Here is a 66,142-nt window from a genome sequence, read left to right as displayed (position 1 = left end):
TATGGGGTAGGGGGAACTAGGGGCAGGATACAGGGGAAGGGGCAGGTTATGGGGGAGCGGCTTTGGGGTGCCCGGGTGCAGATGGAGCGTGGGGGGCTAGGTTGGAGGGGCAGGTTATGGGGTAGAGAGGGGCAGTTTCGGGAGGGGTCCAGTCTAGCAGTGCAATGGGAGAGAAAGGTGGGACCCCTCCTTTTACCCCCTTCCCCTTGTCCCCCTGCCCGTGCAGGGTCATGACCTCCCCAGAGTGGGGCTCTGTCCCCCGCCCGGCCCAGCCCCTCACGGACCTGGATTTCCACTCGGGGGCCCGGATCGCTGAACTCAACCAGCTGGTCCAGGAGCTCAGCAAGCGGACGGCACGGGACCCAGGCGTCCGGGCCACCCAGGAGCTGGTGGTGCTCAAGGACTTTGTGTTCTCCTTGCTGGGTGAGTGCTGGGAGCCCGGACGCCTGGGTTCTCTCCCCGGCTCTGGGTGGGGAGTGGGGGCTGGTGGGTTAGAGTGGAAGTGGGGCTGGGAGCCAGGACTCCTGGGTTCTCTCCTAAACTCTGAGGCTATGGTGGTTGGAAGCAGATGAGTCAACCCGGACTCCTGGGTTCCTTTTTTTCCTAGCCCCTTGTCCTTTCTCCCGCCAGGTCTGGTGCAGCAGCTGGACGGGAGGCTCCCATTGGCCAACGAGTACCTCCTCCTTTCTGGCAGGGCCCACCAGGGCACGGTGGACATGGACCCAGGCGTCCTGGGCTGCTCGGCCCCGGGGGCCGACTACGACGCTGACTACACCCTGCTGGTGCCCGTCCTCCAGGCCCGCGGCTGCCCCGTCACTCTGGACATGTGCCGGTGCCCGCCGGGCCATGCCTGGCTGGCGCTAGCCCCCTTCGGGCCCGAGGCTTGCCACCGCTGGGCCGACTGCTGCCGTGACCATGGCGGCGAGGCCTACCTGGCCCCAGGCCTGGTCTCGGCCTGGTTCTCCCAGGCCTTGGGCGCCGTGGCCGACAGGGCCCGGGCCGCCCCGCGCCGAGGGGGGCCGGCGGTGGAGCGGGTGGCCGGCCACGGGGGCCTCGTCACCCTGCTCCTGAGCCACGGCACGGTGCGGGCGCTGTACGACGTGGTGCCCGTGGTGGCCTTCCAGGGGTGGCCGGCGGTGGCCCAGGACTGGCTGGGCCGCAGCCATTTCTGGGACGGCAAACTGAGGGAGGAGGACGTGGCCGGGGGCTTCTACCTCCTGCCTGGCTCCGGCCCGGCTGGGCGCGAGGCCTCGGGCCCGGTGGAGGCCTCTGGCCCGGCTGGGCGCGAGGCCTCGGGCCCGGTGGAGGCCTCGGGCCCGGCTGGGCGCGAGGCCTCGGGCCCGGCTGGACGCGAGGCCTCGGGCCCAGCGGAGGCCTCGGGCCCGGCTGGACGCGAGGCCTCGGGCCCGGTGGAGGCCTCGGGCCCGGCTGGGCGCGAGGCCTCGGGCCTCGCTTGGCGTCTGTCCTTCTCCCGGAGCGAGCTCCATCTCAAGAGGGCCGTGCCGCCCCCGCTGCTCCAGGCCTACCGGGCCACCCTGGCCGCCCTCGGCGGGGCCTGGGGCAGGCGGGTGGGGCCCTACCACCTCTGGACCCTGGTGCTCTGGGCCTGCGAGCGCTTGCCCGCCCGCTACCTGGGTCGGGAGGAGAACGCCGCCCATTGCCTGCTGGGCCTGCTGGACGACATGGCCGCTGGCCTCGGGGCCGGGGCCGGTCCCCACTACTTCCTGCCCAGCTGCGACAGGCTGGCGGGGGTCCCGGAGCCAGGCCTGGCCCGCGCGGTGGCTGCCGTCAGGGGGGACCCGGCGGGGCACCTGCGGGAAGCGGTGGAGAGGGTCAAGATGGCCACCAAGTTGGGCAGGGGGCTGGACGCGGGGGCCACGGCTGAGGAGTAGGGGTGGGGTGTCAAATCGTCTCCCTCTGCTCTGGGAGGGGAGTGGGGTCTAGGGGTTAGAGCAGGTGGGCTGGGCGCCAGGACTCCTGGGTTCTCTCCCCAGCGCTGGGAGGGGAGTGGGGTCTGGTGGGTTAGAGCAGGAGGGCACTGGGCGCCAGGACTCCTGCGTCCTCTCCCTGGCGCTGGGAGGGGACTGAGGTCTAGTGGTTAGAGCAGTGGGGGACTGGGAGCCAGGACTCCTGGGTTCTCTGTACTCCCACTCTCTTTGGAGTTTGGAGGTTGCCTGGCTCCTCCTGTCATGAAAATCCACGTTTCCCAGACAGCTCAGGGCTACGAAGACTTTATCGTGGGCTACTCATACATATATATATATATATACGTATTCTGGTGCCATTTAAATGTGCCAAAACCAGTCCGGAATTGGGGGGAGCGGGGAACTGATCCAAGAGAACTCCAAAATGAAGGTATTGTCAGGGGCCTTTGGATCTATTTGATTGCAGGGGTGACAGCATTTTTGGGGTGAGTATCAGACCCGGGGGGGGGTCTTGTAACATGTGGGAGCTGTCCGATGGGGGAACCTCGATATTTTGCGGGAGCTGGCATGGGAAATTGGACAGGGGGCCCCAGAATTATAGGGGGTCGGATGCATTCAGTTCTTTTCAGTGGCCTGTGAGCCCCAAAATATCAGCTGGGGTGTTTCTGCTGAGAGTTTGATCCCCTGTTTTGTGGGGGAGCGTTGGCGGCTGGAAAATTGGGGCATTGGGTACTGATGGGCAGTGAACCCCAAATGAGGGGCTATTGAATCTTTCCACTGGGCCCCCAAAATCAGTACTGTGGGGGTGAACAGCTGGGCTGTGCCCCTGAAAAGTTTGGGGTTCTCTGGAGTTTAGCGGCGTAGGCTAGGCTGCGGCCCCGGTCAAGTGCCGCCCCCCCCCGTTAAATGTGGGGGCCCAGAGCGATTTCGTAGAAGGGGGCTTGCGGGAAGGCCAGTGATCTTCCGGGTAGTTCTTCGTCTCTCTGTCCTTTTGGGGGACAATGGGGTGTGTGTTGTCCCTGATGGAAGGGATGGGCCGATGGGTGGGGGGCATGAGGGGGTATCTCTGGGAATTGGGGTGCCAGCTGCGTCTCCCCATCTGGGCCCCCCAGGCCTGCGCGGGAACGAGATGTTTCCTTTTTTTGTAGATAATAAAAAGTAAATTGGAAGGCACTGGGTGGGCCGGTGTATTACGCTGCCCCCCTGTCGGGTGTGGGGGTCGGGAGGGGGGCAGGGCTGGGCTAGCAGGGGCTGTGGGTCGGGAGTGAGGGGCACCGGCAGAGCCCTGAGTCTCCCACTATCCCATGAGCCCCAGCGCCCATGGCCTGGCAATCAGGGTGAAGCCAGGGGGGGGATGGGGGGGGGTGGATTAAGACCCTGATCCGCTTATAGCTTCCGGCCTTGCCTCTCTCCGGCTTGGGCAATCAAGCGGCCGAATTTGCATATGCAGATCAGGATACCAATTAGCTCCGGTTTCAAGACGGAGCCAGAAAGGTCGGTTTCAAGGCTCCCCCTCCTCCCCCAACGGACGGGCCTGGCAGGGGGCGCTCTCCGCCTTTCCACACACACACACACACCCCCCGGGCCGGAGCGGTGAGGCTCACTGAGTCGTCATCCTCAATCGCGCTTTTCACCCATAGTCGCTAAAGCCCACCTGGATTTTCTCCGGAAAGTCGGGCCCTGAACCCCGGCGTCCGGGCAGAATCCCCGGGGGGCGGCGCCACCCTTTGTCCTGAAATCCCCGGCCCGGCCCAGGCCCGGTTCTGCTTCAGTTCCTGTACTTGGCAAATATCGCTGTTAAACAGCGCCCCAGAGGTGGGCGCATCTCGGCGCCGGGTGAGGGGTCCCTGGGTCACCAGCCACCCCACCCCAGAGGTGGCCGCTTCTCGGCACTGGGCAAGGGATCCCTGGGTCACCAGCCGCCCAGCCCCAGAGGTGGGCGCATCTCGGCACTGGGCAAGGGATCCTTGGGTCACCAGCCACCCAGCTCCAGAGGTGGGCGCATCTCGGCGCCGGGCAAGGGATCCCTGGGTCACCAGCCGCCCAGCCCCAGAGGTGGGCACATCTCGGCACCGGGCAAGGGGTCCTTGGGTCGCCAGCTGCCCCGCCCCAGAGGTGGCCGCATCTCGGCACCGGGCAAGGGGTCCTTGGGTCGCCAGCTGCCCCGCCCCAGAGGTGGGTGCATCTCAGCGTGTGTGTGTTGTCTGGGGTGACAAGGCAGGGTTGTGTGTGTCATTTCCCAGCACCAATCCAGCCCCAGACGCCCCTAGTGGGACAGTTAACCCCGATCTACCCCCAACACCGCCAGTTGGTCCAAGGGGAGGGACCACCTCTGGGGCAGGGCGGCCGGCGACCCGGGGACCCCTCGCCCGGTGCTGAGATGCGCCCACCTCTGGGGCGGGGCGGCGGGTGACCCGGGGACCCCTCGCCCGGCGCCGAGATGCGGCCACCTCTGGGGCGGGGGCCTGGCCAACTGGCAATGGCATGGAGCCCTGTGGGTGCAGAGTGGGGCTGATGAAAATTTGATGCAAGGGGTGCGCCCAGCGATTGCCTCTGCCCCGGACGCCTGGGTTCTCTCCCCAGCTCTGGGAGGGGAGCGGGGACTGGTGGGTTAGAGCAGGTGGGGCTGGGAGCCAGGACTCCTGGGTTCTTTGGCTGCTCTGTGACTCGGTTTCCCCCAGGGGCCAAGCCGCCCAGCTGCCACGTCTCGTTCCCCCTTTTCTCGGGATGTGACACCCCGACTGACGCCCCCCTCCCGCACCGAGCTGGCGCTGCCCGCCCCCCCGCAACCGCTCCCCCCCCCGCGCTGCTCTCCCCGTGCCGGCAGGTGGCTAAAAATATCGCTGCAAAATACAACCTTGAGCGCCCGTCCTCGCCAACCAGCGGAGCGATGCGCCCCCCCCTTCTGCGCCTCCCCCCCCCCCCGCTGCCTCCCCTATCTCCCCCCTCCCCTCAGTTTCCCACCTCCCTCTATTCCTCTTCCCCTCCCCCCCATGTGCGCCCCCCCCACACAGCTCCTTCCTCCTCCCCCGTCTTTCCGTGATGCCCCCCCCCCGGCCCCTGGAGCCCTGCTCAACAAGATGCTAGATCCTGCCTCAGTGGAGGGGGCGGGGAGCCAGGACTCCTGGGTTCTCTCCCTCTGGCTCTAGGAGGGGCGCGGGGGTTGGTGGGTCAGAGCAGGAGGGGCCGGGAGCGGCTCTGGGAGGGGAGTGGGGGCTGGTGGTTAGAGCAGGGGGGGGCTGGGTGCCAGGACGCCTGGGTTCTCTCTCTGTCTCTGGGAGGGGAGTGGGGGCTGGTGGTTAGAGCAGGGGGGGCCTGGGTGCCAGGACGCCTGGGTTCTCTCCCTGCCTCTGGGGCCAACTCCTGCCACTAGCGCGCGAGCCGGCCCCCCCTCACGCCCCCCCTTCCCGCCGCCCGGGGGGGGTTTTCCAGCCAGGCAGCAGCCGAGCGAACCCGGCAAATGTCACCCTTCGCCGCCGGGGCTCAGGCGGCGGGCGGCGGGGGGAGACCGGCCTGTGTCACCAGCCATGTCCCCCCCCGGCCGCTGGAGCGAGGAGATTTAATGAGCGGGGGAGGGAGGAGTGGGAGAGGCGAGCGGGGTGGTTTGGGGAGGTGCCGGGGGGGGCTGAATAATTCCCCCCCCCATCTCGCTGCACCACCCAGTGATAGGAGTAAAACTTTCCCGGGGGGGGTGCTGTCAGAGGCTCCCTGCTTCAGCCCCCCACCTCCTCCGGTCACCTTTGGGGTACTTTCTGAGATGGGCCCCCTGGCCCTGCTCTAAGCCCCAGGGTCCCCTTGGAGCGAGCGACCCCCCCCCCATCACAGCCCCCAGCCGCAAAGAGCCATCTGGGCTGGGGGGGGCTGCGGGTTGGGAGTGAGGGGCACCGGCAGGGCTGGGGGGGGCAGGGCTGGGCTAGCAGGGGGCTGAGGGTCAGGAGTGAGGGGCACTGGCAGAGCTGGGGGGAGCCCAGGGCTGGGTTAGCACCTCAGCCCCCCTCAATCCTGCCTTCTTCAGGGCAGGACAAACACCCCCAAATATGAGCAGGTGGGAAAGGTTGGGGGGTAACTGGCTTCCGATCCTACAGTTGTGGGGGGAGCTCAGGGATTCCCCCAGCCCCGAAATTCCTCTGCTAGATGTTTGGGTGCATTGGCTATTTTTTGTGGGGTGAACGCAGACTCCCCAAAACCTGGAGCTCCCCCTTCCTGCTTCCTAGAGCAGGGGGAACCCCAATCATTCTACTGCCATTTCCTGCTGAACTGGGGGGGCAGGGAGCCATGGCTGTTTGGGGGGGTCCAGCATCACCCCGCTTCAGACACCCCTTTCCCTTCTCATCTCTGTGGGGAGGCCACAGGGGGTCCCCTGGCCTCAGCCAGTCTGGGGGGTCGAGCGGCCCCCCTCTTCTAGACTGGAAATGAGCTAGCTTTGAGGGGGAGAAACGGGGGGTGCCCCAATCCTGAGCTAGACTAGGGGAGGGGATCCCCCAATACTAGGGTGGTGGGAAGGGGGTCCCCCAATACTGAGCTAGACTAGGGGAGGGATCCCCCAATACTAGGGTGGTGGGAAGCGGGTCCCCCAATACTGAGCTAGACTAGGGGAGGGATCCCCCAATACTAGGGTGGTGGGAAGGGGGTCCCCCAATACTGAGCTAGACTAGGGGAGGGATCCCCAAATACTAGGGTGGTGGGAAGCGGGTCCCCCAATACTGAGCTAGCTTTGAGGGGGAAGCTCAGGGGGTCCCCAGGACTCAGCTAGACTAGGGGATGGGGCCCCCCCAGTGCTAAACTGGTCTGGGGGGGCCCTGGAATTGAGCCATTCTTTGGGGCAGGCAAGGCATGGGGAATTCCCCTCCCGCCCCCACCAGCTGTAGGTTCCCCAAGTGTGGGCAGGGGGGGACCCACAGGTTCCTGTGTGACATTGTGTGTGTGTGTGTGTGTGTGTGTTTTCTTTCTCCATCCCTTTCTCTCTCTCTCCATCCCCGCCCTTCTCCCATCCCTCCATCCCTCCCCTCCGCTTCGCCGCTTCTCCACACACAGAGCCATCCACGAATTAACCTCGCCGGCTGAAGGACAACCAGGATTGTGTAGCGTGCTGTGTGTGTGTGTGTGTCTGTGTGTGTCTGTGTGTGTGTCTGGGGGGGCCACCCACCAGCCCCCTTTCTCCGCAGCCCGGCGGAGGGAGGAATAAAAGAAGTTCAATCTCCAGGAATCTCGCCCCGTCTTTCTCTCCACCAGCTCGTTAATTTCTGGTGCCGACCCAGCTCCGGGGCGGTGCGTGATTTTCGGAGCCCGCGTCCGCGCTGATTTCTCCGGGCGGCCTCGCGCCGCGCTCCTGGAAATATCTGTGCGGGGGGCAGCAGGTTTGGACGGCGGGAGACGGGGTGGGGGCCCAAATCCGGACCGCTGGTTGCTTTGGAAGGGAATCGATTTTGCCGAGGCCGAGTGGGGTTCTGTTCTCTCGTCCCCGGACCTTGACTGTACCTTGAGCAAGAAATTTGCAAAGGGACCAGAAAAGAAGTGACTAGCCCTGGTTGGGGCAGGGAGGCGGGGAGACGCTTGGATTTATTACCCGCTCCGTGTCCCCCGTCCCCCCATCTTCCCGCACGCCCTCGGCCGATCTTCTGGAAAGGGGAGAAAGAAACCAGCGACCCCCGGGGCTAAATTCGCCCCTAGCCGGATTAACCTCTGTGGGGAGGGGGGGGTGGGTATAATCCCCCCTCCCATGGCTTGGCTCTTCCGGGGGATGAGCACGGCGTGAAACCCGCGAGTGGGACACCGGCCGGCGGGGGACCATGGCGGCCCTGGCCAGCTCCTTGATCCGGCAGAAACGGGAGATCCGGGAACCCGTCGCCAGCCGGCCCGTGGCCGCCCAGAGGAAGGTCTGTCCCCGCGGCACCAAGTCCCTCTGCCAGAAGCAGCTGCTCATTTTAATCTCCAAAGTCCGGCTCTGCGGCGGGCGGAAAAGCCGGCTGGAAAAAACACCCGGTGAGTGATATCCGGGGTGGGGGGGCAGGTGCGCGGGGAGCTGGGGAGGGGAGCGTGGGCCCTATAGCGCTGTAACGGCCTGGTTACAGGTGCGGTACAATGCTTGGGCTATTTCCTGCTCGTGCCCAGGCTGCAATGCCTGGTGCTAACAGCAGAGGGCGCTGTGAGAGGTCGATTGTGCAATATATGGCATATATTGTCCAGCTTTCCTTGCAATTCCGGGTGCCAACAGCAGGGGGCGGAGTAACAGGTCCGATCATGCAATATAATGCATATATTGCCCATCTTTCCTTGCAATGCCTGGTGCTAACAGCAGGGGGCCCTCTGACAGGTCCGTCATGCAATATATGGTATATATTGACCGTCTTTGCTTGCAATGCCAGGTTCTAACAGCAGGGGGCACTGTGACCGGTCCGTCATGCAATATGCTTCATATATTGACAGTCTTTCCTTGCAGTGGCACCATAAACCAATATTATTTATGAACCACCACTCAGGGGAGGTGATAAGGGGGGTGTTTTGCCCAGGTTAGGTGTTTATATGGACTGGTCAATATTGGGTAATAATGCCCACCCCCCACCCCACCCCCCAATGAGCACGAAGAGTGTTCTCTTCCTCAGATAAATAAACCCCACTGATTCTTGGGTTTAAAACCACAGTAGGGTCAATATGGACTGGTCCATATAGGACTTTATTGCACCCCATTGGATGAAACATGTATTGATGTCACGCCATTCCCTCAGAGATGTACATGCTGTGTGGTGTCGTTGGTTTTCAGTCACACTGATGTTTTATATGGACTGGTCTATATGGGGCTAGAGGGGGCCCCGTTCCTCTCTCTGCTACTGCAAGATCAGGTCAATGGAGCTCAGGACTCCCCAGCTCTGGGAAGGGATTGGGGTCTGATGGGAGCAGGGGCTGGGAGCCAGGACGCCTGGGTTCTCTCCCTGGCTCTGGGAGGGGAGTGGAGACTAATGGTTAGAGCAGGGGGGGGCTGGGAGGCAGAACTCCTGGGTTCTCTCCCTAATCCCCTGTTGGTCGAAACCGCCACTGATGAAATCAATGAAATCAATCAATTTCGGCCGTAATTTGGGTTTCAAACCTGGCAGTGTTTATATGGACCGGTCTGTATCGGGCTTTAGCTCCCCCCCCCCCCCCGCTGCCCACAACGCACCGTTTCCCCTTGGCGAGACCAGTCCCGGGGATTCTCCGGGCAGGGGGGTCCATGAGGGGCAGGAGCTGCCGTGATATCAGGGAACCAGCCCAAGCCCCATCGTGGCTGACCAGGATGGGGAGGGGAGAGGGGTCCCGAACCCAAGGGATTGGACCCAGGAGTCCGGGTGGCGGGGACCCAGGGGGCAGAAGTGTAATAAAACCCTCCCGCTCGCTCCCTCTTCTCCTGCCCTTCGGCCTTTCCCTCCATTGCCTCGTTCTTCCTTTCTTTCCCTTTCTTCCCATCTTCTTCCGTTCCCTCTTTCCCCAGCCCCTTTCCGGCCATCCCCGCCCTCCACCTGGGTCAAAGTCGACCTCATTTCGCTTTCAGGGCCCGAGGGGAGACTCCCCCCCCCGAATATTTTGGGAGGTTCGCGCTTTCCTGTCGGGGGGGGACACCATCTCCCCCTGAACCCTGAGTCCCCATTCCCCGGCCCCCCGAGCCAGCCAGTCGCTGCCCTGGGGCCAGATGGGAGCTGGCGCCCCCTAGAGGGCAAAGGGCGCAGGGAAGGGTCCACATTGGGACCGTGAGGCCCGGCTTCAATTCCAGAGCCGCCTCCTCCCTGCCCGCCCCCACCCCATCCTCCTGCTGGATCCGCAGCATTTCTCACCCCCCCCACCCCTCTGCTTTCCCCCCCCTCCCCCCCCCACTCCCCGCGGTTACTATGAGGCCCCGCTGGGCCCGGTGCCACCTTGGCCCTGGGCCAGCACCTCGTTCTCCTCCCGCGTCCTTGCTGCTGGCAACGGAGGCGTTCGTGGCCACCGGCCAAGCCCCACGTGCTCCGCAGTGACCCAGGAGTCCGGGAGCTGCCCCACCCCCCGCCCCAGCCCTGCTGGTGCCCCCCACTCCCGACCCGCAGCCCCCTGCTAGCCCAGCCCTGCCGGTGCCCCAAACTCCCAACCCCCAGCCCGCTGCTAGCCTAACCCTGCCGGTGCCCCCCACTCCTGACCCACAGCCCCCTGCTAGCCCAACCTGTGGGGTCCCACACCCCTCCTGTGATTTCTATCCCTCGCTGAATCCCATTTGTGGAGCTGGGCGGTGGGACTCCCAGTGATTTTTCTCCCCCTCTCCCAGCCACTAACCCTTTGCACTGCCAGGCAGCGTGAGCACATTAACATAAATTAAAGTCATTTACATAAATTTGCATGCATTAAGGGGCGCAAGGCATTGTGGGAGCACAGCTGGATGGGGGAGCAAAGTTGCTCAAGGGGCATTTAGGAGCCCGCTGCTATGAAATGAGAGGATGGATCATTATCCAGGGAAATTCACTGCTGGTGCCCCTCACTCCCAACCCGCAGCCCCCTGCTAGCCCAGCCCTGCCCCCCCAGCCTTGTCAGTGCCCCTCACTCCCGGCCCGCAGCCCCACAGCTCCTGGGGGCCGAGGCCGGGGCACTGGGGTGAGGCTGGGAGGGCGAGGGGGGGCCTGGAGCAGGGCCAGGCACTGGGGCGGCCAAGGTGACACGAGCACTTAGTGGAATTACAGCGTGGCTGGGTGCAATCGGGCATCGCGGGGGCAGGGGGGAAGAGAAAGGAAGGGGGGGAATACACACACACACACACACACGTGCGCGCACAGAGCATGCGGACGGGCGTGCACACACGGAGAACACACGTGGACAAGCATGCCACACACACAACCGGCTACGGTGCAGGATGGGCCAGAGCGCTTCCATTTATCCCAGGTGCTGGGATATGAATTATATAAACCCGGCCCATTAAGACGTCCCTTCGCGTTTGACCCACTCCAGAGGCCCGAGGGGGGCTCGGGGCCAGGACACCTGGGTTCTCTCCCCAACTCTGGGAGGGGAATGGGGGCTGGTGGGTTACAGCAGGGCGGGCTGGGAGCCAGGACTCCTGGGTTCTCTCCCCAGGCATGAGACAAGCCAGGCCCAACGCTCCATGTTCCTGTTTCCCAGCTGGCGAAAGGCCCGTGGGAGGGTCTTGTGCACGCCCCCCTGTGGGGCAGGAGTCTGTGGTGGGAGCCCAGATGGGGGCAGGGGATTTGGTGGTCCGGTTTCCACCATCATCCTGGTATAACCTGCCCCGGGGGGGAGGGGCTGTGCCGGTGAAACCCAAATCAGTCCTGCCAGGTCTCCTCCTGGTGATTCCCCGCCCCAAGTCCCCGCCTTGCACGGGGGTGTCTTCTCGTGAGCCCCCTGCCAGCTCCCCCGTTGGGCAGGGCTTCCCGCACCAGTCACGGGTGGATCCCGCACTCCGGGACCCCACACACACACACGCAGCGCCACCGACCCTTTGCTCGCTGCCAGGAGGCAAATCATTTGTGCTGCATCCACCGTGTAATGTGTTGCCATAAATCAACCCGGCAGGGGCACCGGGGGGTCAGCTGGGAAGAGACGGGAAGGGGGGTGGGGGAGAGAAGCTGAGGCGGGTGTGGGCTGTGTCTGAACTAAACACAACCCGGTACCGCGCCCTGGGCTACCGACACCCGGGCGCTGGAGCGCGCCATGCAGCCCGCAGATGCACACACAAGCTGTCTGCACGGATACACACATACACGCAGGCTGCATGTTCCTCATACGTGCCAAAGACACCCCTCTCCTGCTGTGTGCACACACACACACACGCTCAGAGTCACACTGGCCCGCGGCCCCGTACGCCCCCCCCAGACAGCCGTCCGCGTGCCTCACGGGTACACACACGCCCCTCCGCGCGCGCCAAACCACGCAACCCCACCCACTGCACGCCTCGACCCCGCACGGACACACACAGAACGGCCAACAGCCAGACGCACAGCTACACACAAAGCCTCTGCGACATACACTCAGCACAATTCTGACCCAGCGGGGGCAGGGAGCCAGGACGCCTGGGTTCTCTCCCCGGCTCTGGGAAGGGAGTGGGGGCTGGTGGGTCAGAGCGGGCGGGGGGGGGCTGGGAGCCAGGACTCCTGGGTTCTCTCTGTGACTCTGGGAGGAGAGTGGGGGCTGGTGGTTAGAGCAGGGGGGCTGGGAGCCAGGACTCCTGGGTTCTCTCCCCGGCTCGGGGAGGGGAGTGGGGGCTGGTAGGTCAGAGCAGGGAGGGCTGGGAGCCAGGACTCCTCGGTTCTCTCTCTGACTGTGGGAGGGGACTGGGGTCTAGTGGGTCAGGGCAGGGGGCTGGGAGCCAGGACTCCTGGGTTCTCTCCCCAGCTCTGGGAGGGGAGTGGGGGCTGGTGGGTTAGAGCAGGGGGGGCTGGGAGCCAGGACTCCTGGGTTCTCTCTCTGACTCTGGGAGGGGACTGGGGTCTAGTGGGTCAGGGCAGGGGGCTGGGAGCCAAGACTCTGGCCCTTGCGAGGTGAGGGTCAGTGGAGGGATTCTGCGGGATTCTGGGCTAAGAGGGGCAGGAGAGAGGCAACAAATTATGATGCATCTTTCATTTATCTGCCAGCCGCTGCCTGTCTGGGTCCCACGGGGGGGGCCTGTCAGAGCTAATTTCACTCCAGCGCCCTTCATCGAAAAACAAACAATCCACCTCCCAGCGCACGCGGCCTCTGCCAGGGACGGGGGGTGGTGGTGGAGTGGGGCCTAGTGGTGAGAGCAAGGCAAGCTGCCAGTCAGGAATCCTGGGTTCCCTCCCTGGCTCTGGGAAGGGAGTGGGGGCTGGTGGGTTAAAGCAGGGGGGTGGGGGCTGGGAGCCAGGACTCCTGGGTTCTCGCCCTGGCTCTGTCCCAAACCCTCTGTGTGACCCTGAGCAAGTCACGTCAGGTCCCTGTGCCTCAGTTTCCCCCTCCTGATGTGCATTCAGAGAACGGCATCCCCCCAAATGCAGCATCTGACGGCCAAAATTCCTACAGAGTGTGAAGGGAAGTTATTGTATTTCACTGTTGGTCTATCGCCTCCCACCCCCGTATCTAGGCGCTCGTTTCATTTCTACTGTCCAGCACACACATGGCGCGGGTCTCGGTGCTATCTCTCTATCCCCAGATACCCCCTCTATCTATCTATCTATCTATCTATCTATCTATCTATCCCCAGACACCCCCTCTATCTATCTATCTATCTATCTATCTATCTATCTATCTATCTATCTATCCCCAGACACCCCCTCTATCTATCTATCTATCTATCTATCTATCTATCCCCATCCACCCCCTCTATCTATCTATCTATCCCCATCCACCCCCTCTATCTATCTATCCCCAGACACCCCCTCTATCTATCTATCTATCTATCTATCTATCTATCTATCTATCTATCCCCATCCACCCCCTCTATCTATCTATCTATCCCCATCCACCCCCTCTATCTATCTATCCCCAGACACCCCCTCTATCTATCTATCTATCCCCATCCACCCCCTCTACCTATCTATCTATCAATCTATCCCCATCCACCCCCTCTACCTATCTATCTATCTATCTATCTATCTATCTATCCCCATCCACCCCCTCTATCTATCAATCTATCTACCTATCTACCTATCTATCCCCAGACACCTCCTCTTTTTGACCGGGGAATTTGCTCAGCTTTTCAAATAAGAGTTTATATTTCCTGTCTGATAGCTACAGAGACTTTCTCTAACAAACTTTTACATCTGGAATATCTTTAGTTTCTCACATTTAACAGATGTAAAGCTCAGGATATCCCCATTTTTTCGTCAGGAAGTTTTTTGTTTGTTTTTTTTCATATGCAAACGATGTAAAATGGCTGATAATTTCCCGCCCTTCACAAAGGTTTTGGTTTGGTTTTGCCTGGGCATTTCCTCAGTGTTTGTGTGACACTCCTTGTCTTGATGTAGTGATTTATTGTGACTGATATTTTGTCAACATTCACAAAGTTTTTGGTTTGGAATTGCCTTAGTTTTTCGTATAGAAGTTTATATTTACTGATACTCGTACTTCCTCCGCCTTAACAAAGTGTGTTGTTGAATTTCCTTACTTTTTCTTCTGAGCATCTGTATTTATTGATTTTAAATTACTGCTATTTTCCAACAACGTGGTTTTCTCTGGGGATTTTCTTTGCTTTTCCTGTGAAATTTTATAGTCACTGATATTTAGGCAACGTTCACAGGGGTTTTTGGTTTGGCACCAGCATGTCTGACAAAAGATTGTATTTATTGATTAAAAACTACAGACACTTTCGGACTCTTAGCAAAGCTTTTGTTTGAATATTGTCTGAGATTTTCTTATGAAACTCTCTTTATAGATACTTTCTCCATCTTACCAAAGAGTTGTTTCTTATAATTGCTTTAGTTTTTTCATGCAAAAGACTGTATTTATTGATTTGAAACTACGGATACATTCTCCATCCTCACAAAGTTTTTGTTTGGGAATTTCCTTGGATTTTTTTATAACAATCTCTTTATTGCTTTGAAATTACTGATAGTTTCGCAGTCTTGCCGAAGACTTGTTTGGGAGTTGCTTTCGGTTTTTCATACAAAATTCGATATGTCCAGAGTTAAAAGTTCCCGGTGCTTTTGTTTAGCCTTAAGGAAGGTAATAAGGGAGGGCTTCCTCCTAGCCAGAGGATAATCTATTCTCTGTCCTCCCTTCGGTCCCCCGCCTCCGCATCCCTCCATCCATCCCGCGGGCGGCACAGAGCCGCAGCTGAAGGGCATCGTGACCAAGCTTCTCTGCAGACATGGTTTCTACCTCCGGATGCACCCAGACGGCGCCATCGACGGGACAAAGGAAGACACCAACAGCTTCAGTGAGTGATGCCCGGGCAAGGCCGAGGGGTTATGCAGGGTTAGGCCAGTTGGGGGACCTCCCAAGTGGCAGGGAATGGAGTGGGGTGCTCGGGGGGGGGGCTGTACTGCAGGGGGCAGTGTACTGCGGAGGGCAGAGGGGGATCCCTATTTCCCGGCCCTCCCACACCACCTTTCCCCTCTAGGGAGCACTGGGATGGGGACTGGCCGGCTCAGGGAGGCGGGGAATGGGGCAGGGGCCTGTCCCCTCTAGGAGCGCCAGGTCCCATCCGGCGCCAGGGTGGGGACTGGCTGGTTCAGGGGGGCAGGGAATGGGACTTGGGGCCTGTCCCCTCTAGGGGGCGCCAGGTCCTATCCAACCCCAGGGTGGGGACCGGCTGGCTCAGGGGGGCAGGGAATGGGACTTGGGGCCTGTCCCCTCTAGGGGGCGCCGGCTCCCATCTGGACCCAGGGTGGGGACTGGCTGGCTCAGGGGGGCAGGGAATGGGACATGGGGCCTGTCCCCTCTAGGGGGTGCCGGCTCCCATCTGGACCCAGGGCAGGACTGGCTGGCTCAGGGGGGCGGGGAATGGGGCAGGGGCCTGTCCCCTCTAGGGGGCAGCACATGGTGTGCATAGAGGAGATGGGTAAATCCTGCCTTGACCTAATCCCACCCACCCCCTCCCGCTCCCAGCTGTCTCTGATCAGGGAGAGTCCTGAATATTCATCTGGGATTGCAAAGAAGGGGATTAACGTCGAGAAGGGATGACAGGGGAGGAAAAATAAATCCGTCTCTAAAGAGGAATGGGGGAGGGGGAGGAGTCGTGGGGAAGAGCCCAGGAGTCCAGGCTCCAGGCAGGGCTTCTGCAAAATCGGGCAGTGGGGATCGGAGTCGGCGCCCCCGAGAGGGGACGGGCCCCTGCCCCATTCCCGCCTGCTGTTTGTGCCAGGGCTGATGCCTTGCTATCTGTCTCGTCTCCCCCAGCTCTCTTTAACCTGATCCCCGTGGGACTGCGCGTGGTCGCCATCCAGGGCACCAAGTCGGGGCAGTATATCGCCATGAACGCAGAGGGCTACCTCTATACCTCCGTGAGTGTCATTCCCCCCAGCCCTCCCTCTTGGCTAAACCGACCGTTGGTGTGAGAAGTGGGATCTCAGGGTTGTGTATGTGCCCTGGGTCCCAGCGGGGTGGAGTGGCCAATAGGGGGCACGATCATCTCTCTTCCAGCAGGGGGTGCTGCCTGCAGGGTGGGGCTAGTGGTGGGTCGTGACAGTGCATCCCCAGGGAGGCAGCTCGGAGCATCCATTGGTGTTAGCCGTGGGATCGCTGGGTGAGCCCTGGAGGAGCGGCCTGGTCAGGGCTAATAGGGGTGTAGTATCCTCTCTCTGCCAGTAGGGGGGCCACCCCTGCCCCCCCAGTCCGAACCCCTGTCTCCCAAACAGAGAGTCCCACTGTGCTGGGGGCAGGTGGGGGGACGCAGAACCTGGCATGCCAGCTATCCCCGCCCCCGCGGAACAGCCCCTCGCTTTGCCCCACGTGAGGTGCTCTGGGATAGCAATGCCCCCTCCTAACTCTGCCCCACACAATCCCCTTCTTCAGGCCCCATGGTACCTGGGCCCTTCCTCCCCCTTGAAGTATCCTTCCCCCCCCCCCCATGCTGTGTTAAATTTAGCAGCTGGTCTGATTTTTAGGGAACCCCTGGGAGAGACCAAGAAAATCCCCACCTGCGACTGGGAAGAGAGAGGGCTTTCGCCACCAGCCACCCCCTTATGCTGTTCTGTCTGTCCATCCCCCGGAGCATGTCTGTCTGGCCGTGTCTTTCTGAAGCCCTTTCCCTGTTGCTCTCCATCGCATTTCTCCCACCAGGCCCCTGCCTCTCCCCAGCCACGACGCGCTGTGGAGGGCGGCAAAAGCTGGGGAGTGGGCCAGGGCCCGCGCTGAGCTTTCGGTGTGGGCAGGGGATAGCGTGAGGGGAGGGAAAGCGACGGTGAACGGGGCGCCGTGACTCCGACAGGGAAAGTAACGGTGGACGTGGCGCTGATCGTGAAAATAATGGTGAACGTGGTGCTGACAGGGAAAATAATGGTGAACATGGTGCTGATCGTGAAAATAACAGTGGACGTGGTGCTGATCGTGAAAACAATGGTGAATGCGGTGGTGATTGTGAAAACAATGGTGAACATGGTGCTGATCGTGAAAATAACGGTGGACATGGTGCTGATCACGAAAATAACGGTGGACGTGGTGCCGACAGGGAAAATAACGGTGAACGTGGTGCTGATAGTGAAAATAACAGTGAACAAGGTGGTGATCGTGAAAATAACAGTGAACATGGTGCCAACAGGGAAAATAATGGTGAACGTGGTGCCAACAGGGAAAATAATGGTAAACGTGATGCTGATCATGAAAATAATGGTGAACACGGTGCTGATAGTGAAAATAATGGTGAACATGGTGCCGACAGGGAAAATAACGGTGAACGTGGTGCTGATCATGAAAATAACGGTGAACGTGGTGCCGACAGGGAAAATAATGGTGGACGTGGTGCTGATTGGGAAAATAATGGTGAACACGGTGCTGATCATGAAAATAACGGTGAACGTGGTGCTGATTGTGAAAATAACGGTGAACGTGGTGCTGATTGTGAAAATAACGGTGAACGCGGCCGTGGTAGTGAACATAATGGTGAACGTGGCACCATGACATTGACAGGGAAAATAATATCCATTCCCAAAACACCCCTTCTATCCAGCCAGCCAGCCCCATACACCCCATCTACCTAATTATCCATCCGGGCCCATACATGCCCTCCCCATCCATTCATCCGTTCTTTCTCTCTCCCCATACACCCTCTTCTTTCTTTCTTTCTTTCTTTCTTTCTTTCTTTCTTTCTTTCTTTCTTTCTTTCTTTCTTTCTTTCCTTCTCTGAAATCGCTCCCCCTTCCTCCTGTGTCTCTCTCACACACAGAGGGACTGTGTAATTCACAACCCCTCAAATCCAGCCACCCTCAATGGCTCCCTACCGGCCACCCCCCAGGTTGGGGGCGGCCAGCTCGAGCCCTCTCTCCAGCCCGTGGAATATTCATGTCACTGCCCCCGACCCGGCCCCCCCCCCCGCACACACACACAGCATCCCCCCACTGCAGCCCAGACACCCCAACACAGCCAAGACTGTGGGGCAGGGAGCCAGGTGGGGTGGCTCAGCGGGGGCGCACTCCCCTGGCAGGTGGGGCTGGCCCCATGGGGCACTAAGGGGCGCTGTGAGGCAGGGAGCCAGGCAGGGTGGCTCAGCAGGGGGCGCACTCCCCTGGCAGGCAGGGCTGGCCCCATGGGGCACTAGGGGGCGCTGTGCTGGAGGGAACGGGGTGGGAGACTCAGCAGGGGGCGCTCTCCCTTGGCAGGCAGGGTGGCACTCGGAGGCGCTGAGGGGCAGGGAGCGGGGAGGGAGCTCAGCAGGGGGCCCTGGTGACTCAGCCCCTGTCTCAAGTTGCCGCCCAGGCCGGTCTTGACTATTAAAACGCCCCTGGCTCCTTTCCCGGGATTCGGAGCTGGGAACCCAGGCATCCGAGCCCTGTCGCCTCCCAGCTGAAAGACCAGAGCGGGCACTGTCCTCTACTGCCCACAGTTGGTAATTACACCCCCCCTCCCCACCACAGAGACCTTCCTTCCTTCCTTCCTTTCTCGCTCACCCCTTTTCTCTCCCTCCCTTCCTCTCCCAGGCTCACTTCACCGCCGAGTGCCGGTTTAAGGAGTGTGTCTTCGAGAACTACTACGTCATGTATTCCTCCACCCTGTACCACCAGCGCGAATCCGGCCGCTCCTGGTACCTGGGCATCAACAAAGAAGGCCAGCCCATGAAGGGAAACCGAGTCAAGAAGACCAAAGCCGCCGCCCACTTCCTGCCCAAGCTATTGGAAGGTGAGCGGGACAGCAGGGACGATGGGGTGGTGTCTAGAGGAAGCAATTGGGGATGTAAAATACAGACACCCCCCGCCACCCCGGTGCCCCTCCAACCAGGCACATGGATCCTCCTTCCCACCTCTGGCCTGGGCACGCTGCCCCGGTTACACCACCCCTCCCTTCCCAACTGTTCTGTGTCGTGCAAACTTGTGCCACCCCCATGTGAGCCATCTTTCTGGGGTAGTAGGGTGGCTGGGGCAGCCAATCCCGTGCTATCCCTCACTTCCTCCACCTCTGTGTGTCTCTCTCTCCTTCCTCACAGTGGCCATGTACCGTGAACCGTCACTCCATAACGTGGTGGACCCCTCGGCTCCCCAGAAATCAGACAAGGCTGGCTCCCCCAGCAAAGAGACAGCCAAGCCCTGCAAGGCGACGTAACCCCAAGGTCGGGGAGGGGTGTCGGCACTGCTCCAGCCACGCCCCTCCCTTTCATGTCTGCCCCCTTCTGCTCAGGACGCCTGCCTACCTACATTCAACCTCTGGACCTCAGAAGAAGAAAAAATGCCATCGAGGGTGTGATACCCTTTGCCATCACCGGGGGACTACATTGCCCTGCTGGAGAAATATTTAGGGGTTTGCGTGTGTGTATATATATATATGGTCTTCCATGCCAGCTGAGAGCGTGATTCCCTGTTTGGCCAACAGGTGGTGACATTGGGAAGGTTCTGATCTATGCCAGCTTCCTTTGGAGCAATAAGGGCGCGATGCCTTTTTCCGCCAGCGGAGGGCGACATTGGGAAAGTGTCTGATTGCCTCAATAAGGGCGCGATGCCTTTTTCCACCAGCGGAGGGCGACGTTGGGAAAGCGTCTGATTGCCGCAATAAGGGCGCGATGCCTTTTTCCACCAGCGGAGGGCAACATTGGGAAAGCATCTGATTGCCACAATAAGGGCGCGATGCCTTTTTCCACCAGTGGAGGGCGACGTTGGGAAAGCGTCTGATTGCCGCAATAAGGGCGCGATGCCTTTTTCCACCAGCGGAGGGCGACATTGGGAAAGTGTCTGATTGCCTCAATAAGGGCGCGATGTCTTTTTCCACCAGCGGAGGGCGACGTTGGGAAAGCGTCTGATTGCCGCAATAAGGGCGTGATGCCTTTTTCCACCAGCGGAGGGCGACGTTGGGAAAGCGTCTGATTGCCGCAATAAGGGCGTGATGCCTTTTTCCACCAGCGGAGGGCGACGTTGGGAAAGCGTCTGATTGCCGCAATAAGGGCGTGATGCCTTTTTCCACCAGTGGAGGGCGACATTGGGAAAGCTTCTGATTGCCGCAATAAGGGTGCGATGCCTTTTCCCGCCAGCCGAGGGCGACATTGGGAAATTGCCCCCGGGCTTGAGACCACCGAGTGGCGACACGGTCACGTTGGGAGAGACTATTATATACGCCATTTTCCCTTGCAATAAAAAGACAGCGTGTTCCTCTTTCCCACCAGCAGGTGGTGACGTTGTCACACCAGGGGGAAAAGACGGTTCCACCGTCTAGCTGATACCCTTTCTCCCCACTAGGTGGCAACACTGTCACAGCAGGAGAGAGTGTTCTAGACATCACCTTCTCCGGCACACGCCAGGGCGTCGTACCTTCTTCGACCACCAGGGGGTGACATTGTCACCAGGGGCGGGGGAAGAGAGCCATCCGTGCCGGATTTCTTCGCCATTTCGATGGAAATGAGAAGCCAATCCGGGGGAGGGGAAGGGAGAGGCAACAGGAAACTCCGCCCCTTTTCCCCACCAACCCCTCCCCCTCCAACATGCCAAATTCTGTCGGATGCAGCCCTGCAATAACAGGAGACAAAGCCAGTCAAGAGGAATCTGGATCCAGATCCAGGACAATCTGGGCGGGGGGAGGGTATATGTGGGGGCGGGTTCTATGCTTGATGGACACCTGTTGTATTTTATTGCTTACTGGTGGGGGGAATATTGGGGGGGGGGGTCAAAGCCATTTTCTGTTCCCCTTAGGGCAGGCCTTGGCCTAGGAGACTTTTAATTATCTGACTCGCGTCCCCTGGCATGTGTGTTGCCCACCTCCCAGAGCCAGGGAGAGAACCCAGGAGTCCGGGCTCCCAGCCCCCCCCCCCGCCCGCTCTAACCCATCAGCCCCACTCCCCTCCCAGAGGCAGGAATGGTACCCAGGAGTCCTGCCTCCCAGTTCCCCCTCCCCCTGCTCTCACCACCAGACCCCACTCCCCTCCCAGAGCCAGGAATAGAACCCAGGAGTCCTGGCTCCCAATTCTCCCCGGCCCCACCCCGCCTCTAATCAACAGACCCTGCACTCCTCCCAGTGTTGGTGACGGAACCCAGGAGTCCGGACTCCCAGCCCACCCATCCCCCACTCCTGCTATAACCCACTCCACCCCATTCCCTTCCTAACGTCAGGACTCCTGGGTCCTCTCCCCAGTTCTGGGAAGGGAGTGGGGTCTGGTGCTTTAGAGCCAGGGGGCTGGGACCCAGGACACCTGAGTTCCCATCCCAGCTCTGGGAGGGGAGTGGGGTCTGGTGGGTCGGAGGGGGCGGGGCTGGGAGCCAGGACTCCTGGGTTCCCACCCCAGCTCTGGGAGGGGAGTGAGGTCTGGTGGGTCGGGGGGGGGGCTGGGAGCCAGGACTCCTGGGTTCCCTCCCCGGTTTGATATTTTCCCAGCCATGATGGGAGGAGAGTCACCTGGCTACACCCCACTAGCCAGTCTGGCCTCCAGCCATATCCGGGATAAATACCTACAGAGTCCCCCCCCGAATGGGGGGGGCAGAAGAGAGAGCCATAACTAGCTGCGGAGGGGGGTCTCCCATCCCCTCCCCTCTCCCCATGACAGGCAATAACAGGGGTTTGGAAGAACTCAGGAATATTGGGGGGGCCCCTCTGCCCCCCCCCAGGGCAACTGCCCCTCTTGAGGGCAGGGTTGAAGGTCCACAGGGAGGGGGGAGGGGTCTACAGGGAGGCCACAAGGTGGCGATGGGGGGCCCATGACACACAGGAGCGGTTGTGAGTCCGTCTCGCAGGTGAGAGGGAAGGGGGAGGGTGTGGAGCGGCCAGCAGGGGGCAGTAAATGTGCACTCACACTCACACACGCACACGCACACACACACGGTTTTCACTCTTTGGGATGTGTCTTGGGGGGCTCAGCAGGGGGCGCTCTCCCCCGGCAGGCAGGGCGGCGCTAGGGGGCGCTGTGGGGCAGGGAGCGGGGCTGGGGGGGTCTCAGCAGGGGGCGCTCTCCCCTCCTGCAGGCAGGGCGGCGCTAGGGGGCGCTGTGGGGCAGAGAACGGGGGGGGGCTCAGCAGGGGGCGCTCTCCCCCGGCAGGCAGGGCGGCGCTAGGGGGCGCTGTGGGGCAGGGAGCGGGGCTGGGGGGGTCTCAGCAGGGGGCGCTCTCCCCTCCTGCAGGCAGGGCAGCGCTAGGGGGCGCTGTGGGGCAGGGAACGGGGGGGGCTCAGCAGGGTGCGCTCTCCCCCGGCAGGCTGGGCTGGCCCCACTGAATCCTGCCACATGGGGCGGGGGACTCAGGTCACATGCATGGCGGGGAGGGGGGGGAGAATCTGGATTGGGGGGCTCCTGTGATCAGGGAGGGGGTTTCTACGTCTCTCTCTCTCGTGTGTATTTCGTACAAGCCAACACTGTGTATATGTCTGTACAGCTCTGACCCCCCACCCCTGGGCCCCAACCTGCCCCCAACCACGTGTAGTGGGTGGGGGAGGGGAACACAGGACCCTCATGGGCCCCCCCTTTCCTCTATCCATAGCCCCTAGGCCTCCCCCCCATTCCCCTGCTCCCTTCCCCACCCCGACTGGCCCTTCCCTGGTCCCTCTTACTGCCCCTCCCCCTCCTTTCCTACCCCCTACTCCCTCCCCACCCCCTGCCTGCCTGCCCCTCCCCCTACTGCCCCCTGGCTCCGCCCCTCTTTGGCCCCGCCCCTTACTTCCCACACCTTTGTAGCTCCTCCTCCTTCCTGCCCCTCCCCCACCCTCTCCCTGAACAGATAGCAATAAGGGCCAGGCCCTGGCCCGCACCCTGGGGTCCCTGCATGAATGACAGCCCCTCCCTCTGCAATAACCCCCCCCACCTTCTCTCCCCTCAGTACACAGGGGCCAGGGCCCCCCCCCGACCTGCACAACCAAGAGAATAAACCACATTTCTATGATTCTCCTTGGCTCCTTGTGGCTGTGGGGGACTGCGGGCCGGGATCCAGCTCCGGGATTTACCTGCATCCTGGGGGGGGCTGGGGGGGACTCCAGGCCGGGATCCAGCTCCGGGATTTACCTGCGTCCTGGGGGGGGGCTGGGGGGGACTCCAGGCCGGGATCCGGCTCCGGGATTTACCCGTGTCCTGGGGGGAGGGGCTGTGGGGGACTCCAGGCTGGGATCCAGCTCCGGGATTTACCCGTGTCCTGGGGGGAGGGGCTGTGGGGCACTCCAGGCTGGAATCCGGCTCCAGGATTTACCTGTCTCCTGGGGGGTGGCTGTGGGGGACTCCAGGCCGGGATCCGGCTCCGGGATTTACCTGCGGCCTGGGGGGCCTGGGGGGGACTCCAGGCCGGGATCCGGCTCCGGGATTTACCCGTGTCCTGGGGGGGGGGCTGTGGGGGACTCCAGGCTGGGATCCGGCTCCGGGATTTACCCATGTCCTGGGGGGGGGCTGGGGGAGGACTCCGGGCTGGGATCCGGCTCCGGGATTTACCCGTGTCCCGGGGGGAGGGGCTGTGGGGGCTCCTATCCGGCTCTGTGTCCCGGTGGGAGGGGGCAGCTACCCCCCCCAGCTCCGATCCAGGGGGGGTGCTGTAATCCAGATCCGGGATTTACCCGGCTCCCGGCCAAGCGGCTGCCGCTTAACTCCACTCCAGGCCACACCGGGCTCCAGTTCCAGGCCTTCCATCTCGCCGGCGGGGGGGACACGGTGCCCCCCACCCCCCGCCCGGTTTTCCTCAGCCCCACGGAGAACCTGCCCCAGGGGCCATTCCAGGCCACGGGGAATCTGGTTCCGGGTCTTCCCCGTCTCCGGGCGGCCTCAGCCCCAGACATCCGCCCCCACCCCTCTGTCTGTCCCCCATCCCCCATGCCCCCCGCCCCCCACACCCCTCTGGCCACCCCCCCCTCCATTTATCCATCCACCCGCATTCACACCCCATCTATCTGTCCGCATTCACACCCCTCCATCCATCTCTATCGATCTCTCTCCCCCCATCCACCCCTCTACCTACCCCATCCACCCCCCTCTATCTACCCCATTCACCCCCCTCTGTCTATCTCCCCCCATCCACCCCTCTACCTACCCCATCCACCCCCCTCTCCTCCATTTATCCATCCACCCGCATTCACACCCCCATCTATCTATCCGCATTCACACCCCTTCATCCATCTCTATTGATCTATCTACCCCATCCACCCCCTCAATCTACCCCATTCACCCCCCTCTGTCTATCTCTGTCCATCCACCCCATACCTACCCCATCCACCCCCCCTATCTACCCCATCCACCCCCTCTTTCTTCCATTTATCCATCCATCCGCATTCACACCCCTCCATCCATCTGTTTCGATCTGTCTCCCCCCATCCACCCCTCTACCTACCCCATCCACTCCCCCTCTATCTATCTATCTCTCCCCATCCACCCCTCTATCTATCCCCATCCACCCCCTCTACCTACCCCATTCACCCCCTCTGTCTATCTCTCCCCATCCACCCCTCTACCTACCCCATCCACCCCCCTCTCCTCCATTTATCCATCCACCCGCATTCACACCCCTCCATCCATCTGTATCGATCTGTCTCCCCCCATCCACCCCTCTACCTACCCCATCCAGCCCCCCCTCTATCTATCTACCCCATCCACTCCCCCTCTATCTATCTATCCCCATCCACCCCCTCTACCTACCCCCATCCCCCTCTATCTACCCCATTCACCCCCTCTGTCTATCTCTCCCCATCCACCCCTCTACCTACCCCATCCAGCCCCCCCCATCTACCCCATCCACTCCCCCTCTATCTATCTCTCCCCATCCACCCCTCTATCTACCCCATCCACCCCCTCTATCTATCTATCTGTCTGTCTATCTGTCTATCTATCCCCAGACGCCCCCTCTATCTATCTATCATGGGTTCGAATCCCGCTGGGGACCCTTCCCCTCCCTTCACAGTCTCTGGGTCCCAAGGGGTTACAGATCCTTGCTCTCACATCCCCCCCCCCAGCCCCCCCAGTCCAGAACAGGTGCTGCCTCCAGATTTCCCGTGGCAGCTGTGGAAAATGGCCCCCGCCCCGGAACCCTCCAGCCCCCCCCCCACACCCACTCCAGCGACAGCTGGTGGGACCAATGGGGCGGCTGGCGGGGGGCGGGGGGCCTGGGTGGCAGCCGGGCCTCAAGGAGAGAGACGGACACACGGACGCAGCCATGGCGCGGGCGGCCCCAGTGCTGGTGACCCTCTGGCTTCTCCCGGCAGTGGGTAAGCTCGGCCCCCCCACCCCCACCCCAAGCCAGGCCCCAGCTAGAGAACAGGGTGTGGGGCCAGAGGGGGCAGGTCGAGCAGATAGAGCCATGGGCACTGGGGCACAATATGGGGACAGAGATTGGATGTAGATGTGGGGTGGCGGAGGGATAGATGGGGGTGTGGGGGGGATGGATGGATAGATAGATAGAGGGGTGTGGGGTGGGTGGGCGGATGGGTGGGGGGGTGGATGGGGGTCTGTGGGGATAGATGGGTGTGAGGATGGATGGAGTGGGGTGGGTGGATGGATGGATAGATAGAGGGGTGTGGGGATGGATATAGGGGGTGTGGGGATGGATGTATGGAGGGTGGTGTGGGGGTGAATGGATGGGGTGGATGGGGATGAATGGGTGGATAGATAGAGGGGTGTGGAAGTGGATGGATGGATAGAGGGGTGTGGGGATGGAGGGAGGGGCGGATGGATGGATGGAGGGGTGTGGGGATGGATGGATGGATGGATGGATAGAGGGGTGTGGGGGTGGATGGAAGGAGGGGGATGGAGGGAGGGATGGAGAGCCGGCTCAGTAGTTAGCTCAGCCCCGTGGGGCAGCACCAGGCCGCAGGGGGGCGCGATGGGGCCCCCGCCCCCCCGCCCCACACACCGACAGACACACGGACTCTCTCTCTCCCGGCAGCCGCGGGCGGCCTGGAGGCGGAGGAGCGGCTCCTGGCGAAGCTGTTTGAGACCTATAACCCCAACGTGCGCCCCGCCCGCACCCTCACCGACAAGGTCTTCGTCCGGGTGGGCATGTCGCTGTCCCAGCTCATCAGCCTGGTGAGGAGCCTGGGTTCTAGATCAGCCCGGCCCCGCCCCCGCTCTGCTCTAGACCAGGTTCTAGGTCGGCCTCCTGGGCCAGCGCCCCCGGTCTTTGGCTGGCCAAAGGGGGGAGCACGTTCTAGATCGGCGCCGGCGTGGGGCGGCGGCTCCGACTGTTCTAGACCCTGTTCTAGACCGGTCTCGTGCCCGTGGCTCCTGGTCCTTGATGGGGCTGCGATCTCGATTACCGCCCTGGCGGCAGCCTAGGCCCAATCACCCCCCGGGCCCGTCTATACCGTGCTCTGGAGTAGCCTAGACCAGGGCGCCGGGCCCGGGGTGTTCTCCCCGGTGACGTTCCAGAGCGGCCTCGCTCGCCCCGGCCCCCGGGGCTGAGTTCTGGGCTCGCTTCCCGGGCCAGGGGCCGCAGCCTCGCTAGAGCGGCCTAGAACCCGGGGGCCTCGGCTGTGACGCCTGGGCCTCTCGCTCTAGATTTCTTTCGTCGGGGGGGGGGGGCCGGGAGGGCAGCAGGCCCCCCGGCCCTGGCAGGGAGAGGGTTAAGGCCCTCTCCTCCTCCACCCCCCTTGGCCCGCGGACAGAGACAGCAGCTGTCCCGGAGGCCCATCCCGGGCGGGTTATAAATAGCAGAGGACGGGGAAGGGGGGGGGGAAATGGGGCTGGGGGGGAGGGGCAGCTGGCTATGTGCATGGGGTTGGCACCCCAGGTGGGAGTCCATCTCAGCCCCATCTACACCCCCCCCATAAACCCACCCCCACTGTCCCATCTATCCCTCCCAAGATCCCCCCCACCGGAAGGGGCCTTCTCAAGGGGGTCACACTGCGGGGAGGCACCGATCCTGCAGAGGGGGCAGGATTCTGGAGGTGAGGGGGTATCCCCCGAGTGACTTTTTAACCCTTTCTCACCCCCCCCCCACAGAACGAAAAGGATGAGGAGCTGACCACGAAGGTGTATATGGACCTGGTGGGTACCATCCCCCCCCCACCCCAAAACATTTCCATGTCTACTGCCCATCCCCCACCATCCCAGCCCAGCTGGGGGGCTGGGTCTGCATCCCCCCGGCTACCTCTTCACACCTGGGCAGGTAGCTGGCGCCACCTGATGGCTGCTGGGAGGAAGAGCAGGGGGAAGATGTCTGGTTTGCAGGGGAGGGGGGAGTTCGGTGGGTTGTAAAAGGGGGGCCCAATGGGGAAATGTGCCCCAGCTCTGCTTCCTGATTTATAGCAGGAGCCGGTGGGGGCTGGTCCATTCCCAGCTCAGCCACAGACGGCGGGCAGGTCACGGCATGCCTCAGTTTCCCCATGTGTGCCATGCGGCAAACAGTCCTGCCTGGCCTCACAGGGTGGAGTGGGGCTGGAAGGACAAACACCAGGGGGAGGAGCTCTTTCTTTCTTTCTTTCTTTCTTTCTTTCTTTCTCTCTTTCTCTCTTTCTTTCACACTCATATTTTCTTTGTTTCATGCTTTTTTCTTTCACGCTCATTCTTTCTTTTTTCTTTCATTCACACTCATCCTTTCTTTCTTTGTTTCTTTCACACTCATCTTTTCCTATTCTTTTTCTTTCTTTTTCTTTCTTTCTTTCTTTGTTTCTTTCACACTCATCCATTCTTTCTTTCACACTCTTTTCCTTTTCTTTCTTTCACTCTCATCCTTTCTTTCTTTCACACTCATTCATTCTTTGTTTCATGCTCTTTCTTTCTTTCTTTCTTTCACACTCTTTTCCTTTTCTTTCTTTCTTTCTTTTTTCTTTCACACTCATCCATTCTTTCTTTCTTTCACTCGCATCCTTTCTTTCTTTCTTTCTTTCTTTCTTTCTGTCTTCACACTATTCCCTTTTTCTTTCCTTCTTTCCCACTCACCCCCGTCTCTTTCCCCTCTCCGTCCATCCCTCCCTCTCGGCCGTACCCAGGAGTGGACGGACTATCGCCTGAGCTGGAACCTGTCCGACTTCGACGACATCACGGCCATCCGGACGTCCTCCGACAAAGTCTGGCTCCCGGACATCTCCCTCATGAACAAGTGAGTGGGGGGATGGGGGGCTGTGGGGGGCCGGGGGCTGTGGGGGGCCCCCACGAGGGAGCAGACAGAGGCCCTAGGACAAGGTGGCCAGGGAGTGTGAATAGTGTAAGCTGGTGTCCTTCGCCCACGTGACACCCCTTCTTTTTTCTTTCTTTCTTTCACACTCACTCTTTCTTTCACACTCATCCTTTCTTTTTCTTTCACACTCATCCTTTCTTTCTTTCTTTCTTTCTTTCTCACTTATCACTTTTTTCTTACTCATCCTTTCTTTATTTCTTTTTCTTTCTTTCTTTCTTTCTTTCTTTCTTTCTTTCACACTCACTCTTTCTTTCACACTCATCCTTTCTTTTTCTTTCACACTCATCCTTTCTTTCTTTTTTTTCTTTCATACTCATCCTTTCTTTCTTTCTTTCTTTCTTTCTTTCTCACTCATCCCTTTTTTCTTACTCATTCTTTCTTTATTTCTTTTTCTTTCACACATTCTTTCTTTCTTTCTTACTCATCCTTTCTTTCTTTCTTTCTTTCTTTCTTTCTTTCTTTCTTTCTTTCACACTCTGCCTCTTTCTTTCTCACTCATCCTTTCTTTTCCTTTTTCTTTCACAAATCCTTTCTTTCTTTCTTTCTTTCTTTCTTTCTTTCTTTCTTTCTTTCTTTCAGTAACGATGGGAATTTCGACATCGCCTTGCCTGTGAACGTTTTGGTCTCTCACGTTGGGACCGTTCGCTGGCTTCCCCCAGCCCTCTACCGCAGCAGCTGCAGTATCCAGGTGAGGGGGGGCACCGTGCTGCAGGGGACAGAGGGGGGCCCAGCAGGGGGCGCTGTGCAGCAAGGGGGGCCCAGCAGGGTGCTGTGCTGAGGGGGGCCAGCAGGGGGCACTGTGCAGCAGAGGGGGGCCCAGCAGGGGGGGCTGTACAGAGGGGAGCCAGTAGGGGGCGCTGTGCAGCAGAGGGGGCCCCAGCAGGGGGCGGTGGCTGAGGGGGCCCAGCAGGGGGCGCTGTGCAGCAGAGGGGGCCCCAGCAGGGTGCTGTGCTGAGGGGGGCCAGCAGGGGGCCAGCAGGGGGCGCTGTGTAGCAAGGGGGGCCCAGCAGGGTGCTGTGCTGAGGGGGCCCAGCAGGGGGCGCTGTGCAGCAGAGGGGGCCCCAGCAGGGGGCACTGGCTGAGGGGGGCCAGCAGGGGGCGCTGTGCAGCAAGGGGGGCCAGCAGGGGGCGCTGTGCAGCAGAGGGGGCCCCAGCAGGGGGCGCTGGCTGAGGGGGGCCAGCAGGGGGCGCTGTGTCCACGCTCTCTCTCCCCTCCCCAGGTGACCTACTTCCCCTTCGACTGGCAGAACTGCTCCATGGTGTTCCAGTCCTACGCCTACGGGGCGGCCGAGCTGGGCCTGCTGCACCCCCTGGACGAGGAGGGGCGCGAGGTGCGGGAGGTCGTCATCTTCCAGAACGCCTTCATCGGTGAGCCGGGCGCCCCCCCGCCCCCGCGGCCACACCCGGAGACCCCCGCAGAGACCCCCGCAGCCACCCCCGCCCCCGCGGCCACACCCGGAGACCCCCGCAGAGACCCCCGCAGAGACCCCCGCGGCCACACCCGCCCCCGCGGCCACACCCGGAGACCCCCTCAGAGGCCCCCGCAGCCACACCCGCCCCCGCGGCCACACCCGGAGACCCCCGCAGAGACCCCCGCGGCCACACCCGCCCCCGCGTCCACACCCGGAGACCCCCGCAGAGACCCCCACAGAGACCCCCGCAGCCACACCCGCCCCCGCAGAGACCCCCTCAGAGGCCCCCGCAGCCACACCCGGAGACCCCCGCAGAGACCCCCGCGGCCACACCCGCCCCCGCGGCCACACCCGGAGACCCCCGCAGAGACCCCCACAGAGACCCCCGCAGCCACACCCGCCCCCGCGGCCACACCCGGAGACCCCCCTCAGAGGCCCCCGCAGCCACACCCGGAGACCCCCACAGAGACCCCCGCAGCCACACCCGCCCCCGCGGCCACACCCGGAGACCCCCGCAGAGACCCCCACAGAGACCCCCGCAGCCACACCCGCCCCCGCGGCCACACCCGGAGACCCCCGCAGAGACCCCCACAGAGACCCCCGCAGCCACACCCGCCCCCGCGGCCACACCCGGAGACCCCCGCAGAGACCCCCACAGAGACCCCCGCAGCCACACCCGCCCCCGCGGCCACACCCGGAGACCCCCGCAGAGACCCCCGCAGAGACCCCCGCAGCCACCCCCGCCCCCGCGTCCACACCCGGAGACCCCCGCAGAGACCCCCGCGGCCACACCCGCCCCCGCGTCCACACCCGGAGACCCCCTCAGAGGCCCCCGCAGCCACACCCGGAGACCCCCGCAGAGACCCCCGCGGCCACACCCGCCCCCGCGGCCACACCCGGAGACCCCCACAGAGACCCCCGCAGCCACACCCGCCCCCGCGGCCACACCCGGAGACCCCCGCAGAGACCCCCACAGAGACCCCCGCAGCCACACCCGCCCCCGCGGCCACACCCGGAGACCCCCGCAGAGACCCCCGCAGAGACCCCCGCAGCCACCCCCGCCCCCGCGTCCACACCCGGAGACCCCCTCAGAGGCCCCCGCAGCCACACCCGCCCCCGCGGCCACACCCGGAGACCCCCGCAGAGACCCCCACAGAGACCCCCGCAGCCACACCCGCCCCCGCGGCCACACCCGGAGACCCCCGCAGAGACCCCCACAGAGACCCCCGCAGCCACCCCCGCCCCCGCGGCCACACCCGGAGACCCCCGCAGAGACCCCCGCAGCCACACCCGGAGACCCCCGCAGAGACCCCCACAGAGACCCCCGCGGCCACACCCGCCCCCGCGTCCACACCCGGAGACCCCCTCAGAGGCCCCCGCAGCCACACCCGGAGACCCCCGCAGAGACCCCCGCGGCCACACCCGCCCCCGCAGCCACACCCGGAGACCCCCACAGAGACCCCCGCAGCCACACCCGCCCCCGCGGCCACACCCGGAGACCCCCGCAGAGACCCCCACAGAGACCCCCGCAGCCACACCCGCCCCCGCGGCCACACCCGGAGACCCCCGCAGAGACCCCCTCAGAGGCCCCCGCAGCCACACCCGGAGACCCCCGCAGAGACCCCCGCGGCCACACCCGCCCCCGCGGCCACACCCGGAGACCCCCGCAGAGACCCCCACAGAGACCCCCGCAGCCACACCCGCCCCCGCGGCCACACCCGGAGACCCCCTCAGAGGCCCCCGCAGCCACACCCGGAGACCCCCACAGAGACCCCCGCAGCCACACCCGCCCCCGCGGCCACACCCGGAGACCCCCGCAGAGACCCCCACAGAGACCCCCGCAGCCACACCCGCCCCCGCGGCCACACCCGGAGACCCCCGCAGAGACCCCCACAGAGACCCCCGCAGCCACACCCGCCCCCGCGGCCACACCCGGAGACCCCCGCAGAGACCCCCACAGAGACCCCCGCAGCCACACCCGCCCCCGCGGCCACACCCGGAGACCCCCGCAGAGACCCCCGCAGAGACCCCCGCAGCCACCCCCGCCCCCGCGTCCACACCCGGAGACCCCCTCAGAGGCCCCCGCAGCCACACCCGGAGACCCCCGCAGAGACCCCCGCGGCCACACCCGCCCCCGCGTCCACACCCGGAGACCCCCTCAGAGGCCCCCGCAGCCACACCCGGAGACCCCCGCAGAGACCCCCGCGGCCACACCCGCCCCCGCGGCCACACCCGGAGACCCCCACAGAGACCCCCGCAGCCACACCCGCCCCCGCGGCCACACCCGGAGACCCCCGCAGAGACCCCCACAGAGACCCCCGCAGCCACACCCGCCCCCGCGGCCACACCCGGAGACCCCCGCAGAGACCCCCGCAGAGACCCCCGCAGCCACCCCCGCCCCCGCGTCCACACCCGGAGACCCCCTCAGAGGCCCCCGCAGCCACACCCGCCCCCGCGGCCACACCCGGAGACCCCCGCAGAGACCCCCACAGAGACCCCCGCAGCCACACCCGCCCCCGCGGCCACACCCGGAGACCCCCGCAGAGACCCCCACAGAGACCCCCGCAGCCACCCCCGCCCCCGCGGCCACACCCGGAGACCCCCGCAGAGACCCCCGCAGCCACACCCGGAGACCCCCGCAGAGACCCCCGCAGAGACCCCCGCGGCCACACCCGCCCCCGCGGCCACACCCGGAGACCCCCTCAGAGGCCCCCGCAGCCACACCCGGAGACCCCCGCAGAGACCCCCGCGGCCACACCCGCCCCCGCAGCCACACCCGGAGACCCCCGCAGAGACCCCCGCGGCCACACCCGCCCCCGCGTCCACACCCGGAGACCCCCTCAGAGGCCCCCGCAGCCACACCCGGAGACCCCCGCAGAGACCCCCGCGGCCACACCCGCCCCCGCAGCCACACCCGGAGACCCCCACAGAGACCCCCGCAGCCACACCCGCCCCCGCGGCCACACCCGGAGACCCCCGCAGAGACCCCCACAGAGACCCCCGCAGCCACACCCGCCCCCGCGGCCACACCCGGAGACCCCCGCAGAGACCCCCACAGAGACCCCCGCAGCCACACCCGCCCCCGCGGCCACACCCGGAGACCCCCGCAGAGACCCCCTCAGAGGCCCCCGCAGCCACACCCGGAGACCCCCGCAGAGACCCCCGCGGCCACACCCGCCCCCGCGGCCACACCCGGAGACCCCCGCAGAGACCCCCACAGAGACCCCCGCAGCCACACCCGCCCCCGCGGCCACACCCGGAGACCCCCTCAGAGGCCCCCGCAGCCACACCCGGAGACCCCCACAGAGACCCCCGCAGCCACACCCGCCCCCGCGGCCACACCCGGAGACCCCCGCAGAGACCCCCACAGAGACCCCCGCAGCCACACCCGCCCCCGCGGCCACACCCGGAGACCCCCGCAGAGACCCCCACAGAGACCCCCGCAGCCACACCCGCCCCCGCGGCCACACCCGGAGACCCCCGCAGAGACCCCCACAGAGACCCCCGCAGCCACACCCGCCCCCGCGGCCACACCCGGAGACCCCCGCAGAGACCCCCGCAGAGACCCCCGCAGCCACCCCCGCCCCCGCGTCCACACCCGGAGACCCCCTCAGAGGCCCCCGCAGCCACACCCGGAGACCCCCGCAGAGACCCCCGCGGCCACACCCGCCCCCGCGTCCACACCCGGAGACCCCCTCAGAGGCCCCCGCAGCCACACCCGGAGACCCCCGCAGAGACCCCCGCGGCCACACCCGCCCCCGCGGCCACACCCGGAGACCCCCACAGAGACCCCCGCAGCCACACCCGCCCCCGCGGCCACACCCGGAGACCCCCGCAGAGACCCCCACAGAGACCCCCGCAGCCACACCCGCCCCCGCGGCCACACCCGGAGACCCCCGCAGAGACCCCCGCAGAGACCCCCGCAGCCACCCCCGCCCCCGCGTCCACACCCGGAGACCCCCTCAGAGGCCCCCGCAGCCACACCCGCCCCCGCGGCCACACCCGGAGACCCCCGCAGAGACCCCCACAGAGACCCCCGCGGCCACACCCGGAGACCCCCGCAGAGACCCCCACAGAGACCCCCGCAGCCACCCCCGCCCCCGCGGCCACACCCGGAGACCCCCGCAGAGACCCCCGCAGCCACACCCGGAGACCCCCGCAGAGACCCCCGCGGCCACACCCGCCCCCGCGTCCACACCCGGAGACCCCCTCAGAGGCCCCCGCAGCCACACCCGGAGACCCCCGCAGAGACCCCCGCGGCCACACCCGCCCCCGCAGCCACACCCGGAGACCCCCACAGAGACCCCCGCAGCCACACCCGCCCCCGCGGCCACACCCGGAGACCCCCGCAGAGACCCCCACAGAGACCCCCGCAGCCACACCCGCCCCCGCGGCCACACCCGGAGACCCCCGCAGAGACCCCCTCAGAGGCCCCCGCAGCCACACCCGGAGACCCCCGCAGAGACCCCCGCGGCCACACCCGCCCCCGCGGCCACACCCGGAGACCCCCGCAGAGACCCCCACAGAGACCCCCGCAGCCACACCCGCCCCCGCGGCCACACCCGGAGACCCCCTCAGAGGCCCCCGCAGCCACACCCGGAGACCCCCACAGAGACCCCCGCAGCCACACCCGCCCCCGCGGCCACACCCGGAGACCCCCGCAGAGACCCCCACAGAGACCCCCGCAGCCACACCCGCCCCCGCGGCCACACCCGGAGACCCCCGCAGAGACCCCCACAGAGACCCCCGCAGCCACACCCGCCCCCGCGGCCACACCCGGAGACCCCCGCAGAGACCCCCACAGAGACCCCCGCAGCCACACCCGCCCCCGCGGCCACACCCGGAGACCCCCGCAGAGACCCCCGCAGAGACCCCCGCAGCCACCCCCGCCCCCGCGTCCACACCCGGAGACCCCCTCAGAGGCCCCCGCAGCCACACCCGGAGACCCCCGCAGAGACCCCCGCGGCCACACCCGCCCCCGCGTCCACACCCGGAGACCCCCTCAGAGGCCCCCGCAGCCACACCCGGAGACCCCCGCAGAGACCCCCGCGGCCACACCCGCCCCCGCGGCCACACCCGGAGACCCCCACAGAGACCCCCGCAGCCACACCCGCCCCCGCGGCCACACCCGGAGACCCCCGCAGAGACCCCCACAGAGACCCCCGCAGCCACACCCGCCCCCGCGGCCACACCCGGAGACCCCCGCAGAGACCCCCGCAGAGACCCCCGCAGCCACCCCCGCCCCCGCGTCCACACCCGGAGACCCCCTCAGAGGCCCCCGCAGCCACACCCGCCCCCGCGGCCACACCCGGAGACCCCCGCAGAGACCCCCACAGAGACCCCCGCAGCCACACCCGCCCCCGCGGCCACACCCGGAGACCCCCGCAGAGACCCCCGCGGCCACACCCGCCCCCGCGTCCACACCCGGAGACCCCCGCAGAGACCCCGCGTCAACATCCGGAGACCCCCGCTGAGGCCCCCGCAGCCGCCCCCGCCCCCGCGGCCACACCCGGAGACCCCCGCAGAGACCCCCGCACACCCACAGCGACACACGGAGACACACCCAGCTACACACACCCCCACAGCGACACCCGCCCGCCCAGATACACAGAGAGACAACAGAGAGACACACAGCGCTACACGCGACACCCACAGTGACACACACACACAGCTACACAGAGAGAGACACACACACACAGAGCTACACACAGCCCAGAGCCAAAACATGGACAATCACAACAGACACACACAGTCACAAATGCACAATCAAAGCGCACACCTACCCACAGAGCTACACACGCACAAAGCCACACATCCACAACCACACCACACACACAGCTGCACACAAATACAGTTACACACGCACCCCCCTACACATGCACAGCCACGCACACACCACACAGTCATCTCAAAGACGCACAGGGCTGCCCACACGCTCGCTCTCTGCCACACACACACAGCCAGGCATGCACAACCACACCACACACACGGAGCCATAGCTCACACGCTGCCACAACACACAGAGCAACACCCCCCCCAACAGAGCTACACACACACAGAGCGACGCACACAGGACCAAACACACCGCTACACACACATGCGGAGCGTCACACACAAGGACCGCAACACACACAGAGCAACACACACACACACACACAGCCGTGATGCACCCAGCAAAACACCCCCAGAGCAATACACACACACACCGCCACACCACAAACGCAGTGACCCACGCACAAAGCCGCAACACACACACAACGTGACACACACAGAGCCCACACACACACACATGCGCGTGCGCACACCGAGTTACTTGACGCACAGACACAACCCGCGCAGCCAATCCCTGCATAGTCTGGGTAGTGATCCCACCGCTGCCACCAATTGTCTCTGAGCCCCACTCCCCCGCAACTCCTAGTGGGGTGACTCCGGATTGGCACCCCTTGGCCCCTAACCCGCCTCTCTGCCCTCCAGACAACGGGCAGTGGGAGATCCGGCACAAGCCGGCACGGCACAACACACTGCCCGGGGATCCACAGCACGAGGACGTGACCTTCTACCTCATCATCCGCCGCAAGCCGCTCTTCTACATCATCAACGTCATCATCCCCTGCATCCTCATCACCATCCTGGCCATCTTCGTCTTCTACCTGCCCCCCGACGCCGGTGGGTGCCGGGCAGACGGGCACGGGCTGCCCCTGGTGCAATGGCGCAGGGGGGCAGGGCTGGACCCATTCCAGGGGGGGCAGGAATCCGGTGCCAGGTTTCCCTCTCCTCCCAGGAACCGCCCCCTTTCCAGAGGGCTGAGGAATCTGGTGCCGGGACTCTGGTCTCCCTCAGCAGACCTGAGTCCATCCTAGATGGGCGCCTTGGCAGACCAGAGGCCATGCAAGATGGGCACTGGATTCCCTGTCCCTGGGTGAGACCAGAGGCCAGGTTAGATGGGCCCCACAACCCCCTGTTGCTGGGGAGAGACCAGAGACCATGCTAGATGGGCCCCGCAACCACCTGTCAGTGGGGAGAGACCAGAGGCCATGTTAGATGGGCCCCACAACCCCCTGTTGCTGGGGAGAGACCAGAGGCCATGTCAGATGGGCACCAGAATCCCCTGTGCCTGGGGAGAGACCAGAGGCCATGCAAGATGGGCACTGGATTCCCTGTCCCTGGGTGAGACCAGAGGCCAGGTTAGATGGGCCCCACAACCCCCTGTTGCTGGGGAGAGACCAGAGACCATGTCAGATGGGCACCAGAATCCCCTGTGCCTGGGGAGAGACCAGAGGCCATGCAAGATGGGCACTGGATTCCCTGTCCCTGGGTGAGACCAGAGGCCAGGTTAGATGAGTCCCACAACCCCCTGTTGCTGGGGAGAGACCAGAGGCCATGCCAGATGGGCACCAGAAACTCCTGTGCCAGGAGAGAGACCAGAGGCCATGCTAGATGGGCCCCACAATCCCGTCACTGGGAAGAGACCAGTGGCCATGTTAGATGCACACCAGAAACTCCTGTGCCAGGAGGGAGACCAGAGGCCATGCTAGATGGGCCCCACAATCCCCTGTCACTGGGAAGAGACCAGTGGCCATGTTAGGTGCACACCAGAAACTCCTGTGCCAGGAGAGAGACCAGAGGCCATGCTAGATGGGCCCCACAATCCCCTGTCACTGGGGAGAGACCAGACGCCATGTTTGGGCACCAGAATCCCCTGTCACTGGGGAGAGCCCAGACAACATGTTAGATGGGCCCCGCAACCACCTGTCAGTGGGGCGAGACCAGAGGCCATGCTAGATGGGCCCCACAACCCCCTGTTGCTGGGGAGAAACCAGAGGCCACGTCAGATGAGCACCAGAATCCCCTGTGCCAGGAGAGAGACCAGAGGCCACGTGAGATGGGCCCTCTGTCACTGGGGAGAGCCCAGAGGCCAGGCTAGATGGGCACAGGTCTCCCGGTCCTCCCCGGGCCTGGCTGATCCTCCCTCCGCGGTCTCTACCCAGGGGAAAAGATCACCCTGTCCATCTTCGCCCTGCTGACCCTCACCGTGTTCCTGCTGCTGCTGGCAGACAAGGTGCCGGAGACCTCGCTGGCCGTGCCCATCATCGTCAAGTACCTCATGTTCACCATGATCCTGGTGACCTTCTCCGTCATCCTCAGCGTGGTGGTCCTCAACCTGCACCACCGGTCGCCCAACACCCACGACATGCCCTTCTGGGTCAAGCAGGTAACGCTCCCCCGGCACCCCCTTCCCCTCCTCGCCCCCGGCTTGCTCAGGGGGGCGGGGAATGGGGCACGGGGCCTGTCCCCTCTAGGGGGCGCCGGCTCCCACCCGGCCCCAGGGTGGGGGCTCATGGGGGGCTCTGGATTCTCTCTCCCGGGCAGATTTTCATTCACCAGCTCCCCCGGTACCTGGGGCTGCAGCGGCCAAAACCAGAGCCCGTCCTGAAACCTCCCCCGGCCCCCCGACGGGAACCAGAGGTGAAGAGCAACCGGGGCACAGACGAGTATTTCATCCGCAAACCCAACTGTGACTTCCTCTTCCCCAAACCCAGCAGGTCGGGGGGGGCGCTGTGGGGCGGGGGGGGACTCAGCGGGGGGCGCTGTTCTGCACAGAGTGACGTGCTTGACTCCATAGCGTGCAGCTTATGTTACACCCCACCCCAGAGGTGGCCGCATCTTGGCGCCGGGCGAGGGGTCCCCGTGTCACCGGCCGCCCCGTCCCAGAGGTGGCCGCATCTTGGCGCCGGGCGAGGGATCCCCCTGTCACCAGCCACCCCGCCCCAGAGGTGGCCGCATCTCGGCCCTGGGCGACGGGTCCCCGGGTCACCGGCCGCCCCGCCCCAGAGGTGGCCGCATCTCGGCCCCGGGCGAGGGGTCCCCGGGTCACCGGCCGCCCCGCCCCAGAGGTGGCCGCATCTCGCCGCTGGGCGAGGGGTCCCCAGGTCACCAGCCGCCCCGCCCCAGAGGTGGCCGCGTCTCTTGGGCCCCCGTGGAGGTCTTCCCAGCTCTTTCCGGTTAACCCTTCAGGTTCTACCAGGACCCCTTCTCGCAGGATCTGAGGCGGTTCATGGACGGGCCGAGCGAATGCCTCGTCCTGCCGCCCGACCTCAAGTCCGCCATGGACGCCGTCACCTACATCGCCCAGCAGCTGCAGGACCAGGAGGACTACGACTCGGTGAGTGGGGGCCGGCCGGCTGCCCATCACCCGTGGACTCTGACTCCAGCCCCAGCCAACGCCCCCCACTCCCCGGGATCAGAGCTTGTCTCTCTGTCCAGCGCTGAGCGCGGTGGGGGGCTTTGCTCATACCCCTGGAGGGTGGAATGAGGAGCAGAATGGGGCAGGTTTTGGGGGGGACTCAGTGGGGCAGGTTTGGGAGGGTCGGTGGGGCAAGTTTAGGGGTTGTGGGGCAGGGTTGGGGGTTGGTGGGGCAGAGTTAGCAGCCAGCAGGTCAAGTTTAAGGGAGTCCATGGGTCAGGTTTAGGGGATCAGTGGGGCAGGGTTGGGGGCCCTTATGAGTCAGGGTTAAGGGGGGCCAATGGGGCAGTCTTGGGGTGGTGGGGAAGATTTGTGGGGGTTGGTGGGGCAGAGTTAGGGGTCCAGTGGGGCAGGCTTGGGCCAATGGGGCAGGTGTGGGGAGATCTGTGGGGCAAGTTTAGGGGCCAAAGGGTCGAATTGAGGGGGTCGTGAGGCAAGATTAGGGGACTGGTGGGGCAGGGGTAGGGGCCAGTGGGTCAAGTTTTGGGGGGGGTCAATGGGTCAGGTTTAGGGGATCTGAGGGCCAGGGTTGGGGGCCCCTATGGGTCAGAGTTAAGGGGGGGCCAATGGGGCAGTCTTGGGGGGTCGGGGGAGGTTTATGGGGGTTGGTGGGGTGGGGTTGGGGGCCACAATGGGGCAGGGTTGGGGGCAGCCAATGGGGCAGACTTAGGGGGTGGTGGGATGGTTTAATGAGGGTCAGTGGGGTGAGGTTAGGGGTCACGAGCCGCACCTACTCAGCAGACAGGGGGCGGCAAGGAGCAGCCCCCCACCTCACTCCCCCTGCCCCCCATCTCCCCCCAGCTCAAGGAGGACTGGCAGTACGTGGCCATGGTCGTCGACCGCCTCTTCCTCTGGACGTTCATCACCTTCACCAGCGTCGGGACCCTCACCATCTTCCTCGACGCCAGCTACAACCTGCCCCCCGCGCACCCCTTCCCGTGAGCCCCACTGCTTCCACTGTGAATCCGGAGTCACTCCGCTGATCCCCAGCGGGCGTGTGAACGCGATTGGGAGTGACTCCGGATCTGCGCCCCGGGGAAATTGATGGCGTCAGTTCTGCCTGTGATCTCCAGAGGGCGCTGTGAGGTGCTGATGGCTGTTTTCTGGGGCTGAATAAATCCCAGTTTGGTTTACAGTAAAACCCGGATCCTTTGGCTTCATTTAATCCGGTGTCTAGTGGGTTAGAGTTGTCGGGGGGCACTACTGGGAGCCAGGACTCCTGGGTTCTCTCCGTGGCTTGGGGAGGGGGGGCTGGTGGGTTAGAGCACAGGGTGCTGGGAGCCAGGACTCCTGGGTTCTCTCCGTGGTTCGGGGAGTGGGGACTGGTGGGTTAGAGCAGGGGGGTGCTGGGAGCCAGGACTCCTGGGTTCTCTCCCTGGCTCTGGGACGGGGGGCTGGTGGGTTCGAGCAGGAGGGGGCTGGGAGCCAGGACTCCTGGGTTCTATCCCCAGCTCCGGGAGGGGAGTGGGGGCTACTGGTTAGAGCAGGGGCAGATAGTTGGGTCTGGCAGGGAGACGTAAATTAGGGGATCATCTCCCACGGCCCCCTTCCCCCCACGGCCCTCGCACGTTTGCCCCGACATTTGGTCCTTTCATGTTAATCATCAGCTCAAGTTTTACATCAGAATCTGCTGACTCTTAAATGAAAAAGACCCGCGCCGGGGGGGGGGGGGGGATTGGCTGGCTCAGGGGGGCGGGGAATGGGGCAGGGGCCTGTCCGCTCTGGGGGTTGCCGGCTCCCCTCCAGCCCCAGGGCAGGGACTGGCTGGCTCAGGGGGGCAGGGAATGGGGCACAGGCCGCTGCCTCTGGGGGGCTGTGTCACTCGGTAGGGGGCGGGGCAGGGAGTAGGAATTCTCAGCGGCTGCCCTAGCCACCGTGGGTCCCTTGCCCATGGGGCGGAGGGCTCAGGGTACGGGCCTGACATGTCCTGTGATTCTCAACAGCTCTGGATTCCCTGAGACTCACCCTTGGCCCCCATTCGGGGTCTCTCCGGCTCATGGCCAAGGGACACCAGGACTCCTGGGTTCTCTCCCTGGCTCTGAGACGGGGGGCTGGTGGGTTAGAGCAGGAGGGGGCTGGGAGCCAGGACTCCTGGGCTCTATCCCCAGCTTGCAGATTGTGTGTCTTGAATTCCAGCCCCCCCACCGACCTACTAAACACCCCCTCCCCTCCCACAGGTGGGGAGAGAACCCAGTAGTCCTGAATCCCACCCTACTCCCCTCCCAGATCTCAGCCCATAACCCAGAAGCCCCCACTCCATTTTAGTTCCCCATCTGTTCACACACGCTCACCGTCCTCACTCCCCATAACCCCCGGTGTAGACCAGAGCCACCCTCAAACCTGGCCCTATTTCCTCCACCCGAAACCCAGCTGTGGCTGCAGACCCACCCCCGACTCCCCAGGTCCCCTATTGCTCCCTACGCGGGGAGATGGAGTCACCATCCCTCTGGTCCCAAGCTCCTTTGCAATCAGAAGTTGCTTGGTGTGAGCGGTGGGATCCCCTCTGTTTGGTGTTAGCCGTGGGATCCCCTCTGTTTGGTGTTAGCCATGGGATCCCCTCTGTTTGGTGTGAGCGGTGGGATCCCCTCTGTTTGGTGTCAGCGGTGGGATCCCCTCTGTTTGGTGTCAGCGGTGGGATGGCTCCTTCCTGCCTGGCACCCCCTCCTGGCGCTGGAGGAATTGGTTCACAGCCATCTGAGACTCAAAGGTTGGACAAAACTCCTCCCTCTAAATGTGTAGCCCCACCCCCACCCCCACCGCCCCCTGGCAGCTGCTCTTAAAGGGGCAGCAGGAGTCCAAGGGCCAGGAGGGAAAAAGGCAGAGAAGGGACCCGGAACCATGAACAGCATCATCCGACCGTGCACGGTGAAGGACTGCGAGGTCATCCTGCAGTTCATCAAGGTCAGGGAAGGGAGGGGTCCTGGTCCCAGCCCCCCACCCCCTCTCCCCGCTCTAATCCACCAGCCCCCACTCCCCTCCCAAACCCAGGGAGAGAACCCAGGAGTCCTGGCTCCCAGCCTCTGCTGCTCTAACCGCCAGCCCCCACTCCTCTCCCACAGCTGGGGAGAGAACCCAGGAGTCCTGGCTCCCAGTCTCCCCCTGCTTTAACCCACCAGCCCCCACTGCCTCCCCAGAGCTGGGGAGAGAACCCAGGTGTCCAGAGGTCGCCCCCCACCCCCCTACGATCCTGCTGTAGCAGAGAGAGGCTCAGGATGGGGGTGGCAGGGGGCTGGCCCTCGGGGGCGGGGGGCTGGGGCCCAGGGGGCAGCGGTGGCTCTGGGGCACTCAGGGGGCGCTGTCTGTTGCAGGAGATTGCCGTCCATTACAGGCTGCCCCCTACCAATGTGAAAGTCACCCTGGAAGGTAAGAGCCCTCAGGGGGTTGGGGGGCTCTGGCAGAGGGGGAGGGAGCCCGGGCAGAGGGGGAGGGGTCCTAGCAGAGAGGGAGGGATGTGGGGCAGAGGGGGAGGGGGCCCAGGGAGGGGGTCCGAGCAGTGAGGGATGCTAGGGGGGTGTCTCTGGCTCTGCACACCCCTTGCCCCACAGCTCTGGCTCCCCCCCATTCGGCAGTGCCCTCCACCGGTGCCCCACTCTGGTGTGTCCCTTTCTCACACCCTGCGCGGGGGGGGAGCGCTGGGCCCTGACACATGTCTCTCCTTCCCCTGCCCAGCGCTGAGAGAGGACGGGTTCGGGGCGCAACCCCAGTACGACTGCTACGTGGCGGAGCTGGCCCCCCAGCAGACGAACAAGGAGGGTAGGTGTGTGCGCTCGTGCGACGCCGCCCCCTTGTGCTGTGTGATCGCTCGTGCGACGACGCCCCCTGGTGGTGCGTGCGCTCGTGCGACGCCGCCCCCTGGTGGTGTGTGATCGCTCGTGCGACGCCGCCCCCTGGTGGTGTGTGCGCTCGTGCGACGCCGCCCCCTTGTGCTGTGTGATCGCTCGTGCGACGACGCCCCCTGGTGGTGCGTGCGCTCGTGCGACGCCGCCCCCTGGTGGTGTGTGATCGCTCGTGCGACGCCGCCCCCTGGTGGTGCGTGCGCTCGTGCGACGCCGCCCCCTGGTGGTGTGTGATCGCTCGTGCGACGCCGCCCCCTGGTGGTGCGTGCGCTCGTGCGACGCCGCCCCCTGGTGGTGTGTGATTACTCGTGCGACGCCGCCCCCTGGTGGTGCGTGTGCTCGTGCGACGCCGCCCCCTTGTGCTGTGTGATCGCTCGTGCGATGCTGCCCCCTGGTGGTGCGTGCGCTCGTGCGACGCCGCCCCCTGGTGGTGTGTGATCGCTCATGCGACGCCGCCCCCTGGTGGTGTGTGATCGCTCGTGCGATGCCACCCCCTGCTGGTGCGTGTGCTCGTGCGACGCCGCCCCCTGGTGCTGTGTGATCGCTCGTGCGACGCCGCCCCCTGGTGGTGTGTGATCGCTCGTGCGACGCCGCCCCCTGGTGGTGTGTGTGCTCGTGCGACGCCACCCCCTGGTGCTGTGTGATCGCTCGTGCGACGCCGCCCCTGGTGGTGTGTGATCGCTCGTGCGACGCCGCCCCCTGGTGGTGTGTGTGCTCGTGCGACGCCACCCCCTGGTGCTGTGTGATCGCTCGTGCGATGCTGCCCCCTGGTGGTGCGTGCGCTCGTGCAACGCCGCCCCCTGGTGGTGTGTGATCACTCGTGCGACGCCGCCCCCTGGTGGTGCGTGCGCTCGTGCGACGCCGCCCCCTGGTGGTGCGTGCGCTCGTGCGACGCCGCCCCCTGGTGGTGTGTGATCGCTCGTGCGACGCCGCCCCCTGGTGGTGCGTGCGCTCGTGCGATGCCGCCCCCTGGTGGTGTGTGATTACTCGTGCGACGCCGCCCCCTGGTGGTGCGTGTGCTCGTGCGACGCCGCCCCCTTGTGCTGTGTGATCGCTCGTGCGATGCTGCCCCCTGGTGGTGCGTGCGCTCGTGCGACGCCGCCCCCTGGTGGTGCATGATCGCTCATGCGACGCCGCCCCCTGGTGGTGTGTGATCGCTCGTGCGATGCCACCCCCTGCTGGTGCGTGTGCTCGTGCGACGCCACCCCCTGGTGCTGTGTGATCGCTCGTGCGACGCCACCCCCTGGTGCTGTGTGATCGCTCGTGCGACGCCGCCCCCTGGTGGTGTGTGATCGCTCGTGCGACGCCGCCCCCTGGTGGTGTGTGTGCTCGTGCGACGCCACCCCCTGGTGCTGTGTGATCGCTCGTGCGACGCCGCCCCTGGTGGTGTGTGATCGCTCGTGCGACGCCGCCCCCTGGTGGTGTGTGTGCTCGTGCGACGCCACCCCCTGGTGCTGTGTGATCGCTCGTGCGATGCTGCCCCCTGGTGGTGCGTGCGCTCGTGCGACGCCGCCCCCTGGTGGTGTGTGATCGCTCATGCGACGCCGCCCCCTGGTGGTGTGTGATCGCTCGTGCGACGCCGCCCCCTGGTGGTGTGTGTGCTCGTGCGACGCCACCCCCTGGTGCTGTGTGATCGCTCGTGCGACGCCGCCCCTGGTGGTGTGTGATCGCTCGTGCGATGCCGCCCCCTGGTGGTGTGTGTGCTCGTGCGACGCCACCCCCTGGTGCTGTGTGATCGCTCGTGCGACGCCACCCCCTGGTCCTGTGTGATCGCTCGTGCGATGCTGCCCCCTGGTGGTGCGTGCGGTCGTGCAACGCCGCCCCCTGGTGGTGTGTAATCTCTTGTGCAATGCCGCCCCCTGGTGGTGCCTGCGCTCATGAGACGCCGCCCCCTGGTGGTGTGTGATCACTTGTGCGACGCCGTCCCCTGGTGGTGCATGTGCTTGTGCGACGCCGCCCCCTGGTGGTGTGTGATTGCTCGTGCGACGCCACCCCCGGTAGTGTGTGATCGCTCGTGCGACGCCGCCCCCTGGTGGTGTGTAATCGCTCGTGCAACACCGCCCCCTTGTGGTGTGTGCGCTCATGCAACGCCCCCCCCCGGTGGTGTGTGCGCTCGTGCGATGCCGCCCCCGGTGGTGCGTGCGCTCGTGCGACGCCGCCCCCTTGTGCTGTGTGATCGCTCGTGCGACGCCACCCCCTGGTGGTGTGTGCGCTCTTGCGACGCCGCCCCCTGGTGGTGCTTGCGCTCGTGCGACGCCGCCCCCTGGTGGTGTGTGATCGCTCGTGCGACGCCGCCCCCTGGTGGTGTGTGATTACTTGTGCGACGCCGCCCCCTGGTGGTGCGTGCGCTCGTGCGATGCCACCCCCGGTAGTGTGTGATCGCTCGTGCGACGCCGCCCCCTGGTGGTGCGTGCGGTCGTGCAACACCGCCCCCTGGTGGTGTGTAATCGCTCGTGCAACACCGCCCCCTTGTGGTGTGTGCGCTCATGCAACGCCCCCCCCGGTGGTGTGTAACTGCTCGTGCGACGCCACCCCCTGGTGGTGCGTGCACTCGTGCGACGCCGCCCCCTGGTGGTGCGTGTGCTCGTGCGACGCCGCCCCCTTGTGCTGTGTGATCGCTTGTGCGATGCTGCCCCCTTGTGGTGCGTGATCGCTCGTGTGACGCCGCCCCCTTGTGGTGCGTGATCGCTCGTGCGACGCTGCCCCCTGGTGGTGCGTGATCGCTCGTGCGACGCCGCCCCCAGGTGGTGTGTGATCGCTTGTGCGACGCCGCCCCCGGTGGTGCGTGATCGCTCGTGCGACGCCACCCCCGGTGGTGTGTGATCGCTCGTGCGACGCTGCCCCCTGGTGGTGCGTGATCGCTCGTGCGACGCCGCCCCCAGGTGGTGTGTGATCACTCGTGCGATGCCGCCCCCTGGTGGTGCGTGATCGCTCGTGCGATGCCACCCCCAGGTGGTGTGTGATCGCTCGTGCGACGCCGCCCCCTGGTGGTGTGTGATCGCTCGTGCGACGCCGCCCCCGGTGATGTGCACGTGTCTGCCCCACGCTGGCGAGGATGCCGACGGCTCCCTGTGTGTCATGGGCCCCGTACAGCTACCGGCCGCTGTCGCTGCGGGGGTGGAGGTGGGGGGGCGTCGAGGGGCTACCCCAGCCCCGGGGTGACGCCCACAGATCCTGCCCCAGCCCGAAGCTCAGGGCTCCCCCGCAGGTGGCATCGTGGGCTACGTCCTGTCCAGCTTCACGTACAGCACCTGGAAGGGCAGGAACCTCTACGTGGATAATCTCTACGTTCAGCCGCAGTTCAGAGGTACGGCCGGGCCAGGGCCGGGGGGAGGACCCAGGAGTCCGGGCTCCCTGCCCCCCCCTCCGCTCTGACCCACCAGCCCCTGCTCCCCTCCCTGATCCGGAGAGAGAACCCAGGTGTCCTGGCTCCCAGCTGCCCCCTGTTCTAACCCACCAGCCTCCACTCCCCTCCCAGAGCCAGGGAGAGAACCCAGGCGTCCTGGCTCCCAGCTCCCCCCTGTTCTAACCCACCAGCCTCCACTCCCCTCCCAGAGCCAGGGAGAGAACCCAGGAGTCCTGGCTCCCAGTCCTCCTGCTCTAACCCACCAGTCCCCACTCCCCTCCCCGAGCCGGAGAGAGAACCCAGGCATCCTGGCTCCCAGCTCCCCCCTGTTCTAACCCACCAGCCTCCACTCCCCTCCCAGAGCCGGGGAGAGAACCCAGGCATCCTGGCCGCCCCAGCCCCCCCTGCTCTAACCCACCAGCCCCCACTCCCCTCCCAGAGCCGGGGAGAGAACCCAGGAGTCCGGGCTCAGTTCTGTTCCTCCCACAGGCCAGGAGATCGGGAAGCGGCTGATCGAGAAGGCTGCCCAGGTGAGTTTCGGTCACTGGTGGTGCGGGGGGGTACGGGGGCTGCTCAACTCTAACCCCCACACCCCACCCTGAGCCCCCCAACTCTGCCCTAAGGAGCAAACCCCTCTTTGCTGGGGTCACCAGCCCCACCCCCCACCTGTCTGACCGGCCCCAACCCGAGTCATCTGAGACCTCGTACTTCATCACAGCGATGGGCCAGGATTGGGGTGACTAGCCTGTGTGTGTGAAAGACACCCCAGCCCTCTGCCCCCCGCCATCGCACACCCCTCCCTGTGTGTCCTATGCCCTGCACTGCTGCCAGGTAGCAGAGATTACCCCTGCAGAAACGAATCTAACCCCTGTCTCTGTTCCTCTGTGTGTCCTGTGCCCCACACTGCCCCCAATAGCCGAGATTCCCCCCCACAACAGTGGATCTAACCCCTCTCTCTACTCCTCCGTGTGTACTATGCCCCACATTGCTCCCTGTAGAGGAGATTCCCCCTGAAGAAAAGAGTCTAACCCCTTTCTCTGCTCCTCCATGTATCCTGTGCCCCAGACTGCCACCCAATAGTGGAGATTCCTCCCTGCAACAGTGGGTCTAACTCCTCTCTCTGCTCCTCCATGTGTCCTATGCCCTGCACTGCTGCCAGGTAGCAGAGATTCCCCCACAGCAGTGGGTTTAACCTCTTTCTCTGCTCCCCAGTGTGTCCTATGCCCCATATTGCCCCCAGGTAGCCGAGATTCCCCACCACCACAACACCAAATCTAAATTCTTTTTCTGCTCTCCCATGTGTCCTATGGCCCGCACTGCTGCCCAGTAGCAGAGACTCCACCAGCCCACCCAGCAGTGGGTCTAACCTGTTTCTGCTCCTCCGTGTGTCCTATGCCCCGCACTGCCCCCCAGCAGCAAAGATTCTCCCCACAGCAGCTGTTCTAACCCCTTTCTCTGCTCCTCCATGTGTCCAATGCCCCGCATTGCTGCCAGGTAGCAGAGATTTCATCACCCCATCCAGGAGCGGTCTAACCTGTTTCTGCTCCTCCGTGTGTCCTATGCCCCACACTGCCCCCCGAAACAAAGACTCCCCCACAGCAGCTGGTCTAACCCCTTTCTGTGCTCTCCCATGTGCCCTATGCCCTGCACTGACCCCTGGTAGTGGAGATTCCCCACACAGCAATGGTCTAACCCCTCTCTCTGCTCCTCTGTGTGTCCTATGCCCCGCACTGCCCCCCGGTAGCGAAGATTCCCCCAGCAGCAGCGGGTCTAACCCCTCTCTCTTTGCTGCCCCCTGCAGGCAGCCGTGGCCAAGGGCTGTGGCCAGCTCCGCATGCACATAGTCAAGTGGAACACCTACGAAATGGGCTTCCTGGCCAGTCAGGGCGGCCAGGATCTGACAGCCAAGGAGGGCTGGAGCCTCTTCCACTTCAAAGAGGACGCCCTGCGGAGACTGGCGGCCCGGAGCAAATTTTAGGGGCCTTGGGGGGGGGAGGGGGGACAGAGCCCAGATGGGTTGGGGGGGGCTGGGGGTTCCCCAGAGGGAGTGAGCATCTCCAGGGGTGGGGGGATTCCCCAGTGGAGTGGGAGGAGGGGGTTGTCTCCATAACTCCCAAGGGATGGGTGGGTCCGCAGAGAGGGGGAGGGGGTTAAAGAGGGGTGGTCTGATGGGGGGCAATAGGGAGGGGGTTAAAGAGGGTGGGTCTGATGGGGACGGGGTTAGCCCTAGCCCTGGTGGGACGTGAGGAGCTGGTTTTCCCAGTGCCCCACCCCCGCCCCCAGAAAAATCCAGGGGGCTGGTGTGGGCCTGGCTGGTGACGTCAGGGTGATTCTTGCTGGAAGGCCCTAAAAATAAATGCTTTAATGGACATGGGGAAGTGAAGCCAGGACACCTGGGTTCTTTCCCAGCTCTGGGAGGGGAGTGGGGGCTGGTGGGTTAGAGCAGGGGGAGCTGGGAGCCAGGACTCCTGGGTTCTTTCCCAGCTCTGGGAGGGGAGTGGGGGCTGGTGGGTTAGAGCGGGGCGGGGGCTGGGAGCCAGGACTCCTGGGTTCTTTCCCAGCTCTGGGAGGGGAGTGGGGGCTGGTGGGTTGCGGGGGGAGGGGGCTGGGAGCCAGGACTCCTGGGTTCTCTCCCCATCTCTGGGAGGGGAGTGGGGGCTGGTGGGTCAGAGCAGGGGGGGCTGGGAGCCAGGACTCCTGGGTTCTTTCCCAGCTCTGGGAGGGGAGTGGGGTCTAGTGCGGGGGGGGGCTGGGAGCCAGGACTCTCAATGTTGGGTACCTGGGCCCAGTCACCGATGGCTCGGCTTTGCCCCAGCCAGGAGGGGAGTGGGGCTCGTCGGAGGCCAGCGGCCGCGTGGCAGACGAATACACCTTCTCTCTGAGCCGTGCCCGATGTGTCCGTCCTTCTGGGAGGGGGCCGGGGGGGGTTGGGAACCGGGCGGAGGCACTGGGCTGGCAACGGGCCAGCCCTGTTTCCACCAGGGAGGGTGTCCAGCAGCTGGCACTGCCTGCCCCAGGTGGGGGTACATTGGCCACCCCCGGCTGCCCTGGGAGGGGGGTTTTGGTCCCAGGCCAGGACTCCTGGGTTCTCTCCCCAGCCCTGGGAGGAGAGTGGGGTCTGGTGGGTTAGGGCGGGGAGCTGGGATCCAGGACTCCTGGGTTCTCTCCCTGACTCTGGGAGGGGAGTGGGGGCTGGTGGTTAGGGCGGGGGGCAGGGCTGTGGTGGATTTGCCATTCCCTGCCATGGATTATCGGCACCGTATCAAGCTGGCAGTGGGGTCCCAGGGGCCGGTGGGATCCCGGGGGGGCGGTTGGGGCCCGCACAGGAAGGCAGAGCCAGGTGGGACCTGAGACCTCTCTGACCCAAGGACTCGGGGACGGTTCGAGAACCCGAGAGGGTCCATCCGACAGCCTCTGGGCCCCATCCTGAGCTCCCCCGACCGGCCGGGGGCACCTGCTCCGTGGCCAGGAAAACCGAGATGAAAGGGGGGGGGCACAGAGGCCGGGGGGGGGGGACTGCGGTGCTGTGCCAAGGAAGAGGCTGGCAGGACGTAGGGCCAAGATGCCAGGCAGCCGGGCGCCCAACATTCGTCTCCCTGCTCCCAACTGGGCCAGCGGGCGGCTCGGGGGCCCTGGATGTGACCCGAAATTCCACCCTCGGCCCGAGAGAACTTCCCAGCCTTCATCCCGCTCCCCTGCCAGAGCCGGGGGGAGAACCCAGGAGTCCTGGCTCCCAGCCCCCCCCCCCCCCCGCTCTAACCCACCTGCCCTCACTCTCCTGCCAGAGCCCGGGGGAGAACCCAGGCGTCCTGCCCCATGCATTCCCAGCCCTTAACCATTAAACCATCTAGTTTTGGGGCTGGGTAATTTTTACCTTCCTTTCCAGCCCGTTGCTGCCCCCCCCATGAGATCTTTGTCCCACGTCAATCCCTTCCCCCCAGCATGTGATCAGCAAGTGGGGCGGGGGGCGACCCCCCCGATGCTCCCTGAGAGGCTTGTCAGCTGAGCAGCGATGGACCTCGACCCCCAGCTCAGTGATTAGGTTCCCTGAGGGGCCCCCTGCCCTGCACAGGGGCCTGCCTCGCTCTGCCCATCTGTGGGGCCCCTAGCCAGGGGACTGAGGCCAACCAGACTGAGCAGATGCCACCCACCCCCAACCCGTGGCCCCGAACCAGCCCATGGAGGAGCCCAGCAGGCGGCCTGGCATTAGCCCACCTGCTGCAGGGCTGAGCCTGAGACCAGGCAGAGCTAGCCCGGGGCACCAGTGAGCCCCCCCAGCCCAGGGCCGGGCCTGGCTGTCCATCAGGGTACCGGGTACCCGCTTTGAGCCCGTCTGTGCAGCCAGCCCCATGCACATCTGTCCAGCTGTCCATCCACCCATCTCCATCCATATCTATCTACCCGTCCAGCCAGCCATCTGTGATGAAGTGGGACTGTTCTTAATGTTTCCTCTGAATAGTGTGGGGGTGCCTCAGTTTCCCCTAGGCATTTCTTAAGTCTCTAGGGGGTGGGGTAAGGGTGTGTGATCCTTGCAGAGCCCAAGAGGGCAGGGGTGTGCAGGGGTCTGGACACAGAGAATGGCCGACACCCTGTTTCCTGGCCACTGATGGCCTGGCCCTTCCCCCCTGCCAGGTGAGAGCTAAAGGGTTGGAGAACAAAGGGATCAGGTGACCTCCTGGCCGGGGAAAGGGACAAAGCCCGGGGGGGGGGGCTGGAGGGAGTTTCAGTTTGGGGCTGGCTGGGGACAGAGAGTGAAGGGCAGGCGGGGCTGTCTGGCTCACTGCCCCCTAAAATGGACCCGGCTGAGGGGTCCTGTTCTCTGTACCTACAAGCTCTGTGTCAGACGATGTCCCTGTCGTCTAATAAACCTTCTGTGTTACTGGCTGGCTGAGAGTCCCATCTGACTGCAGAGTTGGGGGGCAGGACCCCAGGACCCCGCCTGGGCGGACTCGCTGTGGGAAGCACACGGAGGGGCAGGGGGGCTGAATGCTCCAAGGTCAGACCCAGGAAGGGGGAAGCCGGGGGAGCTGTGTGTCCTGCAGACAGGCTGCCCCCCGAGAGGAGACTTCCCCAGAGTCCTGACTGGCTTCATGGGGAGCAGGTCCAGAGCATTGCCCGGGGACTCCGTGACACCATCCCTCCATCCATCCATGTCTATCTATCTGTCCATCCATCTGTCCATCATCCCCATGTCCAGCTGTCCATCCATCCATCCATATCTATCCATCCATCCAACCATCCGTCCATCCATATCTACCTACCCATCCATCCATCCCCATGTCCAGCTGTCCATCCATATCTATCTACCCATCCATCCATCCGCCCATCCATCCATCCATGTCTATCTATCTGTCCATCCATCCATCTGTCCATCCCCATGTCCAGCTGTCCATCTATCCATCCACTCGTCTACCCACCCATCCACCCATCTGTCCATCCATATCTACCTACCCATCCATCCATCCATCCACTCATCTACCCGTCCATCCACCCGTCCGTCCATCCATATCTACCTACCTATCTGTCCATCCATCCATCTGACCATCCAACCCCACACACCTCTGTCCATCCATCCATCTACCCATCCACCCATCCATGTGTCCCTCCAACACCATGTACCTCTGTCCATCCTTCCATCCACCCATCTAACCATCTCTATCTATCCATCCATCCACCCACCCACCCACCTCTCCCATATGGCCATCCATCCCCCTTGCACCTCTGTCCATCCGTCCATCTATGCATCCATCCATACCCATCCATCCATCTGTCCAACCCCACGCACCTCTATCCATCCATACATCTACCCATCCATCCATACTCATCCATCCATCCATCCACTTCTACCATCTGTCCATCCAAATCCACATACCTCTGTCCATCCATCCATCCCCCCTCCTATCTACCGATGCATCCCCATGCACGCTCACCTATCTATCTATCCATCAATCCGTCCATCCATACACAGACCCCTCTATCCATCCCTCCCTATACACCTCTCTCTCTCTCGCTGGATCCATCCTCCCCCATGGGTATAGCACCCAGCTTCTCCTGGGCCCCCCCCATCTTCACCCCAAGGGCTCAGTTCCATGCTCACCACGCCCTTTCCCCACGGATGCACACTGGTCTCTGGGCTAGGAGTGTCTGTAGCTGCGGACACTGGCCCCTTTTACGTGGCTACCCCTGCCTCTCTGACTCAGAGGGAGAGGTACCGTGGCTAACATGTCTTGGATTCCAATTGGTGTCAGCGGTGGGATCCCATCTTGTTGGTGTTCGTGGTGGGGTTGCCTTCTACTTGGAGCCCCCTCCTGGCTCCATAGGGAACTGCAGACACGGAGGGCTCTCCATGTGGCTGGGACTCCTCCTCCTGGATATGTGACCGAAAGGCCAAAAGTCCAAGAGCCGAGAAGGGGGAGAGAGGAGAAGAGATGCCAGCAGCCATGAGCTATGTTGTCCGACCCTGGGCCCTGAGGGACCTCAAGGACGTCATGCAGCTGATTCGGGTGAGCAGCAGAGGGAAGCGTAAGCGCACCCCGAGGGAATGGAGCTGCCCAGGGGTGGTAGCAACGGGTGGAGATAGAACCCGGGCGTCCTGGCTCCCAGCCTCCCCGGCTCTGACTGCTAGTTTCCCCTCCCTTCCCCTACCCAAGCCAGGATAGAACCCAGGAGTCCTGGATTCAGCTGGAAAGTTCCCCATTCCCAGGGTAGCAGGGATGTGGGCACGTTAACAAGGGGTGTTGAGATGCAGCCACCTCTGGGGCGGGGTAGCTGGTTATCCAGGGACCCCTCACCTGACACTGAGATGCGGCCACCTCTGGGGGCGGGGCGGCTGGTGACTCAGGGACCCCTCGCCTGGCATGGAGAAACGACCACCTATGGGGCAGGGCAGCGGGTCACACAGGGACCCCCTCGCCCGGTGCTGAGATGCGGCCACCTCTGGGGCAGGGCGGCTGGTTACACAGGGTCTGTCATCTCTCAACAGGAAGGGGCAACGTTTCACAAGGCTTTGGATCAGGTCAAAACTACCCCCGAAGGTAAGTTAGTGGGGCTTTACCCATGAGCGACATTCAGGGTTGGATTTCAGTGCCGGGGGGCAGATGGGAGTTTCTTCACCCCACTCCTTGTTGAAATTCCTCCCCCACCCCCGCTCTAACCACTAGTCCCCACTCCCCTCCCAGAGCCAGGGAGAGAACCCAGGAATCCTGGCTCCCAGCCCACCCTGCTCTAATCACCAGACCCCACTCCCCTCCCCCATAGAACCCAGGAGTCCTGACTCCCAGCCCCCCCTGCTCTGACCCACCAGTCCCCACTCCCCACCCAGAGCCAAGGAGAGAACCCAGGAGTCCTGGCTCCCAGCCCCCCCTGCTCTGACCCACCAGTCCCCACTCCCCACCCAGAGCCAAGGAGAGAACCCAGGAGTCCTGGCTCCCAGCCCCGCCTGGATCCAGCCAGTTTCTGTTTATTCTCTCTGCCTGCAGCGCTCAGGGAGGACGGCTTCGGGAGGCACCCCAAGTTTGGCTGTCTGGTAGCCGAAGTTCCCCCTGAGCACAGGAGCAAAGACGGTGAGGCGTGGGAATATGTGGGGAGGGGGAGGGCATATGGTATGGGGGCTGGGCAGTGTTTGGATGTGAGACTCACGTGCTCGCTGGCAGCAGGGCGGGGGCTCAGCGGGGGGCACTGTGCTGCACAGAGTGAGGTGTTTGACTCCATAGGGTGCAGCTTATGTCACGCCCCACCCCAGAGGTGGCCGCATCTCGGCGCCGGGCGAGGGGTCCCCGGGTCACCAGCCGCCCTGCCCCAGAGGTGGGCGCATCTCAGGGCCGGGCGAGGCGTCCCCGGGTCACCAGCCGCCCTGCCCCAGAGGTGGGCACATAGCAAGCCATCCAAGGGGCTAAATCTTTGCCGGCTGCAATCCTTGTCTCTGCCTTCCACGCTGGTTTCTCCAGGGCGCACCATCGTCGGGTACCAGTTCCATTATTTCAGATACTGCACCTGGCAAGGGCGGCTCGTTATCGGGGAGGATCTGTACGTCATGCCGGAGTTCAGAGGTAGGGGCGCTGTGGGGCAGGGGGCGGGGCGGGGGGCTCAGCAGGGGGCGCTCTACCCCGGCAGGCAGGTCTGGCCGCAGGGTGGCGCTTATGGGCACTGGGGGGGCAGGGAGGGGGGAGGGGGGCTCTCCCCGGCAGAGGGGGCTGGCCCCAGGGCGGCGATAGGGGGTGCTGTGGGGCAGGGAGCAGGGCAGGGGGCTCGACAGGGGGCGCTCTCTCCAGGCACCAAACTAATACTGTCCTGCCTTTCATGGAAACAATATTAAGGCCTGTTTATGCAAGATCTGCATGGGTCAGGGTTTGAACCCACATATCATCAGTGAGCAAGGGGTCCCTGGGTAACCAGCCGCCCCGCCCCAGAGGTGGCTGCATCTCGGCGCCGGGCAAGGGGTCCTCGTGTCACCAGCCGCCCTGCCCCAGAGATGGCCGCATCTTAGCACCAAGCATATCCCTGATGTTCTAAAAACTCTGCTCTAGGAATGATTCGGGGGCAGGCCTCTGGAGGGCGGGGGGCTGATGGGTTAGAGCAGGGGGTGCTCGGAGCCAGCCAGGGTGTCACAGCAGCCCTGGGATGTATGAATCTCAGAGCTAAGTGATTTATGTTCTTCTCTGCAGGCCAAGGGATTGGCACCAGTTTACTGAGCCAAGTGGCCAAGGTGAGATTCGCTCCGAAATTCAGTCTCTCTTCCTCCCCGGACTGTGTGGGCCAAATCTGGGGTCAATGGGCCATTGCTCCGTCTGTGGGGCCAGACCCCCAGGTAACTCCTCTGGGGCCAAGCCTTGCTTTCTGGCGTCAGAGCAGATAGGACGCTGCTGGTCCCACGCCGATGGGTGAGTCAGTAAAACAGCTCTGCCCCTCCATCTCTCCCGCAGCTCGCGCTGGCCCACGGCTTCACCCAGTTCCAGTTCTTGTCGGCCAACTGGAACCAGCCGGCCACGGCGCTGTACGAGAAACTGGGGGCCGTGGACGTGACGGCGACGGACAACTGGCTCGTCTGGCACATCGAGGGGCAGGCCGTGGGGGAGATGGCGAAGCGGGCGACACAGTGAAGAGCTCTACCTGGGGAGAGAACTCAGGAGTCCTGGCTCCCGGCCCCCCTCCGGCTCTCACCCTCCAGCCCCCACTCCCTTCCCGGTGCCGGGGAAAGAACCCGGGCGTCCTGCAGGTTCAATCCTGCCACCGCCTGGATTTCGGCCCAGAATCCAGATCCGGCTGGCAAGAGACAGCGCCATCGGGGGGTGCCACAGAGCGTGACCTGCCCCTGGGGGGCTCCTCGGGGCAGGGACCCCGCGCGGCTCAGGACCCTTGCCAATAAACAACGGTGTCAACTCACTTGTGCATGATTCTGTGCCGGGGGGGGGGGGGGGAGTTGTATCTTTCAACCCCTTCAGGGCTGCTTTAGGAGGTGGGGCTGTGGGGGCTGGTGGGTTAGACCAGTGTAGGCTGGGAGCCAGGACTCCTGGGTTCTCTCCCCGGCTCGGGGAGGGGAGTGGGGACCGGTGGGTTAGAGCAGGGGGGGGCTGGGAGCCAGGACTCCTGGGTTCTCTCCCTGGCTCTGGGAGGGGAGTGGGGGCTGGTGGGTTAGAGCAGGGGGGCTGGGAGGCAGGACTCCTGGGTTCTCTCCCCGGCTCGGGGAGGGGACTGGGGGCCGGTGGGTTAGAGCAGGGGGGGCTGGGAGGCAGGACTCCTGGGTTCCATTAGTTATTTCCGTGTTGAGAGGGAGAGGTTGAGTCTCTTTCATGGGCGCGGGGGGGGGGGGGGGAGGTTTCTGCCCCATGGACAGTTGGACGGGGCAGCGGTTGTGGGGCAGAGCCAAGTGCATGCTGGGAAATACAGTACTCTCTCTCCAGTCGGCGGCTCCCCACTCTGAGCTCCCAGAGCCTCGCCTCCACCACCGGGACTTTGAACCCAGGCGATCGGCGAGGGAGGGGGCATGGAGTGCGTTGTCCGGCCCTGCAGGGCTGAAGACTGTGTGGAGGTCGTGCGGATGATAAAGGTTGGATGGGGACAGAACCCAGGCGTCCGGGTTCCCAGCCCCCTGCGCCCGCTCTAACCACCAGCCCCCACTGCCCTCCCAGAGCAGGGGACAGAACCCAGGAGTCCCGGCTCCCAGCCTCCCCCGCTCAAACCCACCAGCCCCCACTGCCCTCCAGAGCCGGGGAGAGAACCCAGGAGTCCTGGCTCCCAGCCCCCTCGCTCTAACCCACCAGCCCCCACTGCCCTCCCAGAGCCAGGGAGAGAAGGGGGTGCCTGGAGAGCTTTGGGGGTGCAGAATGGGGGGCCTGGGAAGAGGGAAGTAAATTGGGGGGGCTGGGGGAGGGGAATTGGGGCTGGGGAGAAACGGTGGGGCTGGGTGGAGACGGGATTTCTCAGAGGCTGGAGGGAGGGTTGGGGGGGCTGAGAGAGGAATTGGTGGGGGGGCCGACTGAGAGGGGAATTGAGGGGAGATCCCGGTGGTGCTGGCTGGGGGGAAAGGAGTTGGGGGGCGCTGATCCACGGGCTCCCTTTCTGCCCCCCAGGAGCTGGCAGAGTTTGAGAAGCTCCCGGACCAGGTACAAATCAATGACCAAGGTGAGCTCTGCCCCTCCTCCCCCCCGCCGACGCCACTCTCCCCCCTTGGGATCTGGGTGCGCACCCCCTCTTCCGGGGGAGGTGGGGAGAGAGGCAGCTGCAGGGGCGGGGGCACATGGAGTGGGGTTTGAAGCTGCCCCAATTTGGGAGGGGGACTGTGAGGGGGGGGTTCAGGGAGGTGGGGGGGTCCTGCGTGCAAGTGATGGTGGGGTTCTCTTTCCTCCCCGTCCCCCCATGTCTCCCCCTCACCCCCCAATATCCTCCCCAGTGCTCAGGGAAGATGGTTTCGCCAACGACCCTTTCTACAGATGTCTGGTGGCAGAGGTCCCACCCGAACACCGGAGTCGAGACGGTAATGCAGCCCCCGCCCCACAATGCCCGGGGGGTACCCCCCGACACCTGGTACAGTAATAATTCGGGGGACCCCAAGAGGCCGAAGACAGCCCAGTGCCGCCGCCTCCCCCCCCCCCCCCGCAACTAGCTACCCCAGTTTTCCCTGATAGACTTAGCTCCCCCACCCTGGGCCATCCCTGACCCCAGCTCTGTGTCCCGGTGGCTCAGAAGTGGAGGTCGGGGGTCCAGCAGTGAGGATACGGGGGGAGGTGGCTGAGGGGCTGAGTTTGGGGGGAAGATCCAGATCTTTGTCTCTTTTTCCTTCTGTCTGATTCACTTTTTCCAAGGAGGGGACCTCCCGTAAAATAGCCCCCAGACCCCTCCTCAGCCAGGAATAGAACCCAGGAGTCCTGGCTCCCAGCCCCCCTGCTCTAACCCACCAGCCCCCCACTCTCCTCCCAGAGCCAGGAATAGAATGGGGGGTGCCTGGAGAGCTTTGGGGATGGAGAATGGGGGGCTGGGAGCAGGGAAGAGAATTTCGGGGGCTGGGAGGTGGGGAATTGGGGGCCGGGTGAAGAAGGGATTTCCCAGAGGCTGGGGGAAGGGTTTGGGGGGGGCTGGGAGAGTACGAGGAATTTGGGGGTGCCTGAGGTGGGGGCAGCTGGTGGATTTTGTTCCCCGCCCCAGGACACACCGTCGTGGGGTACGGCCTCTATTTCTTCACCTACAGTACCTGGAAAGGCAGAAACATCTACATGGAAGACCTGTACGTCATGCCTGAGTTCAGAGGTATGGAACTGGGGGAGAGTGGCATTATTTGGGGTCCCCAACACAGACAGCCCCAGCGATGCCTGCAAGGCAGTCACCCCAGGGGAAGAGCTAAGACACGGAAAAGTGGAGCAGAACCCAGGAGTCCTGGCTCCCAGCCCTCCCTGCTCTAACCCACCAGTCCCCACTCCCCTCCCAGAGCCGGGGAGAGAACCCAGGAGTCCTGGCTCCCAGCCCCACCCCAGCTCTAACCACTAGACCCTGCTCTTAAATTGCTGATTTCTCTCCCCACGCAGGTAAAGGCATTGGCAAGAAGCTTATGAGTAAAATCGCAGAGGTAACAGGACATTGGACCCTTTGCCCTTTCTGATCCCTTCCTTTCCTTGCTCTCAGATTGCAAGCCAGCCCCCTAGGAGGATCATTGTTCCCACTTCTACCATGGGGGAAACTGAGGCACTGGCCTGGCTCCCAGCCTCTCCTGCTCTAGCCACCAGACCCCACTCCCCTCCCGGATCGGGGGGGAGAACCCAGGACTCCTGGCTCCCAGCCCCCACTCCCTTCCCAGAGCTGGGGAGAGAACCCAGGAGTCCTGGCTACCACCACCCCCCCCCCCCGCTCTGACCCAACAGCCCCCACTCCCCTCCCAGAGCTGCAGAGAGAACCCAGGAGTCCTGACTCCCAGCCACCCCCCATTGATCCTTCTCAGATTGGTGTGGAGAACAGATGCACCCAGATGAAGTTTATGGTGCTGGACTGGAATCAAGCGGCCATCGACTTCTACCAGGGCCAGGGGGCGGTGGACCTCACGGCCGCGGAGGGCTGGCACTTCTTCCACTTCGAAGGAGATGCCCTGGAGCAGCTGGCACAGGGGCAGCTGGGACAGTGACGTGGCCACCAGCCCCAACTCCCCTCCCAGAGCCGGGGAGAGAACCCAGGAGTCCTGGCTCCTACTCCTCTGCTGTAAACCTTCATAGATGCTCCTGTAAAACCCCTTTCCTCTGATCAATTTGGTGGGGGGAGGGCGGTTTGGGGGTCAGGCAAGACTGTGTGAATGAGGATAGTGGGGTCGGGGGGAGGGGGTCTCTAGATCCACTGGGGTCCCATGTTCCAGCAGGCTCCAGCGTCTAGTGCATGGAATAAAACCATGGCAAACAAATATTTGTCTGTGTCCAAATCACTCACCCCCAAGAATGTTGGGGTCGGAGTGGGGGGGCATATTCAGGTGGCAATGGGCGGGGGGTGGGTGGGAAGTGTGGGGGGGGCTGCAGGGTATGGGGTGAGGGATTTCTGCATGACCTAGTTCCCTGGGGCAGGAGTAGGGAGCAAGAGAGCCTAACTCCCCTGTGCTGAAATATCCGTTGAATAGTAGGGGAATCACCCATGGGGAGGTCGCAGTAGAGGGAGTATGACACACAGTGTCCAAATCATCCCTCTGTGGGCTTGGCTATCTTGGTCGGGGAGGTCTGGGCGTCGCCCTGATCTCGGTCGTGAGCTAGTCCTGAGAAAAGGAGCTCCTGGGGGAGCCAGGGATAGAACCCAGGGGTCCTGGCTCCCAGCCCCCGCCCTCCCCCCACTAGACCCTCCTTCCAGGAGGCCTGGCCAGGGAGATCACAATGATCTGTCCTGGCTGTAGTATCTAGAAATCTACCCATTTATTTATTAAATAAAACCCTATCAAAATAAGCCCCTCCAACCCACGCCCCTCTTTCTCCGGGAGAGGACAATCGCATGCCCAGTTGCTTAATGGCCTGGGGGATGGAGCTCAGATACTCCTGGGATCAACCAGGCAGCAAGTCCCATGGCCCCTACATGACCACAGATTGTGACCTTAGAATGTATACATTGGGGGGGGGGCACGGTAGAATAACCCATAGAGAGGAGAAGAGCCTATAGAAAAGAAAAGAACCCATAGAAAAGAGCCTATACAGAAGAATCCATAGAGAAGAGAAAAACCTATAGAGAAGGACCCACAGAGAAGAGCCCATGGAGAAGAGAAGAACCTATAGAGAAGAACCAATAGAGAAGAGCAGGACCCTCAGAGAAGAAAAGAACTAGACAGAAGGACTCATAGAGAAGGACCCACAGAGAAGAACCTATAGAGAAGAGAGGAACCAATAGAGAAGAGCAGGACCCTCAGAGAAGAAAAGAGCCCAGACAGAAGGACTCATAGAGAAGGACCCACAGAGAAGAAAAGAGCTAGACAGAAGGACCCATAGAGAAGAGAAGAACCAAAGGAGAAGAGCAGGACCCATAGAGAAGAAAAGAGCTCATACAGAAGGACCCACAGAGAAGAGAAGGACCCACAGAGAAGAGCCTACATAGAAGCACAGCAAGGTGTCTAGACGCTGGCATAACTGATGTATTTTTTCCCCCTTCCTATGCAGATGGGGACCCAGTGGTGGCATTCCAAGTGGACGATCTTTCCAGACCCCATCTCGTTCCAGAAGCAGACGAAGTGTCTGCCAATGTCCTGGGAAGACAAAGGGAGGCCGGGAAGATGGCGGCCCAGGGAAGAGAACCGCGCCCTGCCGGTCCCTCTTCTGTACGAAGATTGTGAGTCAAGAACCCCAGCTCCTGAAGTGCTGACAAATTGGAGGCGGGGCTATTTGCCTTCTGATTTATGGGAGCTTCTGGAGGGGAAGCTGCTAGCTCCTAACGGCGGTCGTTTCAGGTACAAGCTGCATGTGCTGAAAGCTTCCCAGTGTGCACGCAAAAATCTGGAAATCATCTCCGACCATTGTAGGCCATGGAATATCTTCCCACTACTGCTGGATGGTGAACCCTCGAACCATCTAGCTGGGCCAGAGCAGGGCAGCTGTGACGCACCGCAGGACTTGTGATCCTGGAATGGGTTCCCCAGGGCGGTGGTGGAATCTCCATCCTTAGAGGTTTTCAAGGCCCAGCTTGACAAAGCCCTGTCTGGGATGATTTAGTTGGGGTTGGTCCTGCTTTGAGCAGGGGATTGGCCTAGATGACCTCCTGAGGTCTCTTCCAATCCTAATCTTCTATGATCCCGAGCAGTGAACCTCTGTCTCCCCACACATCCTGGGGTGCATGCACGCCTCTCCACATTTCCCAAGGACCCCCTCTTGTTCCCTGTCTGTCCTAGCTTTATAACGCCTTGTTCTTTCATGCTAGGAGTCACAACCCCTCCGTGGGTTAGTTAACAAGCGTCATGACCTCAGGATAGTGGCCGTCTTGGCCAACACTAAGGACCAAATCAGGGTGAATTCTCCCAGCACTTGGGGTCCTCAAAATGGCCATCAGAAAGTGTGACCAGTTGCGACTAAAGCTCTCACTTTAGTCATCCAACAGAACATCTCTCCATGCCCTATTAAGACGCAACGTGTTTCCCATAGCATCTTCCAACTCAACTCCACAAGGATGTTCCAATGAAGATCAAAACGTACCATTTCGACCTTGGTAGACCAGACCATTTTTTGTATGTGGCCGGGGAGGGATTATAAAATCAAGGATCCAGAACAAAAATTTTGGACCCTGTGTGTTGCGGGGGAACTTTCAAACTCCTCCGTTTTTGTTCCAAATTGGAACAAAAACGTCCATGAATAATCTTAAATTGGAAGGTTTCTGACAATCTGAGTAGGGGTACTCGAATAACTCCTAATAGAAGTAACAAAGAGATCAGAGGGAAACCTAACGAGACTTCAGATGGATCTTGATAAATTTATGACTGGGGTTATATGATGCGATTGCCTGGATTGGATGACCCAGGAAACCTTTCCAGTCCTACATAAATCTTGGTATTTCTCAAACAAAATACTGAGGTTTCAACTAGCTCTCCTAGATCTGGCTGGAGCGCCTGATGGGTGAATTTCATCAGCCTATGTTATCAAGGATGTCTGAGGTCATAGTGGCTCCTTTGGGCCTTCGGCTGTGAATCTGCTGCTGGCCCCAGTGGCTAGCAGATATTTTGGTCCTTTCCGAGGTGCCTTTATGAGGAGATGGAGTGACATGAGTCAGGTGTACCCTTGTTTATACCATCTACAAAGTCCTGCTTCCCTGAACGCAGAAAGAGCAACCGGTGCTCTGGCTTTCTGGCCTGGAGTGCCCAAAAGGCAGTGTGGGCTAGTGAACAGAGCACTGAACGGGGACACGGGCAAGGTCACCCAGATCTTCCAAGTCCCTTTAACGTGCTTCCATTTTCCCATCTGTAAAATGGAGAGTATATTGACCTTCTCTAAAGCATCTGGAGATCTATAGATGAAAAGAGCAAGGTATTAAATTCCTTCTCCTGGCGTTCTCTGATTACACGCTGAGCCTGTTGGAGGCAACCTCCAAGCAGCAGGTTGCCTTGGGCGGTCATCTTCCCCAAGTTCTTTCGTGCTCTCACACCTTAAAGGGGCTTAATTGCTCCTTCTGAGCCTGAAACACCACTGGGCACAGCCATGAGCTGTAATGAGGGTCTCTGGATCCAAGACTCCACTGTGTCTGGCTCTATTCCCCCTTCTTCCTCTTGCAGGTGGTGAAGATCTGCCTGAGATCTTGATTTTGCTGGTATTGATTTTGCTGGTGGCATTGCCTGTCGTCGTAGCTCTCTCCGCCCTGGGTGTCGTCTTCTTGGTCAAAAGCTGTGGCCACTCGGCCCCGCAACTGGGCATGCGATTTCTGTCTTTCTGTGCAATAAAGAGTGAGGAGATGTCTGATTTCCATAGATTCTTTGGAGTGAGGGTTCACTTTGGAATGGGTTGGGAACCGGTGTGGAAGGTCTAGGGGAAAGTCACACCCTGAAGGGGGGCAAGAAACAGATTTGGACAAAAAGCTGACCCCCCCCAAAAAACAAAAAAACAAACAAACGTGGTGGGAGGGGACTGGATGGTGGGCAGATCAGAGTCCTGTTAGCAGGTTGGAGACGGGCATCCAGCTACAGGGAAGGGGCTGGGTTGAAGCTTCCTTTGTTAGCCTCTCTAAAGGACTCTACCGTGGAAGGGGTTGACCGCTCTAAAATGGCTTGACGGGCACATCAGAATGGCCATAGAAGATCAGACCAAAGGTCCATCTAGCCCAGTATCCCATCTTCCGACGGGGGCCGGTGCCAGGTGCTTCCAAGGGAAGGAACTGAACAGGGGCTGGATCAATGGAAAGTTGCCCTGTTGTCCAATCGCAGCTTCTGGCAGTCAGAGGTTTGGGGCCACCCGGAGCATGGGGTTGTCCCCCTGACCATCTTGGCTAATAGCCACTGATGGACCTATCCTCCGGGAACGTAACTAATTCTTTTTTTTAACCATGTTATACTTTTGGCCTTCACAACATCCCCTGGGAAGGAGTTCCCCAGGTTGGGTCAAGTACTTCCTTTGGTTTGGTTTTAAAGCTGCGGCTTATTAACTTGAGCACGTCGCCCTGGTTCTTGTGTTATGTGAAAGGGAAAATAAATACACTTTCTCCACACCATTCATGATTTGATAGACCTGTATCATCTCCTTCTCCGTAATCCTCTTTTCCAAGCAGCACAGTTCCATCTTTTTAATCTCTCCTCGTACAGAAGCTCTTCCATACTCCAGCCAGCACAGTCCCAGTACAGATCCTTGAGGGACCCTGCAGTTTATCGCTCTCCGTTCTGAAAACTGACTGTTTATTTCTACCCGTTGTTCCCAATCTTTTAGCCAGTTTCTCACCCATGAGACGACCTTCCCTCTTACCCCGTGACTGCTTGCTTTGCTTAAGAGCCTTCGGTGAGGGACCTTGTCAAAGGCTTTCGGAAAGTCCAGGTACGCCAGATGCACTGTCCACGTGTTTGTTGATGCCCCTGAAAGAATTGTAGTAGATCAGCGAGGCGTGATTTCCCTTTCCAGCAGCTGCGTTGCCTCTTCCTCCAACAAATCACATCCAGCGCTGTGGAAGTCCCAGCCGCAGTCCCAGCCGCAGTACGTGGGGAGGCGGAGGCAGAGCGGACCCCATCTCCAAGCCCGGCTGCAGCGCAAGGGCGGGGCTGGGGCCGTTGGTCTTGTACAGGCCGGGGGCAGGGCCCAGAAGGGAGTCATTGGGTCACCCCTCTCAGCCTCAGCACGTGGCAGCTGTTAGACGATGCCTTGAGGCACTGGGGGGGTGGGGAGGCTGCCTTCCCAGAAAAACGTGCAGGGCTCTGCCAGCCCTCCGTGACAGGACGTGGCCTCGTGCCCCGACCCGTCGTGCCAGGCGGCCTTCTGTCCCACAATGCCCCGGGGGTGGGCTCCTCTCCCACAATGCCCCAGGATGGTCTCCAGTCCCACAGTGCCCCAAGGCAGCCTAGTGTCCCATGATGCCCCAGGACCATTTCCAGTTCCAGGGTGCCCCAGGGCAGCCTCTCGTCCCACAATGCCTTGGGGCAACCACAGCCTCCTGTCCCACGATGCCCCGGGGCGACCTATTCCACAATGCACCGGGGTGACCATGGCCTCCTATCCCACCATGCCCTGGGGTGACCTATCCCACAATGCTCCGGGGCGACCGCAGACTCCTGTCCCACAATGCCCCGGGGTGACCATGGCCTCCTGTGCCATGATGCGCCGGGGCGACCGTGGCCTCCTGTTCCACAATGCCCCGGGGCGACCTATCCCACAATGCACCAGGGCAACTGCGGCCTCCTGTCCCACAATGCCCTGGGGCGACCTATCCCACAATGCTCCAGGGCGACTGTGGCCTCCTGTCCCACAATGCCCTGGGGTGACCTATCCCACAATGCTCCAGGGCGACTGTGGCCTCCTGTCCCACAATGGCCTGGGGCGACCTATCCCACAATGCACCAGGGCGACCGCGGCCTCCTGTCCCACAATGCTCCAGGGTGACCGTAGCCTCCTGTCCCACAATGGCCTGGGGCGACCTATCCCACAATGCACCAGGGCAACCGTGGCCGCCTGTCCCACAATGCCCTGGGGTGACCTATCCCACAATGCCCTGGGGCAACTGCGGCCTCCTGTCCCACAATGCCCTGGGGCAAATGGGGTGACCGCCTGTCCCACAATGCCCCGCGGCCTCCCAGGCTCCCTCTCCCAGCCCCTCCCTCCCACGGGAAGGATCAGGCCCCGCCCCCTCCCTCTGAGGGACGCACGCCGTGGCCGTGACGTGACACCCCAGGAGCGAGGCGTGGCCCCGCCCAAGGGGGCAGCGCGGTGACGCAGAACGCAGCGTGCAGTCGGAGGGGGGGGGAAGGGGAGGAGTGACGCCGCGCGCCGGGAACGTGACGTAAGGCGGCGCTTGCGTCCGGGGGAGGGGGCGGGGCGGCGGAGGTGACGCGGCGCGCGCGGCCCCCCCTTTTTTTTTCGGGCGCGCGGGTTGATGACGCCATTGGGCGGCGCCGGCGGCTCCTCGGTCCTGGGAGGCGGCGGCGGCGGCGCAGGGAGCCGGAGCGAGGCCCCGCTCTCCGGGGGGGGTGAGTGGCCGGCCCCGCCCCTCGGGCCTGTCCCCACTGCGGTCCGCCGCCCCTCCCCCCGCCCTGTTCCCGCCCGGGTCCGCCGCCGCCCCTTCCCCCCCCGCGCGCCCTGTTCCCACCTGGGTCCGCCGCCCCCGCCCTGTCCCCACTGCGGTCCGCCGCCCCTCCCCCCCCGCCCGGGTCCGCCGCCGCCCCTCCCCCCCGCGCGCCCTGTCCCCACTGCGGTCCGCAGCCCCTCCCCCCCCCCCGCCCTGTCCCCACCCGGGTCCGCCCCCCCTCCCCCCTCGCCTTGTCCCCACTGGGGTCCGCCGCCCCCCCTCCCCCCCGCGCGCCCTGTTCCCACCCGGGTCCGCCGCCGCCCCTCCCCCCGCGCGCCCTGTCCCCACCTGGGTCCGCTCCTCCCCTCCCCCGCTCTGGGGGGGTGTTAGAGGCTTTGTGTCCCCCCCCAGTTCCCCTTTCCTCCCTTGATCTTCTCCTGGGGGGGAGCTGATGGGATCTCAGGGCAGAGCCCCCCCCCCACCAGTCCCGTCCCCCCCGGGAGCTTTGCCTGGAGTCCGAGGCACTTTCCCCTCCTCCCCCCCCCCCGCCACATACCCAGGCCCGGGGGGGGGCTTCAGTGGGGTTGGCCGGGGCGGCCCCCACCCCCTCCCCCCGGCGCTGTGACAAGGGAAGGAAGAGACACACCCGCCCCCGGTCCACCCCTTCCCCCAGTCGCCGGAGAGCCCAGCACCGCCATGGGGGGGCTTGGCCCTTTGCCGCCGGATCGGGGCTGGGGGGTGGGGGGGTCGCTGACAAAACACCCTGTCGGGCTTGGACTCAGGCCTCTGCCTCCCTTCTAGGCTGCCTCCGAATCCGGCCGGGCTCCCGGGGGTACGGCCGCCCTGCGGCGTGGGCTTAACTCGGGTTCGCTAACCCACCCCCCGAAACCCCGGGCTTGACCCCCCGAGTGAAAAACCATGCGACTTTGCTGCTGCTTTGATCTCTGCGGCCGTTCCAACCCAGAAGGTCCTGACTCTTGCAGCGTCGAGGTGCCTTTCCCGTCCCTCGCTCGAACTCGCCTCCTTTCCCGGCTCCGTCGCTGGCTCGGCCTTCTCCTGGCCTCCGCGAGTGCTGCTCATCCCCCCCTCCACGCGGCTCCGCAGGTCGTTGGCTTTCCCCCTGCCCCCCCCCCCATCTCTATCGCC

The 66,142-nt window shown here is 63.3% G+C and overlaps 7 protein-coding genes across 8 annotated transcripts in view; all 7 read left to right on the top strand.

Annotated features, from left to right (window-relative positions):
* Positions 1-1,892, top strand: part of TMEM102 (transmembrane protein 102) — a 4,412-nt gene extending 2,520 nt beyond the window's left edge. The window contains exons 2-3 of the mRNA XM_074941347.1: positions 227-423; positions 631-1,892. Of these exons, the coding sequence (XP_074797448.1) occupies positions 231-423; positions 631-1,892 (1,455 nt within the window). The 5' untranslated portion in view covers positions 227-230. The remainder of the gene's footprint in view (positions 1-226; positions 424-630) is intronic.
* Positions 1,893-6,938: 5,046 nt separating this feature from the next.
* Positions 6,939-20,496, top strand: FGF11 (fibroblast growth factor 11). The gene is made up of 5 exons (XM_074941349.1): positions 6,939-7,907; positions 14,656-14,766; positions 15,729-15,832; positions 18,464-18,662; positions 18,967-20,496. Exons 1-5 carry the CDS (start codon positions 7,715-7,717, stop codon positions 19,080-19,082), a joined length of 723 nt encoding a protein of 240 aa, XP_074797450.1. The 5' UTR covers positions 6,939-7,714; the 3' UTR covers positions 19,083-20,496.
* Positions 20,497-25,847: 5,351 nt separating this feature from the next.
* On the top strand, positions 25,848-39,765 carry CHRNB1 (cholinergic receptor nicotinic beta 1 subunit). Its single transcript, XM_074941348.1, has 10 exons — positions 25,848-25,941; positions 26,857-26,901; positions 27,846-27,955; positions 28,613-28,721; positions 29,254-29,401; positions 35,920-36,111; positions 37,434-37,657; positions 37,816-37,988; positions 38,461-38,608; positions 39,491-39,765. The coding sequence occupies exons 1-10, from the start codon at positions 25,915-25,917 to the stop codon at positions 39,629-39,631; spliced, it is 1,317 nt and encodes a 438-aa protein (XP_074797449.1). The 5' UTR covers positions 25,848-25,914; the 3' UTR covers positions 39,632-39,765.
* Positions 39,766-41,450: 1,685 nt separating this feature from the next.
* On the top strand, positions 41,451-47,857 carry LOC141978951 (thialysine N-epsilon-acetyltransferase-like). Its single transcript, XM_074941350.1, has 6 exons — positions 41,451-41,590; positions 41,998-42,052; positions 42,359-42,442; positions 45,734-45,832; positions 46,361-46,401; positions 47,673-47,857. Exons 1-6 carry the CDS (start codon positions 41,528-41,530, stop codon positions 47,847-47,849), a joined length of 519 nt encoding a protein of 172 aa, XP_074797451.1. The 5' UTR covers positions 41,451-41,527; the 3' UTR covers positions 47,850-47,857.
* Positions 47,858-52,077: 4,220 nt separating this feature from the next.
* Positions 52,078-54,974, top strand: LOC141978734 (thialysine N-epsilon-acetyltransferase-like). The gene is made up of 6 exons (XM_074941054.1): positions 52,078-52,374; positions 52,854-52,905; positions 53,350-53,433; positions 53,818-53,919; positions 54,535-54,575; positions 54,793-54,974. The coding sequence occupies exons 1-6, from the start codon at positions 52,300-52,302 to the stop codon at positions 54,967-54,969; spliced, it is 531 nt and encodes a 176-aa protein (XP_074797155.1). The 5' UTR covers positions 52,078-52,299; the 3' UTR covers positions 54,970-54,974.
* A 137-nt stretch (positions 54,975-55,111) lies between these two features.
* LOC141978735 (thialysine N-epsilon-acetyltransferase-like) lies at positions 55,112-58,593 on the top strand. 2 transcript variants are annotated; one of them, XM_074941056.1, is made up of 7 exons: positions 55,112-55,241; positions 55,771-55,916; positions 56,440-56,491; positions 56,760-56,843; positions 57,512-57,613; positions 57,889-57,929; positions 58,299-58,593. In XM_074941056.1, exons 2-7 carry the CDS (start codon positions 55,854-55,856, stop codon positions 58,476-58,478), a joined length of 522 nt encoding a protein of 173 aa, XP_074797157.1. In that variant the 5' UTR covers positions 55,112-55,241; positions 55,771-55,853; the 3' UTR covers positions 58,479-58,593. The 2 variants fall into 2 exon arrangements, with proteins under 2 accessions (XP_074797157.1, XP_074797156.1); XM_074941055.1 differs by lacking the exon at positions 55,112-55,241 and having other exon boundaries at positions 55,700-55,916.
* A 6,271-nt stretch (positions 58,594-64,864) lies between these two features.
* Positions 64,865-66,142, top strand: part of SENP3 (SUMO specific peptidase 3) — an 11,684-nt gene continuing 10,406 nt past the window's right edge. The window contains 1 exon segment of the mRNA XM_074941193.1: positions 64,865-64,962. Within this exon segment, the coding sequence (XP_074797294.1) occupies positions 64,865-64,962 (98 nt within the window).

Source organism: Natator depressus, chromosome 28, assembly GCF_965152275.1.
Source record: "Natator depressus isolate rNatDep1 chromosome 28, rNatDep2.hap1, whole genome shotgun sequence".
Taxonomy (NCBI): Eukaryota; Metazoa; Chordata; order Testudines; family Cheloniidae; genus Natator; species Natator depressus.
Note: the sequence above shows the minus strand (reverse complement) of the source record. Positions and strands in the feature narration are given on the sequence as shown.

Excerpts from the sequence above, each read along its gene's own strand:
- FGF11 (XM_074941349.1), top strand. The coding sequence starts at position 7,715 with ATGGCGGCCCTGGCCAGCTCCTTGATCCGGCAGAAACGGGAGATCCGG. Across the intron at positions 7,908-14,655 it reads CCGGCTGGAAAAAACACCCG|AGCCGCAGCTGAAGGGCATC; the intron begins GTGAGTGATATC and ends CGGGCGGCACAG. Across the intron at positions 15,833-18,463 it reads AGGGCTACCTCTATACCTCC|GCTCACTTCACCGCCGAGTG; the intron begins GTGAGTGTCATT and ends TTCCTCTCCCAG.
- CHRNB1 (XM_074941348.1), top strand. The coding sequence starts at position 25,915 with ATGTCGCTGTCCCAGCTCATCAGCCTG. Across the intron at positions 28,722-29,253 it reads GCAGCAGCTGCAGTATCCAG|GTGACCTACTTCCCCTTCGA; the intron begins GTGAGGGGGGGC and ends TCCCCTCCCCAG. Across the intron at positions 29,402-35,919 it reads CTTCCAGAACGCCTTCATCG|ACAACGGGCAGTGGGAGATC; the intron begins GTGAGCCGGGCG and ends TCTGCCCTCCAG.
- LOC141978951 (XM_074941350.1), top strand. The coding sequence starts at position 41,528 with ATGAACAGCATCATCCGACCGTGCACGGTGAAGGACTGCGAGGTCATC. Across the intron at positions 42,443-45,733 it reads CCAGCAGACGAACAAGGAGG|GTGGCATCGTGGGCTACGTC; the intron begins GTAGGTGTGTGC and ends GCTCCCCCGCAG. Across the intron at positions 46,402-47,672 it reads TGATCGAGAAGGCTGCCCAG|GCAGCCGTGGCCAAGGGCTG; the intron begins GTGAGTTTCGGT and ends TGCCCCCTGCAG.
- LOC141978734 (XM_074941054.1), top strand. The coding sequence starts at position 52,300 with ATGCCAGCAGCCATGAGCTATGTTGTCCGACCCTGGGCCCTGAGGGAC. Across the intron at positions 52,375-52,853 it reads ACGTCATGCAGCTGATTCGG|GAAGGGGCAACGTTTCACAA; the intron begins GTGAGCAGCAGA and ends ATCTCTCAACAG. Across the intron at positions 52,906-53,349 it reads GGTCAAAACTACCCCCGAAG|CGCTCAGGGAGGACGGCTTC; the intron begins GTAAGTTAGTGG and ends CTCTGCCTGCAG.
- LOC141978735 (XM_074941056.1), top strand. The coding sequence starts at position 55,854 with ATGGAGTGCGTTGTCCGGCCCTGCAGGGCTGAAGACTGTGTGGAGGTC. Across the intron at positions 57,614-57,888 it reads CGTCATGCCTGAGTTCAGAG|GTAAAGGCATTGGCAAGAAG; the intron begins GTATGGAACTGG and ends CTCCCCACGCAG. Across the intron at positions 57,930-58,298 it reads TTATGAGTAAAATCGCAGAG|ATTGGTGTGGAGAACAGATG; the intron begins GTAACAGGACAT and ends GATCCTTCTCAG.